Source organism: Littorina saxatilis, linkage group LG3 (genome assembly GCF_037325665.1).
Source record: "Littorina saxatilis isolate snail1 linkage group LG3, US_GU_Lsax_2.0, whole genome shotgun sequence".
Lineage (NCBI taxonomy): Eukaryota > Metazoa > Mollusca > Gastropoda > Littorinimorpha > Littorinidae > Littorina > Littorina saxatilis.
The window spans coordinates 12,951,675-13,016,674 of NC_090247.1; the positions used below are offsets into that span (position 1 = coordinate 12,951,675).

The window sequence follows — 65,000 nt, forward strand, 5'->3', positions numbered from 1 at the left end:
CATGATTGGGTTTTTACGTGTATGACCGTCTTTACCCCACCATTTAGGCAGCCATACGCCGCCTTCGGGGGAAAAAAGTCTGTCCATACTGTTGGTATTTTAAGTTGTTGGGGTGGGTGTTTTTTTCATTCTTGAATTATGGATCGTTGGCCAACAGTCTGTTTCATAAATCATGCAAGGCTTACCTAAATATATCTGCTAGTTCTAAATACCATTAAGTTCAGTGAGTGCAACTTTTGAATGTCCTCGACACAGATCTAAAACTCAGGTTTCATTTGTGAAAATGATATCACAAGACGAGTTGTAATGACAGACCCCAAAGTCTCGCAATTATCGTGTCTTAAACCGCTCCAATGTCGTGGGTAGAATGGATGAGTTCGATTTTACAGGTAGAAGATTGGCTCTGTTCAGCGTAGTTGAACTTCCCTGTCGTTGGTAGTCTTGGTATTTGAACCAAAATGTATGCACAGTGGTAACAGATCAAGAGACTGTTTGACAGAGAGATAAAACTAACGGACGGATGGAGAGTCAGGCAGTCAGAGACAGACACAGACCAATGCGCGCGCACACACACACACACACACACACACACACACACACACACACACACACACAGAGGCACCCCTCCACACACACACACACACAGAGGCACCCCTCCACGCACACACACAAACACACACAACACACAACACACACACACACACACACACACACACACGCGCGCGCGCGTGTTCAGACAATCTGACACCCCCACACACGCACATACACACGTACACACACACTTAAAGGCAAACTCCTTCTCACGAAAAAAGTTAGGTTGACCAGGCCGTTACAAGTGATAGGCTATTCCTCCACAACGACACATTCCAACAAGCAACACCCTGACTGCGTCCTGTGAGGAGTTGGAATTTTGTCATGAAACCATTTCTTACAAATTCTGTCATCAAAAAATTGCCACCATGCACAGAGAGTACCCAAGATGTCCATTTTTACATTTAGTCAAGTTTTGACTAAATGTTTTAACATAGAGGGGGGAATCGAGACGAGGGTCGTGGTGTGTGTGTGGGTGTGTGGGTGTCTGTGTGTGTGTGTGTGTAGAGCGATTCAGAGTAAACTACTGGACCGATCTTTATGAAATTTTTCATGAGAGTTCCTGGGTATGATATCCCCAGATTTTTTTTCATTTTTTCGATAAATGTCTTTTATGACGTCATATCTGGCATTTTGTAAAAGCTGAGGCGGCACTGTCACACCCTCATTTTTCAATCAAATTGATTGAAATTTTGGCCAAGCAATCTTCGACAAAGGCCGGACTTTGGTATTGCATTTCAGCTTGGAGGCTTAAAAATTAATTAATGACTTTGGTCATTAAAAATATGAAAATTGTAATTAAAACTATTTTTAGAAAACACGTTTATCGTATTCTTCATCATTTTCTGATTACAAAAACATATAAATATGTTATATTTGAATTTAAAAACAAGCTCTGAAAATTAAAAATATAAAATTATGATTAAAATTAAATTTCCGAAATCGATTTAAAAACAATTTCATCTTATTCCTTGTCCGTTCCTGATTCCAAAAACATATAGATATGATATGTTTGGATTAAAAACACGTTCCGAGAGTTAAAAAGAATAGAGATATAGAAAAGCGTGCTATCCTCCTCAGCGAAACCGCTACCCCGCTTTTCTGGATTGTTAATTTCACTGCCTTTGCCACGAGCGTTCAGTTTCATTCTGTGAGTTCGACTGAGCTTGACTAAATGTTGTATTTTCGCCTTACGCGACTTGTTGGTATGTAACAAAGTGCAGGAGTGTTCTTATCCCGCGTGACATTCTTGTCTGATTGGAGATTGTGAGCACAACTGTTTTCACAAGAAGGGGATATAGGGGCGGGGATATAGCTCAGTTGGTAGCGCGCTGGATTTGTATTCAGTTGGCCGCTGTCAGCGTGAGTTCGATCCCAGGTTCGGCGGAAATTTATTTCACAGAGTCAACTTTGTGTGCAGACTCTCTTCGGTGTCCGACCCCTCCCCCCGTGTACACTACATTGGGTGTGCACGTTAAAGATCCCACGATTGACAAAAGGGTCTTTCCTGGCAAAATTGCTTAGGCACAGTTAATAATTGTCTACCTATACCCGTGTGGCTTGGAATAATAGGCCGTGAAAGGTAAATATGCGCCGAGATGGCTGCAATCTACTGGCCTTATATAAAATTCCATCTCACACGGCATCATTGCAGAGCGCCTAGAACTGTACCCACGGAATATGCGCGATATAAGCCTCATATTGATTGATTGATTGAAATTCTTGTCTGATTGGAGATTGTGAGCATAACTGTTTTCACAAGAAGGAGTATGCCTTCAAAAGTTTTACATATTTTACGATAGAAAAGGTCTCATTTTTCACACATTTAGCAAGGAAATACCGGTGTAGGATCCGGTCCGGTCCCCCCTCTGAAGTAGTCCCCCGGGGGACCAATTCGTGGCAAAAACTGCTCCCCCCTTAGACATCCAGCCTCGTTTTTCTTGTTACAATGTTAGTAATGTTACCAGCAATTTCAGAGAAAAGAAAGGAAAGAATCAGATACTGCTTTCATTTCTTCTTATCATTATTTATTTATTATTCATTTAATTTCATGTGATTTTTCTGTTGAACGGCATTATAAATCAGATCTATTTTATTTTCTGCAAAATATAGTCAAACAAAGAGATTGCTGTCTGTGCACTACATAATACCGGACGAAGATATAGATTGAAAATGGCTTGAATGCCTAAGAAAAACGAGGCTGGATGTCTAAGGGGGGACCATTATAGAGCAGTTTTTGCCACGAATTGGTCCCCCGGGGGACTACTTCAGAGGGGGGACCGGACCGGATCCTACACCGGGACCTTAAAACGAAGCAGTCTGCAGGGAAATTTAGTAATTGTTGAGAAGAACAAATCATTGATCATTCCTGAACTTCTCGTGAATGCAACTGAAAAAAACTGTCTCTTCAAAAGGTAGCTAACCTCCGGTTAACAAAACAGACGCACTCAGCAATACAAATAGACACGGATACAAACACTACAAGCTTTTCAGTTCCTAGTGGGACCACGACAGTGTTCACACTTTTAGAAGCCCCTCTGCGGTTTTCGTTTTTTGTGTGGATAACACGAGGGGGGGGGGGGGTGGTGTAGGGAAGGGGGAGGTGTCTGTGGTAGCCTTGGACTACAGACGCATAAATACCACAGTGAGACACAGCAGAGATAGGCACGCATGCGCACGATAAAGATCCCAGGGTCACAGCGAAAGCCTCAGGCCTTGGAAACACGAATACATGCATGCAAAAAATATGAAGCCCGGGGTGGCCGTTCGGCTAACAGCCCATAAAGTTACCATTTCAGCACTGACCCAAGACGACCCAACCCGGTCCCTCGCCCATTTCAGGATTTCAGGTCTCCTCTAGCAGCCGGCAGCCACCTGTCTACACCCCCCCCCCCCCCCCCCCCCCGCCCCCTGCATTTTTATTTTTAATTTTTATACAAAGCCGGGTTTTCCCGTGTAATGCCCCGGTCTCACATCTACGAATGTCACCCGACTTTAGGTAGGCCTAGTCGGCTGGAAGTCGGAAGAGGTCGGAGAGTTCGTGAGAATTAGCAATTTTGTTTTTGAAAAGTCGGTTAGTTCGGAAGTCCCTTCAGACTGTTTTGAAATTTTCAAAACAGTCGGAAGAGCCTCCCGACTCAGACGAATAGAAATTTGTCGGGTGGTTGTCGTAAGCGTGTCGGTTTAGTCGTAAGGCGATTCTGATTAGTCGTAACGGTAGTCGGAAGACTCGTAAGGGTGGTCGGATTTGTCGGTAGCATAGTGTCGTTCGGATTAGTCGTAATGGTGTCTGATTTGTCGTTAGGGCAGTCTGATTTGTCGTTAGGACAGTCGTTAGCTAGTCGGTTTAGTCGTTACACTGGTCGTGAGAGTCGGCTATTGTTCGGAAGTTTTTCAGCTAATAATCGGGCCTGTCGTAACTGCAGTCGGAATTGTCGTTACTGCAGTCGGAAGTGTCTGAACACATGTCGGATTTGTCGGCCCTAAAGTCGGGTGGTTGTCGTCTGCTTGTCGGCTACATGGTCGGATCAGTCGTAAGGACAGGTCGGGAGTGAAATTTAGAGCCGAATTTGCATCCGACACTTCCGACCTAGCCGACTTAACTATCCCCGACACTTCCGAAAAATCGTATATGTGAGACCCAGGCATAACAAACCCCTAATGGCTTTGCCGTGAGGGCGTAAAACTTACATCTTCTCAGCAGAGACAGAAGAACAAGGGAACTGCGTAGGTGCAGGTTAAAGCCGGTCAGCAGCATGCTATTTGCTTTTGCTAGGTTGACACTATGTTCCCGGCGGCCACGGCAGCCCCGTTTGCCCGAAACGTAGTGCGTCGTGGGGTCACATATCAAAAATCAACCATAGCCATAGTCCCGCTTTTGTTCACCAGTTTTGGAGAATGACTCATATACATGTATAAAAGTTTAACCCCACCAGAAAATTGGTCTCAGAAGTCCAAACATCCATAAATACGCCATTCTCTTGTCTTACTTTCATGCGTGACAAAAAAAAAGTAAGGGAAATATATTCGCCAGGTACGTAATACGAATGCAGGCCTGGACCTAGTCTGAGGGGGAGGGCATTACAAAATGAGGTTGAAAAAAAAGTACATACGGCAAAGTTATTGCTCTGAATTACATCCTCGGAGCTAAGACAAGCCAAATAGATAAAGAATTTTTTTTTTTAAAGTTACTTTATGGAACGTTTAATTTTTGACAAAATTATTTGTGTGGATGTTTGGTTTTTGATCAATTAAACGTGCCCAAAACTACCCAGTCTTGTGTTGGTTTTTTGTACATGCTTGATTCAGGAATGTTAGCAGCCTATCTGTTTGGGGATTTGAAAGGTTTCAGCCACAAGTCTAAAGGTGTTCGTCAATCTATGAAAGGGGAACTGAGTCCCCGCGGTCAGTCTCGACTGAGACAGTGTTGCTTCAGCATCTCTGACGCCCGTTTCGTTGGGACAAGTACTGCTTGCGGCTAGCCTCTCGCTGTGCAAGACAGCGTGGGTGTGTTTGTTACGATTTGCGTCACTAGCTATGCAAGAATTAAACACGATTGGTTGATACCGAAAAAGGCGTCTTTACTTTTGATGAACCCCCATAAACAGCCACCCGGCAACATTTTTTTCGCGTTGAGATGACATTAAAGGCATGCTCGCCTACTCTCGCCAAATCCAAGCCTTTCCGACCGGGTAGAAGTCCCCATGAAACGCTAATTCCTCGCACAATCTCGCAGCTGAGAAACGGGCGGGGGGGGGGGGGGGGGGTATACAGTATTGTCACATTACGTGATGCCAGCAGACTGGGAGATAAACAGAGTGACGAATGAACTCTTTGATAGGATCAGACGGAGTATAACCACACAGCAAAAGGAAATGACGGCGCAGTGGAAACCGCCATTAATGATATTATCAGTTATTTCTAATATGCTGACTGTTAGCAAATGATAACAGACATGTTGAGGAAATTATATCCAAATGAGCCGGCAGGCGAATCATTTTGGATATATTTTACGAGACATGTCTGTTATCATTTGCTAACAGTCAGCATATTAGAAATAACGGTTTTATTACCATGCCAGTTTATTTCGACCAAAATAAAATTCGAACTGACTACGCAACTCTTCTAGACAGAACAGCCAACGGGGGCGGGATTGAACCGAGGCTGGTGTGACCTTATGCACATGACCTCATGCAGCCGATCACACACTTGACATCATGAATATTAACAGCTGACAGGTTCTCACGCAACACTGGCTCTCACATCAGGTTCAACAACCCTTTTGCTTTGCTTTATCTAGTCTACTAGATATGGTCAGATTCATTATCAACATAAGACAGTAAGGAAATAATTTAAAACTGCATTTGAAGTAAACTGAGTCACACAATTTCATTTTGAGTCATTCCTCGGAACTTTTACCATGTAAGTTTCAAGCGACCTGAGCACATGTCATTTTCAGAAGGTGGGTGGTGCCTGTGTTCCCACCCCCGCCGACAAAGATGGCTTTTCGGTATTTAGCATGGTAATGGGTTTTATTGTTAAAAATAAAAATTGTCACTCCTTAGAATAAGTCAACCTGAAGTTTTAAGTTCGAAGTTTTAGTTTGTCTTTAATAATTTTAGAGTAATAAATAAAAAGCCTGACCGTTATAACATTTAGAGGGTCACCTAGAATCAGCCCTGACTCGTTGGTCAGCTCGTGATATGGTTCACTAAAATGGTAATGAATTACGATACTGCTACATGCACAGCCTAGCCGACGGTCACCTTACGAATCATTTTCTCCAAGTGATACGACGAATTCACCGAGACAAAATCCTTTCTCGAAATGCTACGGCGGTTTCTGAGAGACGCACAAGAGAAGAAACAAACGTGACGCCCTTATTCGTATTATGACGTCTTTTCGAACTTTTTTTCGTCAGAGATTTTGCTTTAGAAGAAGGAGTCAAGAAGAGACAGCTTGGTTTGTTAAATCGGTGTCGTTTGTCTTTAAGCCGCAGAATGAATGCAAAATACATGACGTTGAAAATAGTTAAAGTTTCACTGATTCGCCGGCTCGGCTTTCTGGCGAGTGGGCAAATACTGAATATCATGAAGATAAATACGTTTTGTGTGATATCTGTTTGTCTGTTCACTTGAAAGACCGTTGGGTCGATATATTCGTGACTGTAACGTAATTTTGTCAATAACAACGTTCCTTCTTCTTCTTCTTCTTTTTGTCGATCACTCAGATGGAAGCGCCGGTTCTCCGCGCAAATGTTGCCGTGCGCTGTAGGTCGTCCAGACTGCCATAGAGCTTACCTTGCAACGTGGTCGCCTCCGCCCAGATCTGGCTCCTGAGGCCATCGTGTAGTGGGCAAGTCTGCAGCAGGTGTTCCGTTGTCATGCTGCCTGTTTGACAAGGGCACTGGTCTGACTGGCCAATATAACAACGTTCCAACAACTTACCTTTCTTGTTTTTTTATTCTAAAGATCTGACGTTTTACAGATTTAAATTCCCCCCCCCCCCCTCTCTCTTTAAGACCTTTTCTGGGTTTTGTTCACAAGGTCTGAATATTTTCTTTCACTGTTCATGTTATGGCTCCCTGTTACAGAGTACTCATTACGGTTTCCCTCTGGTCGCAAAACAAAATATCGGAATGAAATCGTGTTGAAGCAGATATATACGTCTAAAAAGTGACAGTATACTGTTATAGTGCTGTTCAGTTAGACACGTACGGGGGAAATTCGGGGTTGTGATTGGATAGTCTCACACAGTCCTATTTTGATCATCGGTCCATATTTCCACGGAAGTTGCGCTATATCCTTTGTATTAACAAAAACCAACCACACGTGGTAGTTCCGATCAACTCGAGCAGACGGTCTTTCCTTTGATCTCATGGCTTTTGACTGCAAGATTATATCTCATCTTGAACACACGGCCAGTACCGTGTAACTGGCCTTGACACGGAACGATCCAAGGGGGGCAATCTCAGTCATCTGAAAGAGGGAAATCCAAACGCAATCCGCCTTGTTCGATTTTATGGGCTTGGACGATAGAGAAAAATAAGAAAAGCAAAAGCTGGAGTCCAGTCTGGACGAAACTGCTATCAAGAACGCAGAATTGATTTTTTCTGAGTTGTTTTTTTTTAGCCGTAAGCGCCATTTCTCATTTCGAATTTCTCATAACTGCTGTTCACAATGCGGCCGCAGTGAAACCAACAAAGGGACCTCACTCTGGAAGAGTTTCCTGCTCCGATAAACATGGCGCTTACGGCAAAAAAAAACTCAGAAAAAATCAATTCTGCGTTCTTGATAGCAGTTTCGTCCAGACTGGACTCCAGCTTTTGCTTTTTTTATTTTTCTCTATCGTCCAAGCCCATAAAATCGAACAAGGCGGATTGCGTTTGGATTTCCCTCTATCAGATGACTGAGATTGCCCCCCTTGGATCGTTCCGTGTCAAGGCCAGTTACACGGTACTGGCCGTGTGTTCAAGATGGATTATATCTAAGGATATGACTTGTTCCTGTTACTGAGAAAGTCTTTTTTCTTTCCTGGCAAAAGCCTATCCAGGAGTTCATGGCAATAATATACGGGCGTTGACATTATGTTAAGCTTGACGGATGCAATAAATAGGGGTTAAAAACTGAGCAATTTACTGTCATAAGATCTAAGAGTCAACCTGGTATTGGATCGTACACAGTTTTCTGCTGAGAATACGGTACTGCGGGCGCAGTGGTGTGGTGGCAAGACATCGGCCTCCTAATCGGGGGGTCGTGAGTTCGAATCCCGGTCGCTGCCGCCTGGTGGGTTAAGAGTGGAGATTTTTCCCATCTCCCAGGCCAACTTATGTGCAGATCTGCTAGTGACTTAACCCCCTTCGCGTCACTGTGTACACGCAAGCACAAGACCAAGTGCGCACGGAAAAGATCCTGTAATCCTTGTCAGAGTTCGGTGGGTTATAGAAACACGAATACACCCAGCATGCCTCCCCCGAAATCGGCGTATGCTGCCTAAATAGCGGGGTAAAAACGGTCATACACGTAATACACCTGAATCTTCAATATGCTGAAGGCGGGTGTGAACTAGAAGAAGAAGAAGGTTGTTGTTTTTACATTTAGTCAAGTTTTGCCCAAATGTTTTCAAGTAGATTGGGATTCGAGACGAGGGTGGTGGTGGTGTGTACGGTACGTGCGTGGGGTCTGCGTGTGTAGAGCGATGCCCGAAAAACTACTGGTCAGGTTTTCATGGAACTTTAAACGTGAACTCTTCCAGTTGATATCACAACACTTCCAGTTGATATCACAACACTTTCTTCTTATTTTTTGTGTGTTAACAGTTAGTCAAGTTTTGACTAAATGTTTTCAGATAGACTTGGAATCGAGACAAGGGTGGTGGTGTATGTGTTTATGTATGTGTGTGTTTGGGTGTGTGAGTCACTGAGTGTGTGTGTGTGTGTGCGTACAATCATTGCACGCTTTTGTCCGTCACACCATCATCCACAAAATCCCTTTCTTTCAACAGCAATGAAAGAAACACACTGAGTTAAATGTTCAGTCCCACGTCCGAACTGTTTATTGCACAAACATGAAACTGGACATGACAAAGGACCGATGGAAATCATAATTAATAATAACAAGGAAATGAGTCATTTGACATCTTGTAGAAATAATAACAAACAGTTTGAATGCCGGAATGACTAAGACAGGTTCACACCAACAAAACAGGGCAGGGCTCCCCGAACTGTGCGTCCATGCGTCCGTTACGCACTAAAAGTTGGAAAAAAATCCTACTAGAAATTCTTGGAGGGGGTTTGTTTGTTTGTTTATTTGTTGCTTAACGTCCAGCCGACTACGCAGAGCCATATCAGGACGAGGAAGGGGGGATGAAGGGGGCCACTTGTCAAGCGATTCCTGTTTACAAATGCACTAACCCATTACTTGTGTCCCAGCAGGCTTTAGTAAAACTAAATTAATACCTACTGGAAGATTACCAGTTTCCAGTATGTTAAAATAGGCTTAACCTATCTACTGCTGGACTTACATCAGAACACTAACAGATTAAACTATACATGAATCGCGAGACAAGCGGCAAGAGAAGAGATTTTTGGAAAAAATACAGGTGAATGAGCAAGAAGGCAGAAAAAAGAAAAGAATTGATGAAGAAAAAGAGAGCATGACAGGAAAGAGGAACCAAAAATCTACCTAACAGCAAACTAGAAAGCTCCTGCGGTTCCAAAAACAGGAGGGGCCTTTAATTTCATAACCGCAGTGCCCCACTGCGGGAAACTTGAAAATAGCAGGTCCCAGGACACACTACATTTGTGTTAACATGCGTGCCACCAGAGCTGATGTAATCATCTGGTAGTTTCCATGCAGAATTATCAAGAACGTCCACTTGGCTAGATTTCCAAGATGAGAAAATGTATTGTCTGGTCTAGTGTACCAACGCGAATTTAAGGAGTAAATCTAATCGAAATGACAAACGCTTCAATTAAGGTTACACAAAACTTCCACAAGTCCTCCTGGTATTGGGACCGTCTGAAGTTCCACCGAGGGGGTCCTTGGACCCTCTTACATTTATAATTGGGGGTCCCTGAAGCATCTGTGGGGAGCCCTGCAGGGTGATAGAATATTGCATCTCTTTTTTTTACATTTGGCAACTACATTGTAATATTCAGATATAATAATTGAAAAAGTCACTCCTCCATAGTCAAGGAGTAACTCAGTTCAGTTTTGTTGGTTTATTCAAGGTTTTGCAGCCGCCACAGATAACGATGCCATCAAGAAATGTTGCACTTTATTCAAAATCCCAGTTGCTGAGGCCTGACATAAGTCGGCATAAATTATGGAGATAACAGAGCGAACTGCAAGTTCAATTCAACTTAAATCAGTACTACTGAATTCAACTTGAACTTTTTGGGAAAGCTACCACAGCTTTCAGTAATATTGTTGTCAAGATGCTAATACTAAAACATTGTTTATTTATTAGGGAAGTTGTGACGCTGAGAAACGACCAATAACAGATACAGTTTCATTTCTTGTTTGAACACCGAAGTCAAGAAGCTGGAATCTGTCTAAAAGTCTGCAAGACTGTGGCAACAGCAAAACCCAAAATATTGTATGCAAAACTAAACCAACTTGCTCCAACGAGAATGATTTGTGCCTTCAGGTGGAAGGTGTCGCGGCACTGGGTCGTAATGGTTCACTAGCCTTACAAAGGACCACAAGGGGACACCTTGGTAATATATCTTATCTGGCAGTCACACGCATTTACTCAATCTAATATATGATTATGAAAGAAATTAGAAGAAGAAAAATGAAACACTAACAACTGAAAAATTGCACTAGCATTGCCATCACATTCACGCAACCTATTGGTAACACATGTACTCAATATACGCTCATTACAATGGTGTCTTTTGAAAAACAGAAACAAAACGCACTGATGCAAACCTACAAAGTGTGAAAAAGTAAATTTATCAAAAGGTTTCATTCTCAATACATGTTGACTTTTTTCTATTCTAGCTAGTGACCTACTAAATTTACTAAATGCATGGGCACAAGCAAATTAGCCCGTGCAGTGTGAGTTAACCATATCTACAACACACCGAAACAATCTTCTTTTCTATATGTTCATATATATATATATATTTCTTTGCAGTTTGAAGCAAAGTTTAACGATCAATTGTTGAAAAGCTGAAGAATTGACTGCTCACAATCAATGAGAAAGTCATGGTCAAATCTCAAAATATAGTTTTAGCAGACCAATAATTTTATGCTTCATTTTGGTTGGTTAGTGAGTATAATGACGGATTTTATCAAGAGTGAAAATACCTAATACATTCACTACTAAGAAATCGTAAGTTCAATACACGTGGCAATCAACCAAATCTAGTCCCATCTACTTAACTTGACGAAAAAATCCGAGAGCACACACAAGAGCATTTCTGGTCATACTACATACAGGCAAATTACAATTAAGTTGACTCGAGTGAGATGAGATGATTTATATATATATTTTTAACCATTCAATTTGTGTGTCAGAAATGCTTCCTCGGCTTTGAAGCTGAGAATTAGGGGTTTAAAATCATGAAAAACTGATGACTGACTCCTATGCATAGTGTGAGGGGAAGAAAGCAAAACACAGACCATGAGAGGTTATTCAGATGCTGATTTACAATCTTTGCCACAACCACACGTCCTGGTAATACTATCAGTATGACTACTTACACAAATGCAATCAACTTTCATCAATTCTGCGCACAGCAGTATAAATCCAGAAGGAAATATTATTTTTCTTCGCGACAAGCATAAATTATCATCATTATTATCATTATCAATCTCAGGTCAAGCAATTTCATACCAGCAGGAATGATTGATACTTATGTGTCTATTAGGAGTAAAAAGGAAACTTCTAAATTGAAGGGGGGGGGGGGTGTAAAGTGATGCTAGCCTGTAAAGGATGCCAGTAATTGTTTCAATGCAGCTTTACCCAAAAGATACCGTATCACGTAAATTTGTCATATTATGAACATCCCTTCGTCTTCTCAATCCTTTTGAATAAGATGAGCTTAGTCTACGACTCTCTTTCAAATCATTATGTTTTTAACTACATTCAGTTTAAAGCTAAGTAGAAGTTTTAAACTACCAGTTGAAAGTGAGAGAAGGTATGATCTTGCAGGTAAATTAGTCAAAGGAATTTGAGTAGCACTATACAACCATACTTATACTTGTCAAGATTTTGTATATATATTTAAATATACAGTACAATCATTCGTCTTTCTTTCGCCACAATAGAAAACACTCTTTTTTTTGCTCATGCAATGAATCTACAGAATACATTCACTCTGTACACAAGTTTCACGGTAATTATTAAAACCTTGTTAATGCAAGTTTTCCAGATAATTATAAATTAAAAGCTCCAACAGCACAACAAAACAAAAGACAGTAATGGCATAATAACAAAGAGTGAGTGATGGAAAAAAAAAATCAAAAAAAAATCACCAGAGGACGACAAAAGTTATCACATTTCCATGTTAAAATCTATTTGTTCACAAACACAACACAACAGAGTGTGTAAGTATAAAATTAGAAAAAAAGAACTCGTTTTCATTTAGACTAACACGAGACGTGAGAATTTCTTCATGCACAACACGATGATTGATACTCAGCTGTTGGGAAAGAGAAAGAGAAAGAGAGAGAGAGAGAGAGAGAGAGAGAGAGAGAGAGAGAGAGAGAGAGAGAGAGAGAGAGAGAGAGAGAGAGAGAGAGAGAGAGCATTCAGAGATTTAAACATATATTTGTCATAATACATACATAGGAGAGAGAGATTTACACAGATGTTTGTCCTAATACACACGTAATTCATGTAATACAGGGATTTGCCGTCATGTTTGTACAGCTAGGGTAATTCAGACAGCAAGGTAATAAACACAACTCAACAAGATGTCTACAACATGCTTCACATGAGATCAGCAGTTTTAACAAGTGTCTCTACTGACTTTATAATCATCATCAATCAATCAACATCACAAGAGCAGGGAAAAGTTGTGCCAAGAGCTCTCTGTGTCATCATCACACAAGTCCATGTTTGAGGGAACTTCCAGTGGAGAAACAGTGTTTGTCAGCAACGAAATCATCAACGGAGGAATGAAACCTTTAATCAAGTCACAACACTGCCATAACATGGCAACAAATTTGTTGCTCCCTCCCTATCGGAACACCTCAATTATTCTCCGCTGATGCAAAAACCATCACATAGACTTGAAACAGCACAATTCTGACACTACATCACAATAAATAGTTTGCCCTAGGTCAGATTAAAGGCACTGCACTCCTTCTCGTGAAAACAGTTCGGCTTACAGTCTCAAATGTGGCAAAGTTTTTTGTACATGGTTGAAGACCACTCCTCCACTTGATCACATACCAAAGTACAACATCCTGACTGCTTGCTGTTGTCAACCTTGTTTTATGAATCAATTTCTTGAAAAGCCACTAGTGTCTTTTTACAAAAATGAATAAATTAAAAAGTTCCCTATGTGCACACAGACTGTTGATTTTTGGTAAGTGTTCAAGCGGAGGGATGGTCTTTAGCCAAGTAAACGCCTGGCCAGATCCGACATGGTGAGTCACATTGTTTTCACGAGAAGGAGTGAGCCTTTAACAGGTGCATGAAAGAAGCAGTTTTGACACTATACATCACAGCAAGAAATAGACTGCCCTAAGTCGGATTAACAGAGGAAAACACTGCAGGAACAGCAATCACATATTACCGAAGATTTCCTATGTCACGTCCCCCTACTCCCCCCCCACCCCCCAATGTTACATTTTGGGAGTAACTTAGATGACAGGAGGAAAGGAGGAAACCAAGAGCAATTAATTCAGTGTACAGGTTTTGGAGACAGGCCACACATCTGCCAGCTGCGAAATACAATTGTCCTTTTGGCAAACAAATGGAAACAAAGGCTAAGAAGAGTTTGTCTCTTATACAGACATCAGAACAAAAGTATGGTCTAAGTTTTGTTGCTTTGACAAGACCAAAAACTCAAAAAAAGTGAGACCGGAACAAAATTCAAAGAGCCTGAATAAGTCCGTGGCCATACCTTCACTGCACTAAAGCTGATAAAATAAATTGAAAAAGAAATCAAATCCAAAAATGATTTTTTCAAAAGGACAAAAATGGGACTAGAAATACAAAATGGGACTAGGTAAGTGCAGATGATGCTTTTCCAATGATGGTGTGGGGAACATCTCTTCTAAGCTTGAGACTAATTGATATCTCTTTTATAATACATGTGATGTCTCTGATCTGATTATTCCCTCCTCCCCCACCTCCCTTATTAGTTAGGAATGTCATTGTCTTGACAACCAGCTTGAGCAACAGTGGAATGGCAAATCACTGCAACAAAATATGGCATTGAATTCTTGAAGCTGTCATTTACTACCTCTTGTAATAAACTAGTTTTAGTAATTGTTGTTAAGTGTCCTTCTGAGGTACGAGATCATGAAATTGTAAACAAATTATAAAAAAAAAATTAAACATTTTTAAAAAATCATCATGTGCAAGACATTTTCTTCAGAAAAAAAGATGAAAATTGCGCTATAAGGAGCAAATAGTGATCTCTGAAACTTTGCCAGAAAATCCTGGAAATCTGAATTGGTGGAAAAATATCGAGCTTGATCTTTCAATATTTCATTTTAAAGCAATGCAGCTCTGGGACAGAACTATCTTACCCCAACCAAAGTACAACTATGAAGACATTATAGATCTTTAGGACAGTATTATAACTCCAGAGAAAAATGAGTAATCAGTCCAGAGAACTGTAATGTGGTTAATTCTTGCGGGCTTGTAATTGTATATATTTTCTGCAATGCTGGCTCAAGTATCACAAAGAGAGAACAATTCTCTAAATTTCCACCTCCATTTTTGTTTAACACAATGAGAATGAAAAAAGACAGGACACAATATAGACCAGAAAGAAGCTAATTTTCATTGCCTCACTGCTTTTTTACCGCTGGATTTTAAATCAAAACAGACAAAATGCAACAAATATTATTCCTGTTTTATTGTGAAATAAAATTTCTTCCTCTCTCAATATATATACATGTACAACTCAAGAAATAACCACAACAAAATTGTACTAATATATATAACAGTATGCGTAAGTAAAACACCACCAGAATGATTAAGGATATGGAACAGAAGATTTACCTGTTGCTGTTTTTTAATGTAAAAACAATCAAATAAATGCAGCTTTGTGGTATGGCCTGGGCCACATGGGAGAGTATTTACACAGTTCACAATTTGCATTTGAACATCTACAACAAGCAAAGACATATAAACTCTGTTCAAACAGGAATGGTTGTGTATTTACAAAACTGGGTCCTTCCAGACATACATCAGAACTGAATCGGTAAGATCACAGGGGCGTTTAAACATAAAAATGGCATTTGAAAAAGTCAACAAATTTACAGGTAAACAGTATCAACTATACAGGTGCCAGATTATGACCAAATAAAAAAAAAATAAAAAAAATAAAAAAAGGACTTCAAATATTTCACTTTAGGTACTTCCAGTACAACAGATTGCAAACTCTGAAACTTTAACACTTAAATCTTGCACTCAGGCATATGCATCAAACACACCAACATCCTCTATATTGCACTTAAAATTAAATACGGGGTTAGCCAAACAAAACAAAACAAAATAAATCTTAAAAAAAGGAAACAAGTTAAAGATTTTATTGCAGCTGGCATTGGTCATTATTACACACAAAGGTAAAAAACAAGCAAAAATCAGGCGCACAAAAAAGGAAATGAAAAGTGATTATGGCAGTTGTACATTCCGTAGCTGTAGAAGTCATAAAGAGGAAAATCTGCCTCAAAACAAATACAGCAAGCAATACTCTTCATGCAGCAAACTGAAACATATTTTCTACAAAATAAATGTCAGTTTGCACAAATAGGGTGTATAATGCATAAAGAGTTTACAACCAATCTGCTGTATAATTGTGTAGTTTCATGATTTTTAAAAATCCACATAATGTCATCCCATTATGTCAGACTGTGTTATGCAAAATCAAACTCACTCATTATCACAATTGATCGATCTATATATATGTAGTCCAATTTCATTCCTGGTGGTTAAGCAGGTCTGTTCCCAGTCATTTATTCACAGACAATGCACTGCAATGATGACTTTTTTTTTCATCTTCCAAGTTTTGAAAATGCGCTTACCTTATACTATAAAAAAAACTAAGTATATCAATATACTGTGAGTTCGTCGTACGAAGAAGAAGAAGAATATACTGTGAGTTCTGTTTGTAAGAAAAAAATGTCTGGCTCCTAAAGAGGACAAAATGGAAACACCCCAAATTAGGTTAAACCAACCAAAAGCTATTACCTACATCTACACATTTTGTTTTTACAATAGACTAGATCATTAAGCACTTGTGAATTGATATCGACAAGAAATGTGAATCCATAGATCTGGTAAATTGGAACCTAAAAGAAGACAGACATTAACAAATAAACTTGAAAGACAAAAAGAAGCGGGCAGGGGTTTGGGGATTGACAGAAAGAATTATCAATATAATTTTCTAGAGGCTAAATAGAAAATAATGAATGGAATGAATTGCAAATGATCACGAATGGTATCAACTAAGCAATCAAGGAAAAGTCCAAAGGTTTGCATGATGAAGACAGGGTAACCACAGATGGGTAACCTCAGGTTAGGAACATCACAGACTTTTTCAGCCCATTCTCTCTCCAGGGGCCAAGCTTCCCTCCACGACGAAACAATGTGTTACAACAATCACACTCTGACATTACTGACTTTCCAAAATGTGCAGTGAACTCTCCATCATCTCCAAGTCTAAAGGAAATTTAAAACTCATAGTCTGTTAGTGGTTATCTTCTAAAATCAAGAAAAAACAAACAGTATTAAATTTATTTTTCACTCCAACCAATGCTGAGTAAGTTTGTTAACAAAACAATATTTTCCCAACATAGAATGTTTGATCTCTGAAAAATGGTGATGATTTTACCACAGTTTAAAGATTCTGTAATATTCTTTATAATTTACACGGCCTCTCATGTCCAGCTTTTTTTTCTCTCTGCAACAACCTTCAAAGCAAGAGATAAGCATTTCACATGGGAAAAGCCTGTGCTATCCTTTATCACACACAGTTTACATTGAGAGAAAGAAATTACAAGTTGGACAAACAGAGCTACAGTTTCTGCTCTGCACTGATCATAAAATTAATGAAAGAAAGAGACCGTCTCAGATTTTCATATATATATCAGTCTCACATCAAGCCATGATCTCTCAGTCTCATTACTCTTCATGATCATTGAACCATTATTCTACGCAACTAGTAACATTCTCTGACCCAAAATCTCATCCATTTGCCGGCTCAAGCTTTTCATGACAGCACCAAGACTTTCATTACCTAAAACTCTTTATCACTCCGTATAATGCCATCAAAATCAAAATGCATGCTCCGAAGAGACCTCTTGCTACCTGCATCACTCTCAACCATACTACAGTAGTGTGGTGGGTTCAACTTGGCACCAGCCCTTTGTATGTGCCCCATCCACTTCATCAATCAATGTGCAGCAATGTCCATCAGAAATTTCATCCATCTGTGCCGAGGATTTCTGACACCTTTTGTGCTTACTGTGTCGTGTTCACTTTCAGGGCCCATTGACAGATCTTTTGTTGAGAAATGTTCACGTGACTCCTTTCAATGCTGGTAAGCTGAAAGAGCAGTCCTTCTCTTCAGATGACTGCATTCTTTTTTCTCTGATGAAACTTCAAACCTGATGTTTGGGGACAAACTGACAAAAAATGCATTCTGAAGGTCAAGGGCAAGAACGTGGGACCAAGATCAAGGTCACAAGATGGGGGACACTTGTGGAGTCTTACAATATGTTGAAGTCACATCGTATAAACAATTTCTCTACCATCCAAGCTGAATGATTCTCTCGCTTGAGATATGGACATATGGGTACAGAATCACCAGCTCTCTGTCGTCCGACTTCCATAAAATTTCTGTTTGGTGGATTTAGCTTACCCCCTCCCCTACGCAAAGGCTGTCTTAGTCCTTGGTAAAATAACACCACAACTTTAGCTTTCAAATGAGTGAAATCATCTCGGGTTTGGTCCACTCAGACAGGCCTCCAAAAATTCAATGTTGTAGTTGCACAGGGTTAAAATCATCACTACTACATTCTGTTTGGTGAACCATCAACATTTTCCCTTTCACAGGGTGAAAACCTCCATATTTTGTCCAGTCAATCATTCATAAAATAAACATTTTACCAGGTGGACTCAATCATTATAATCTCTCTCTTGCAAAATTGGCACCCCTCACTCTCAGAGCCCAACAGTCTCATAAATATATCACTTGGTCCTCTGCAACTTGATCATCTTACTTACAAAACATCTCCACAACATGGTGAAATCATACCTGCAATATATCTGAGTTGGTCCCCCTTTTCACACTCTGAAAAGTAATTGAAACCTAATCTCTGAAAAATATTTTGCTTGGCAAACTCTCAACCATACAGTCTAAACCATCTCTGAAAAATATCTCACTTGGCAAACTCCCCACAAGAAAATCCAATCCATCTGTGCAGGATATTTCTCTTGGTCAACTCTCCACACACAAATCCATCCGTGGTCCTTTCCAACAGTGCTGTGCACTTTGTCCCACTCCTCTGGCCGTGCAGGTAAGCTGTTTTGCCCTCTCACAAACACATCACCTTGCTCTTTTGCAAGCACATCATGATGCCCTCTCACAAGCACATCATGTTGCCCTCTCACAAGCACATCATGCTGCCCTCTCACAAGCACATCATGCTGCCCTCTCACAAGCACATCATGCTGCCCTCTCACAAGCACATCATGCTGCCCTCTCACAAGCACATCATGCTGCCCTCTCACAAGCACATCATGCTGCTCGTTTACAAGCACAATCTCCAACACACCTCACCCTCTTACAAGCATATGTTGCTTCTTACAAGCACAGCATGTTGCCTTCTTACAATCACATGTTGCCTCACATGTTGCCTTCTTACAATCACATGTTGCCTCACATGTTGCCTTCTTACAATCACATGTTGCCTTCTTACAATCACATGTTGCCTTCTTACAAGCACAATTTCCAACACTCTTCACCCTCTTACAAGCAAATCATGTCGCCCTCTTACAAGCACAATTTCCAACAAACTTCACCCTCTTACAAGCAAATCATGTCGCCCTCTTACAAGCACAATTTCCAACAAACTTCACCCTCTTACAAGCAAATCATGTTGCTCTTTTACAAACACATCATGTTGCCCTCTCACAAGCACAACATGACTGTCTCGACTCATAAGCACAATCTCCAACACACCTGGTCCGCTTACAAGCACAGCATGTCGCTCTCTACAAGCACAAACTCCAAGGCGGCCCGCCCTCCAGAATCAGCCGGGGCGGGCAGCGCAACAACTCGGTGCCGCAATGCAGGCGACGTGGGCTCGGCTGAGGAGACAGAGCACAAGGAGAAGGAGAACTGTGAGCGTTGTTTCCTGGGGGGGTACGCCAACGAGGGGTGGCAGGGGGGTAGTGGGGTGGGGGGAGGGGTTAGAACTGGTACCACTTCTTGTCCTTGTATTTGAGCATGATGTGATGGGCGGCCTGTGCAAAGTTCTCTGACTGGTTCATCATGCGCGCTGAGCTGTCGTCCAGCTCGCCCAGCCGCTCGCCTCTCTCCGTCACCAGCTGAAAGCACAGTAGTTAGCAATGTAGTACATAACAAATCATAACATGCATATATGGTAGAACAATTAGCCAAACCTGAGAAAACGGACTCTAGGGGATGCAATGATACGGCTGCACTTCAAAGGGCTATATAGTGCTGCTGTTTCCCTTGCCAGAATATTGATCTTTTTAAAACAATCTTAAAAAAAAAGGGTTGTGAAAGAGTAAATGCCCTTGCTTTTTTCTCGAAAAAACATTGGAGGGGCCAATGACTAGCGAGGGCTGTGTCACAGGGACAAGCGTACAGAAAGGAAAAGCAAGATTATTCACTCTTTAACAACACATACACACCCGACAGGAGTTATTTCCACAAATGGTCTATTCTCTGCCACCTGACAGTGAACATGACGTACCAGACAGGAGTTATTTCCACAAATGGTCTATTCTCTGCCACCTGACAGTGAACATGACGTACCAGTCTTGTGCGTGCAAACTCCCCTCCGACGGCCCCGGCCTGTTGCTGCAAGTTCTGCACACCCCCCGATCCTGGTATGTGCTTGGCCAGCCCCTTGGATGCCTTGCCGCTCATCTCGCCAACTAAATAGAAATACACATCAGAACAGTCGACAGACAGACACGCACAGGCATACACGCACAGGCAAGCATGTACGCACGCACACACATACAAAATCAAACGCACCCCCACACACACACAAAAAGTCACTCATACCCACTCACATATACAAAGTCACATGCATACACACACACACACACACACAAAGTCACACAAAATATCCCCACAACATGGTTAAATCATGCCTGCAATATATCTGAGTTGGTCCCCCTTTTCACACTCTCTTAACTTTTACACACAATGAAATCATCTGTGAGAAATACTTCTCTCAGTCAACTCTCCACTCGAGTTGCTTTCCCTTGTTTTTTCCAGCTTTTCCAATCCATAGAAACACCGATGCATTCTCTACACATGGCTTGCCTCAGTGATTCTAGGGAAACAAGGGAAAGAACTCTTCTACAACCAATACAACTTGCCAAAGTTATATCCAAACATAATCTATTATGAGCCTCACTTACAGAGTTCTTCTCTGTCCAGGTTGGAAGTGCCGCCACCGAAGAGATTTTTGAAGAAGCCCTGCTTGGGGGCCTCCGGAGTATCACATGGAAGAAACAGATCCCCGAGCATCTCACTTAGATTCTCACTGCAACGATACCACACATAGCATATCAGTATCACATGGAAGAAACAGATCCCCAAGCATCTCACTTAGATTCTCACTGCAACGATATCACACATAGCATGTCAGTATCACATGGAAGAAACAGATCCCCGAGCATCTCACTTAAATTCTCACTGCAACGATATCACACATAGCATGTCAGTATCACATGGAAGAAACAGATCCCCGAGCATCTCACTCAGATTCTCACTGCAACGATATCACACATAGCATGTCAGTATCACATGGAAGAAACAGATCCCCGAGCATCTCACTTAGATTCTGGATATGTACACTAGTTCTCAATATCACTATGATAAAGAAAGAAAGCAAACACTGATGGAACTTACGCGATATCAGCAGAGTACGTGATTTTCTGCACCTCCGTTGGAGAGCAGAGGTAGAGAGCATGTCCGTTGTTACTGAAGCAGAATGTCCGTGCCACCCTGTGAAGAACCAACATCTTGATCAAAACTACACCCAAGAAATTATTGAAACCACTGTGAAAATACAGCATGTAAAGAACGTAAAACAGTGACAATCATGTAAAGAACGTAAAACAGTGACAATCAAAAAGACAAAATGGAGAATGTAAAACAGTGACAATCAAAAAGACAAAATGGAGAATGTAAAACAGTGACAATCAAAAAGACAAAATGGAGAATGTAAAACAGTGACAATCAAATAGACAAAATGGAGAATGTAAAAGAGTCAGTCAGCACAGAGTGTGACCACAGAATGCTGGTCAAAAGTATACATGTCAAACATTTCAGGTGACACATTAATAACAGACATTTACCTGTCGCTTTCATTTCATCAGCAGTGAACCACTTTAGTTTCACAGCAGCTGCCTTTATATTTTTTAACCGGTTGAATTGTTCGACTTTGCTATCCAACATGACAGTCACGTCTTGCAAAGGCCAAGTACAAATGAGCAGATAAAATCTTCAATTTTGACTGTACCAGTAAAGAAATCCATAATACATACATTTCATGGACTTGTAGACAGTCGACAATTTAGTTTACATTTGTCCAGATTTCATGATTTTTAATGCAAAGAAGTTATATGAAAATCCCTAAAATGTTCTTATATTTTATAAGTTCATTTAACATTGATAAGTTTTATACGCTCCTATAGGATCCTTATATTTGTCACTATTATAATTTCGATTTGAAGTGTTGCCTCGATTGGATGTATAATCCTGACATTTTCCTTTAATGGGTATAAGTTTCTGTGGGGAATTGGTATAGATTTTTTTATCCCCGAAATCGGCGTATGCTGCCTGAATGGCGGGGTAAAAACGGTCATACACGTAAAAATCCACTCATGCTAAAAACATGAGTGAACGTGGGAGTCTAAGCCCATGAACAAAGAAGAAGAAGAAGGAGGTATAGATTTTTATAATAGAAACTTATAGGAATAATGCATTATATAGCTTCTTATACAGGAACTTATACGAATTGTGGTATTCCCTATAGGTTCCTCATAAAGAATGCCTGCTCAGTTGTAATATAGAGCTTATAACTAAAGATTCCAACGAAAACTTATAGGAACTTATAGAAAACTTATAAGGATTTTTGTTCTTTCCCATTATTAGAATTTTTTCCGCTTCAAATATTTACCTCATTTGCATGCAAAATCCTGAACTTTTCTTATATCCTTTTATGGTTATAAGTTTATATACAGACTTGGTATAAGTTCCTGTGTCTATGAGTTTTCTGTAAGTTCATTTCGCATAGAAAAAGATTTGTGACCAACAGCGGTAAACTGGACAGACACAGACCTGTAGTCAGTGAGAGGCAGAAAGTCCTCGTCATAGAGAGGTTTCAAGCTGGGTAGACTGAAGGCCATGATGTGTCCGTTGGCAATGTAGCACATCATGCACACAGTGTCTGCAAACAAACAAACACATCCTTAGTCACAAAATTCAGCCAACAACAGAGAAAAATATAGATATGAGCTGAGGTGCACTGACACATAAACACACACATCCTTAGTCAAAATTCAGCTAACAAACAACAGAGAAAAAAATATAAAATATAAAAATAAAGATCTTGTTACAATGTTTTGATCATGTCAAAAGAAATTTAGAGGAATTAAAAGATCAGAAGCTCATACCACACTTCTTCAACGGAAAGAAACAAACATTGCAGAGTAAAATCTTGAGGTGGATAAAGTGTAGATCAATTACCGTACTTTCGGGGTCATAAGGCGGGACTTTTTTCCTTGAGTTCGACCCCTGCGTCTTGTATAACGAAGCGCCTAATCCGTGTATGAAATACGAAAAAAATCAAAGAGACCGCTTGAGTACCAGTCAAACAACTTGTGATAATGCATGTTTCAGCTACTAGGTACTGCCCTGCCTTTGATCTGGCCGCACACACAGATTTCCACTCTGTTAAACTCGGTCACTGACCGGTCACTGACCCCGATGCAGGAAGTGTTTCCTCTCTCAGATATGACAGGGGAACCACCTCTCATGGCAAAAACTGGGTCATTGACCCCTGGGAAGAAGGTCGTGTCTTTTAACAAGGCCACCCAGCTATCACAATGCCTTTGATCTGGCCGCACACACAGAGCACACATATTTTCACTCAGTTAAAGTCGGTCACTGACCGGTCACTGACCCCGATGCAGGAAGTGTTTCCTCTCTCAGATATGACAGGGGAACCACCTCTCATGGCAAAAACTGGGTCATTTTGGTGCGCCCTATCGGCCCCCTGCGTCCAATGGGTGACTGGATTACAATTTTTTTTAAAAAGAAGGGGGTGCGTCTTAGATAACAAAGCGCCTTGTCACCCGGAAAGTACGGTAGATGCAATGCATTAAAAAACATCAACAGCAATTTCTAGCTCACCTCGTATTGCGACAATTTCTGCGCGCACAACAAAGGAAGTCTCGGTGATTTTCTGCTTGTATGCACATGTCTGCGACGGCAGCGACATCACCTGTACAAACATAGATGATTATTCACTCATCTGAGAAACAAAGGGAAGTAAGCACTCTAAATGCAAACCACATGTGTATTACGAGAGTAAGTGAGAGTTATGCGGAAGCAGTCTCCTGGCACCTGAGAGAAAAACAAGCATTGAAATGAACAAGTGACTTTCATCACTGCTTTTGTCTTCCTGCATTTTTTGGACTGAACACAATTGTTTATATTGATCTTCCACATTATACGTAATTAACATTTAGGGATCAGGTCAACAAGCTACAATCAAATACGACCTGTAGTGGTGTTCCTGCATTTTTCCCATTTCTCTTCCTTTATCTTTTCAACACTTCAGCTTTGACCTGCAATAATATTTTTGCTCCACAAAATCTTCCTCTCAGATTTGGCACAAGAGGCATACAGTGAGAACGTCTGCAGAAGCCGGTTGTAAATACTTCCTTCATTTTAACCTTCACAGCAAAGAACCATAACCTTTTGTTTAGATATGGTATACAGTAGATCATGAAAGCCCCTTTAACTCATTCGCGTTGTGTCAGAATTGGAAGTCCGACAGCTGTGCTTTGCGTTGCGGACACATTGGAAGTTACGATCCGACGGATATCATGAATTTTTAACGGTGTGAACGGCCCCGCTGACCAAGCGAAACAACCCCCTCAATAAACTTCTGCCTGTCTACAGTGGAACCATTCACTGTAAACAGTTCCTTCCCTTCAATTGTTGGGAATAATTTGATTTTTTCTTGCTAAAAGAGCAATTAAGTTTCAAACTTTGCAAAAATGTAAGGTAGGTAAGGTTATTTTGTGTTGTTTATTTTATGTTCTATTTTTTAAATGGGTCAAAATTGTGCGCCGGGAGGGAACACGAGGGACAATTTAGACGCGCCCCAAAATGAGTTAAAGACCTCTGATATGAACAGGCCTTAAACGGGCGGGAGTCTACACCCAATGGCTTGGAGGGCATCCAATATCGCCCGCTTGAGAACCCATATGCACATCCTGGAACACCTGGAAACGCGGAACAACACACTATGCTATCCATGATGATGCATGATGTTTGTGTTGTTGCCTTGTCATCTTCATGTCATTTATGCGTAAGTGTATATGAGTGTGCATGAGTTATTAATGCGAAAGAATGCGTATGAGTACGCCTTGAGTCGCCTTGTGATGAGATATGTGAGGGTTATTGTTTGTTTGTTTGTTCATGGGCTGAAACTCCCACGGCTTTTGCGTGTATGACCGTTTTTACCCCGCCATTTAGGCAGCCATACGCCGCTTTCGGAGGAAGCATGCTGGGTATTTTCGTGTTTCTATAACCCACCGAACTCTGACATGGATTACAGGATCTTTTTCGTGCGCACTTGGTCTTGTGCTTGCGTGTACACACGGGGGTGTTCGGACACCGAGGAGAGTCTGCACACAAAGTTGACTCTGAGAAATAAATCTCTCGCCGAACGTGGGGACGAACTCACGCTGACAGCGGCCAACTGGATACAAATCCAGCGCGCTACCGACTGAGCTACATCCCCGCCCCGTGTGAGGGTTATAAATTCTCGTATTATTATTATTATGATGCATACATCTGTTTCTGTTTTTACCCGCTTCCTGTGAGGTTTGAACATTTGATGCATTTAATTCCCATGTCTCATGGGCAGCAAAGGCTTAAAATGGTAATGATGCCGTGATAAAGTAAGAGTGCAATAGAGTGTAATGTATTGGTTTTTATCTTTTACCAACGCTAAATGTTCATCACATGATATGTGTGCCTTCATGCATGTTGCGTTTGCGTTTGTGTGTGTGTGTAATCACAATAATTTGAAATCCTCTGTGATGCCGCATGTATTGTTTTTATTTATGGCCACAAGTTTGATTATTTATACGTTTTAGGATTGTGATAGAAGTGCAACGCATTGGTTACATCTCTTACCAGCAACTCATGTGTGTGAGAGTGTGCGTGTGTGTGTGTGGTGTGTGTGTGTGGTGTGTGTGTGTGGTTGTATGTGTGTGCGAGTGTGTGTGTGTGCGTGTACTATGGATGTTGACAGACGTGCCTGTCTGGAGTACTTTGGGTGTTCTTACTTCGCATGTTTCATTGTTGTTGTTTTTATTTTTGTGGTTGTTGTCATATGTTGTATGGTTGTTTTAAGAGCAGATGAACCACACTTTTCCATCCATTGTTTAATTGTATGGACTATTAATAAATGATCTGGTGTCTTACAGATGGCATCAATTTTCTTAGCGTAATAACATTGCATGTCCCAAATAGTCTCTTGCACTGGGGACAGAAATAGACAAATTAGCATATATGGTATCAACCACAACATTTGGAAAACAAGGGTCTCAATGATAACGAGGTAGGCAGGCAGGGGGGTATTGAAAGAGGAATTTCACTGTACAAGAAAGAAGAAGACATGCAAACACAGTGTACTTACCCGTGCCTGTTTTTCAGAGCAGATGATAACAAACTGTCGATCTGTCAGCTCCTGTGAAGAGGTGGGGGAGATCTTTGGCTTTGTCGACGACACAGACATTTGCCCTGCAACACATAAACTTTCTTTTGCTTTTCTCTTCTCACCTCTGGGCCAACCTGTGTCTGGCCTGTCTGAAAACACCTCCGCGTGAGGGATTTTGCAGCCAGTGCAGTGCAGATAAAGAGGGGAAAAATTTTTCTGGTCGCGCGGAGCAAGCAGGATGTCTCTGAACTGTTCTTCTCTCATAGAAGCTTCACTTTACGATATTACAAATGATTTTCTATTTGTGGATTGGCACCCATTGAATCCCCAAACCATCTGGGATATTCCAAAATTTTAATAATAAATTTTCATTTAATTAATATACTTACCCAACTCACATATAGCAATTAACTCTAGTTCAGTGCTGGTAACGCTGTACGCGTTCCCCTTGGTAACAAGGGAGACCACCCTAAAAAAGAGTGATCCATCCCATAATATCAGACCGATGCCCGGTCCAACATCCGTATGCGTGCGCATACGCCGCCATTTGTATCATTCGAACGAAGCCCAACTCACTACTTTCTTAGAACCCAATACCACCACAGCGGGGAGGCGGGAGGGTTTAAACGATGTGAGTTGGGTAAGTATATTAATTAAATGAAAATTTATTATTAAAATTTTGGATTAAATTACATATTATTACCCAACTCACATATAGCAGATTGCTACTATAGGTGGTGGGTACATAGCGAAATTATGATATTAGAACCTGTCCTGCGACTACCATAAAAGGTAACGCGGAACTGCCGTCCTGTATCAAGACGTCTCTGAGGTAGAAGTTAATAAAAACCTCCTCAGACCGCCAGTAAGCCGACTCCAGAACTTCAGCCCAAAACAAGGCCCGACCGGAGGACTGCCAAAGAGAAGGCCCATGCCCTTGCCTCATACGTTCTAGCTATAGTGAAAGGCAAAACTGCCCTAACGTCTCCAGACTGTGTTTGTCAACAGGTAAACCCCCGTGTGATCAACATGGAGACTCACTTGGTTAAAGTCCCTTTCGCAATATCCTTCCACCCGCTGTGTTAAGTGATATCATAAAACCTTCCGACTTTCTGACCAATGCCAAGTCCGTGACAGGTACCTTCTGAGCGTCCTCACGGGACAGACAACCACATCAAGCTCCCCAGGAGCAAGAAACCAGTGTAGCAGTCCATCTAGGTAAGGTTGACTACCAAACGTCATACCTCTACCAGAGTAGATAGACCTACTTCCCTCCTAAAATCAGTGTTTAACGTCGTTTTCAACCGTTCAAGGTTAAATCACGACGGAGAAGAAGATAAAGCAAAAGCCCTTTGATTCAATGATCTAACAAGATCCGTGAAAGTCAGAAAAATCTTTGAAACTCAAAAAGTTAAACTGGCTAAACGTGACTCAAAAGAAGCCAACTTCTTGCTTCAAGAATAGAAAAGCAAATGGAAGCTGGTTGACCCCATTTATCGCTTAAATGCCGAGGTTAAATCACGACAGAGAAGAAAGATAAGGCAAGCGACCTTTAGATACAAAGAACTAACAAGCTCCGTGCGAGTCAGAAAAATCTTCGAAAACCGAAAAGTTTAATTGGCTAAACGTAACTCTAAAGAAGCCAAACTCTTACCACATGAATTGAAAGCGTAATTTGAAGCTTGTTTCCCCATTTTCCGCTTAACTGCCGGCAAACTTAAAAGAAACCCACAAGTCATAGATCGATCTTTCTTAAAAAGGCTGTCTTTATTCAAAATAGCCAGAAAGCACGCTTACTCCCACTTCTCGCAGCAGCTACTAGAGTAAGCTTGGCCGTTTCCCGTGTTAAACAGTCAGGCTAGCCATTAAAAAGGGTTAAAGCAAAGCTGCACCGAGCTGTACCAATGTGACAAAAATCCCATAAAGTCTTAGAATAAGACATGGAAGACAAAAGGGAAACCCAAAAAGGAAGGTGGATAGCCACCTGCAATACACGGAACGACGAGGAGTTCTTTCCGTAAGAAAATAAGCACTTTGAACCACGCCAGTCAAGTGGCAAGTGAACAAAACACAAAAAAAAACCTATAAAGACTCTGAACCAAATCCAGAGTTGAGGCGGAAGCCCCTGAGTATCTCAAGGATACCCCTACAGTAGACATCCGTGCAATTCGAATGTGAGAAAGCAAAAAAAGCCCTCTTGCCAGCCTTAAGAGGTCTGGACACCAAGACTGCAAAGACCCGTCTGTGCGACCGAAAGGGTCGCCGAACAGCTCTATAAAAGAGCCCTGTGAAAGCGAGGGTGTCAAGCCAAAGCTAAAATAGACAACAGCCAGCCTGAAGCTTCTTGTTTGGAAACAAAAAACCGCCAAGGCCTGCCTAACGCTTTCCCTTTTACCATGAGCTTCTCTTAGAAGGAAAAACCCCGCGTGCATAGCAGCGGATTCAAAGAGATAACTTTCAAACGAGAAAGAGATTAAAGTCACGCCAAAAGAACAAAACTTTAAAGGCAGAGGCTTACTCCTAGGTAAAAGACGGCAAAGCAACATCCTTTGTATCTGCGTCCTGTAGGACCACAAAGATAGCCATTCAGAACGTAACCGCCCAGGCGAGAGAAAATAAAAACAAGTACAAAAGAGCCCATCAAAAAGAAAAGATGAGACAATCTACCCGAGCTAGGAGATCTTGATCTTACAGACAGTTTCTCCTAGCTATCAAAAACCCGATGGATGTTTGCCAAACCCGAGGGCGGTTCCGTAGAACGCAAAAAGAGAACCTAAGTTCTTAGGCTTGGAGTTAACCGAAGCCTACAGAAAGAGCTCCGTGAGTGACACGCTACTTGAGCGTGCAACACAAGCCAAAGCACCCTCGTGACAGGTATAAAGTCAAGCGTTGTCCACCAAGGAAAAGCCAAGTGGTGACAAAGAAGACTCGCTTGTGAAAACTTCCACAAGCACAAAGGATCCCGACGGAGGATCTAAGGGCTTGACACTCAAAGATTCTCCTCGGAAAGCTCAAAACAACTACGAACTGCCGCGAACAGCGACACAAGTGAAGTAAGAGCCTCCCTCCTGTTCAAAAGCATTATAATGATCATCGAAATGATGAGACCCAGTCACCCATCCCGATAAGGCGAAACTTGCCAACATCGGAAAAGTTTCGAAAAAAACAAAAAATTTCAAACGCCAGAACTCCATGACCAGATCTCCATCCACCTGTCCCATGCCAGCTGGAAGACTGGAAGGGAAAGTGGATACAGCCTGTATAACAGCAAAGGAACCGCAGTAACGGAACCGGAAGCCAAAAGCTGAAAAGTGCCGACTACCAACGCAGTGTTAACGGTAGAAGGCTGTCCCATCCTGTAACCGGAAGACGCAGCCGCAAAAGCGGAAGCGAAACCGGCCGTGGATTAGTAAACATGAGAACCAACCGGTTGTATAGAAACACACCGGAAGATTCCATAGAACCTCGACCCATTACAGCTGCGAGCGCCACTGCCCTTGCTAACTTGAAATGGAACCTGAATACAGTGCTAATCGTTAATGCGGAAGCACCTACATCTGAACAGCCGTCAAGCACAACCGTGCAATCCGGAAGCTGCCTTCCTGTTTGACTCAAATTATCCAACAAGGAACCAGCCTTACTGCTCGCTTCCTGCCCCCCGGGAGGAAGCGGAAGTCAAAACTACAAGACATATGCCATCTTCAGGGCAATGAACGACGATTCCCGGCCGCGGAAGTGAACTACTGTTCCTCCGAACTCCGGAAGTCGTCGAACAAAGGCAGGGGTGGACGAGGCAAAAATATTCCTCAGCCACTCCTTCCTGTCAAGTCCTAAATGCCGTTTATCACTGCGCACATCACTGCGCTGGACACCTTGAACGGCAAGTTAAGCTGGGTGACATCCACCACCGTGGACACCTCTCCAAACATCACCTTCCTACTCGGTATCAAAGTTAGGAAGGTGACCCCCCGAGAGACTCGCATGGCCAATCCAAGAATCACCCAGCCCAACAACTTCCTGCCCCCAGGGCGGAAGCTTACGTTGCCCAGCCACGAAAATGCGTGCTACATTCCTCGCGCGAACGTACACCACTTTCACCGGAGAACCCGGCTACACGTGGCCATATGCCAACTCCAGGGCAATGGACAACGATCCCCGAAAGCTGAAGAGAACATCCTGTTCCTCCGAACTTCCAGAAGTCGGAACCGGAAAGAGGTGGAGTCAGTTACGCCCTGCTCTCAACCACCCCTTCCGGTCAAAACTTAAATGCCGTTTTCCGCCGACCACGTCACTGCGCTGGACAACTTGAACGGCAAGTTAAGCTGGGTGTCGTCCATCCCATGGACGCACCCTCGTTAACCTTCCTGCTCGCCATCGTAGTCAGGTAGGTGACCCCAGAATGACACCCATGGTCAGCCCCAGAGTCACCAATAACTTAAATGCCATTTCCGTTAGCCCACGTCACTGCGCTGGACAACTAAAACGGCAAGAAAGCTGGGTGTCGTTAGCCTTCCTGCTCGCCATTGAGTCAGGTAGGCCACCGCGGCCTATTCAGTCACACCGCCCTGCTGGAAACCAGACGCAGGAGGTTGACCTACAGACGGACACCCGCGGTCCGTCTCTCAAGGCTGGGAATCCTCTACCACTGAGGCATCCCCGTCATCCGCCCTACCCTCCGACCCGAGATCAAGCTCAGAGCCAGGAGGCAGAACATCAGACAGTTTATCGTCGGCAGAACCGACCACTTCCTGCCCCCTGGGCGGAAGAGGACTAAAACGGTCCCCGATATTCTCATTAAGAGACGTACGGAGGCGTTCGTCCTTTCGCTGCTCATAAGAACTCTCACGGCCTCCAACGCACGAGAGAGCCCCCTGAGCTCGCACACCGGCAAGCGGTGTAGACATACCTTGTACTGGTGTCACATTCGGGAGAGACACCAAGTCGGTACCCCCATCCTGCGAAGCATGGACATCCGCCCGAGTCACAGTCGCCGAAGGCTTAGCGGAAGTCGAAGCCGGAACTGCAGGCGACCGCCGGATCTTGGCTAAGGAAAAAACATCAGAAACACCCGACGGAAGCGCACACAATTCCTCCCGAGTGGAAGATAATCCAGACGCTAATGACGAAAACTTGAGAGCTCAGCGTCAACAATAAAGAAGCAACGTCAGCTGGCGCTAACCCAGGGCAGCCAGGCGAAACAGAAGCAGAAGAAGCTACACCAGAACGACTACTCTTGTCAGAAAGTAAACAAGTCTGACCGGAAGATTGTTCGTACGTCTGCTAACACGGGAGACTTAACAGAAGTTGACTCAGATGACACAGACGCGTACTTCCCTGCGCCCTTATCTCTCCTTGAGCTTCTTTTCGGAGGCGTAACGTCAGCTACCTGCCTCGAACTAAGCTTCCGTTTAGCGCTATCAACAAGCGCAGCCTCTGCCATAGCAAACGACTCACGAAAAATTTCACAGAAAACAATTTCAGAAAAATTTCACAAGTACACACGAGCGACGAAAACGTCGCTAAAGTTACAACAAAAACGGAAAGATCTCACCACACAGCATAGGTACAGGTGTAAAGTAAAGGCGGCGACCAAGGGGAGAAGCCAAAGCAAAAGACTCTGGCGAAAAGCTGAAGACAGCAGGAGCGTACATCAGGAGCGTCCTACCCAGTTGAACCGCTGAGAGAGAATGATACAAATGGCGGCGTATGCGCACGCATACGGATGTTGGACCGGGCATCGGTCTGATATTATGGGATGGATCACTCTTTTTTAGGGTGGTCTCCCTTGTTACCAAGGGGAACGCGTACAGCGTTACCAGCACTGAACTAGAGTTAATTGCTATATGTGAGTTGGGTAATAATATGTAATTTAATCACATGTAAAGTTTTATGAAGATTGGTTTCTGGGAATCGCTCTACACATACATTATGCTTGCAAGTATATGTGCGCCCACACAGACACACACACACAGACACACACACACAGACACACACACACACAGACACACACACAGACACACACACACACACAGACACAGACACAGAGACACACACACACAGACACAGACACACAGACACAGACACACAGACACAGACACACAGACACACACACATACACACACACACACACACACAGACACACACACACAGACACACACACACAGACACACACACAAACACAGACACACACACACAGACACACACACACAGACACACACACAGACAGACACACAGACACACACACACACACACACACACACACACAGACACACACACAGACACACACACAGACACACACACACAGACACACACACACTGACACACACACACAGACAGACACACACACAGACACACACACACACACACACAGACACAGACACACAGACAGACACACACACAGACACACACACAGACACACAGACACACACACAGACAGACACACAGACAGACACACACACACAGACACACAGACACACACACACACAGACACACACCTGCCAACCCTGGTGAAGCCTCAAGAGTAGCAATTTAGATTTTTTTTAATTTTCAGCGGAGCAAATAGTGTTTGAGAGTGGCCTTTTCTAAAATGTATTCCAACATCCTCATTTATGCCATCTTGCACAAGAATAGACATTTTTTTTTAATAAAGTTTCATGATAATGCAGGATACCCTTTAGAGAGTATCTGTAGTACCACCTTTCACAATAGACTAAGTTTTATTACCTATTTTATGACCACCACACGCACTGGAAAGCAGAAATAAGTACCAGGACTCTCAAAAAGAGGAAACTGTTAGCATTGTTAGCATTCTTGTGATGATTTGTTCCAGCGTAGCAATCCTTAGTTTGCCATAGCAGCGTAGCAATTGCTCTCAAAACGTAGCAGTCGGCAGCTCTGCACACAGGCACACAACTAAATGTTTAAAAAAAAAGAAGTAAAAGCTGGGAGCAGTATTCTCCCCATGAATGAGCACTGGTGCAAAATCGTGCTACCTGAGGATTTCCAGAATCAGATCTGGAGTCAAAAAAATATCTTGCGCCAAGATGGGGTGAAGCATATTTTTTTCTGTTTTTCCTCTGTTTTTAATCTTTTATTTTTGAATTTTGTAAAGCAATTGTTACTCACGCTCACGTGATGCTTTTAAGATTTTGTCCTCGCGGACATCTCTGTTGTCCCTTTCCTTGCCTCCATAGTAACTGACGAGGTTGGTACTGCTGCTCCCCCTCCCTTCCATACTACCCCCACTGCTGTCCTTCCACTGGTCGTACACGCTGGGAATCAGAATGCCGTTACAGTCCAGGAAAGACATGCCCACGATGGCTCCTTTTAACCGGAATATCGTGCCTGCAACAAAGAGCGAAGAGTGGTTTTAAATAATTTTACTGCATGAAGGTCAAATGCTCCTTTTAACCGGAATATTGTGCCTGCAACAAAGAGCGAAGAGTGGTTTTACATAATTTTACTGCATGAAGGTCAAATGCTCCTTTTAACCGGAATATCGTGCCTGCAACAAAGAGCGAAGAGTGGTTTTACATAATTTTACTGCATGAAGGTCAAATGCTCCTTTTAATCGGAATATCGTGCCTGCAAAAAAGAGCAAAGAGTGGCTTTAGATAATTTTACTGCATGAAGGTTAAATGCATGAAGGTTAAATGCTCCTTTTAACTGGAATAATGTGCCTGCAACAAAGAGCGAAGAGTGGTTTTAGATCATTTTACTGCAAGAAGGTTAAATGCATGAAGGTCAAATAGTCCTTTTAACTGGAATATCGTGCCTGCAACGAAAAGTGGTTTTTTGGAGTTTTACTGAATGAAGATCTAATAGTCCTTTTAACTGGAATATTGTGCCTGCAATGAAGAGTCAAGAGTGGTTTTGGATACTGCATGAATACATTTTTTTTATTTAACTGTTCATTTCAACCGGCATATATATCGGGCCTGCAATGAAGAGTGACGAGTGGTTTTACATCACTTTTACTCAATGAAGGTTAAATGCTCATTTTAACCAGAATATCGTGTCTACAATCAAGAGTGAAGAGAGGTTTTAGAGCTTTACTGCATGAAGGTCAAATGCGTGCAGAGCTCTTTGCCATTTACATGGCTTGTTCCCTGATCAATGACTTGCCCAGGCCTCCTCTAGGGGTCGTCATCCTGACTGATTTAAAGTCCTCCCTACAAGCTCTTGCAGGAGAAACCAAAAACAGAGTCAGAGGAGAGATGCAAAACAAAATCCTCTTTCTTGCAACAAAAATTAAGACAAAAGGGACTGCGCTGTCCTTCATGTGGCTTCCTTCTCACACGGGGATCAGGGGAAACAAACTTGCCGACAAGGCGGCAAGAGAAGCAGCTATGTCAAGTTTGCCTGTGACTGACATCCGGCTCTCCTGCACGGAAGATAGTTTAAAACCTGCATTTGATTAGATAATTAATTTTCTGCACATACATTACAGTTAAAGCACTTTATAACAAATTCCATGAAAAAGAACATTCAATTTTACACAGGTGTACCAATTTTCATAAAGAAAATAGGTAAATACAATTATTTGTGATTTTATAACGATGTTGAACGATGATTTGGGTGGATGTGCCACCTTAAACCAATTCTGGCTGAAAATAATGAGTTCAATAAAAGGTTGCGTGAGGTTGACAATTCAATTGTACCAACAGCTGTTAGCTTTTCTCCAACAACTGACACCATCCTATAAGAAGACGTGTGGTTTGCGGAGGGTCAAATCAACGACAGCCTTAGAGATGAAGACAATGTCAACCTTCCCTCTACCGACACTACTCCTGCTTCTTCTGATTCTGGGCCAGTTTCCCACTGCAGTGACTGGCGATGTAAATGTTACTGAGGCAGGTGTCTACATCATCACCATGACTTGTGATCCTAATAGTGATTCTCAAGCCAGATCCATTCTTCGGATAAACGACCGGGACACAATCTTCATAGCTTACGGCTCCGAGAACGTGAGAGCAGGACTGAGTGTAGCCCTTCCTTTCAATGTTCGAGACACTATCGGGCTGCGGTTGGAGGGCGACCAAAAAGGAAGCAACTTTTCGCTCGGCGTGGCTCTTGCCAGCACCTCCAAGGTAAGTTTATGATTCATTTGACGTCAGTAATTGGAGATTTGGATTCCACAGCAGGGATGTCAGTAAAAGCTGGCAATCTGACATTAGGATTCCAAAGCATATTGTTTTGGGGGGGGGGGGGGTAACAGATGAAATACAGTAGACCAAGATGGGTATCATTTTCTAGGCTCAAACTACCTCGCTTGAAATCCCTGAACAAGTTTTTCACCTTAGGCACACATAGAGTGATCATCCCAGAACCTTTTCACCAAACTTTCATGCAAATCTGACACTTTTAGCCTTTTTTTTTATGGTAGTCTGTATTTGTAAGTCGTGGCTCGGAAATCACAATTTTTTTGTGCTCCATAACGCAGTCTCACACAGTGTGCGGTCCGAGTATCTTCCTGGGTCGATTCTATGAAAACAACATAACTATGGAACTTTTGTGTGTGTTGAAAACCCCAGGATAGTCAGCTTTTTGACAGCATGATTTTGAATTTAAGGCCATATTGCCAGGAGTCTGGATTCTAAATACTGTAAAAACACTTTACAGCCCTCGTACTTCCACACAAAAAAGGAAGGTCAAAATACTGAAAGGAACATCCTCAACCGCTTTGACCCGTTTCCTCTTCAAACACTCTAAACTGTGCCCCCCCAAAATGTAATCAGTAAGCCAAATTGTTCACACAGGACATGCATTATAAGGACTGACTGCCCCTTTAGCACTCCACATATCTGTCTGTATTCTCTCCCCTGCAGCTGAGTTATTTTCTATGATGGGCTTTGAACCTGACACTGCCCACATGAAAACACCTCTAACTTCCATTTGAACATCACCATTGATGTGCAGACTTTGTGCATGTGGTTATAAACATTGAAGATCATGCAGTCTTTTTGTATGCTTTGTGGTTTGGTCTGAGTACGTTAGTTAACTATAAAATAAATAAACACATATCATGTCGATCTGCTTTAAACCGTACAGCCAAAGACTGCCTCACTGTGACTGCTGTAATGTTAAACAAGTCCTTGCGAAACACATGATGACCTAAATCACAGAAGCAGGCAGAGAGCACAGTCGATGGGCCTTCGTCCTTTCAATGTTTTGTACTGCTCTTGTTCAGCCAGTCCTCCGTTTCTTAGACGCTATATAGATTTGGCGAGTGTGGCGAGGAAGTAGCGTTTCTTAGGCAATTCTCACCGCGAGGAAATCTAATTTAGCGAGATGAACTGAACTGTACTGAACGTTATTTTACAAGGAAGCATAAACACACACACACACACACACACACACACACACACACACACACACACACACACACAAATTTGAACGCGAAACAACAATTACGAAAAACAGGTCTTCCAACATCAAAACCCAGTCCAGCGCAGCAGACTCAACTGGCAAGCTTTTTATTGCTATGAGTGACGTGCTAGTTAAGTCTGCTGCGCTGAACTTGGTTTAGATGTTGGAAGACCTGTTTTTCGTAATTGTTGTTTCGCGTTCACATTTCCATACCACCCAAGCGCGTTGGTAGACACTCGGTTTGACATGAACAGCATTCTTTACTTGCTCGTTTGAAATGTCAGGCACAATAGTCTGCTCAAGAAATAACACCTTCCTCATGATGTATACCTGATACACTTAATCCTATGGTGCACAAAAGGCAGTTGACCAGTACAAGTCGAAAGATGAACGTTTCGTAAGGCCCGAGTCAAAAGCAGAAGACGCAGGAGTGACTGTTTTCTTCTCAGTATGATTTACATTACGCTGTGCAACACACAATGCACACTTAGATTCTTTTCTTTCAAGTGACCAGAGATCTGTGACAAGTAGATCGACCACATTTTTCGTAAGAAACAGGAAGAAAATAAATCACCTTCTGACAGATGTAGGTTGGAACTCAATGACCCAAAATTCGACGAGCCAGGCATCAAAATATCTACTTTTCACTCACTTTTTGACATGGATGTCGGACTCAGTAAATCATAGTTGGATCCCTCCACCTTACGTGTACATCGGTTCCTAACCTTTGCCTATTAGTTGAAGACTTTTCTGGCCTAAAACATTCAAATTCATTGCCAGAATGTTGATAGAGAAAGATGTCTGAAAGCTGGTAATCTGGTAAGCGCTTAGAGCAAGCCTTTTTAACGAAAGTTTTTGATTTAGCGCTATATAAATGTTCTTCTTATTATTATTATTATTATTAATCTTAAACTTTAGTGTGTTAAATTCATAGCTCACAATTCAGTGGCATTCTTTAACTATTTTTGATACAAGTCCCTGTAATCAAGCAAAAGAACATTTGTCGTGAAATTAGTTGACGGATTGAGCTCCAAACCTAAGCATAATTAATTATTTTGGTTGTTTGATCGACGAAAAAACCCACAAAATTAGCGTACGTTGTCAACCAAGGGGCATCATTTACACGCTAGAGTTATCTCCCCTGTCCGCTCATATGGATAATTCCTTTTTTGGCGCATGTAAACGAAATGCATTCGTAAAGTTCATCGGAGTTCATTCCGTGACTTCAAAGGGATCTAGAACCTGCACTTGTAATCATAACAAGTCATTTTACAGAATTCTTTCTTTTTTTCTTTCTTTATTTGGTGTTTAACGTCGTTTTCAACCATTCAAGGTTATATCGCGACGAATTTTACAGAATACAGAATACAGAATTCTGTATTCTGTAAAATGACTTGTTATGATTACAAGTGCAGGTTCTACAAATTTGGAGACTGAGGTTTAATTCACGCCTATGAATTATGAGTTTTGAATTTAACACACTGAAGTTAAAGATTACCTTATAATAAGCTTCTCAGACCCTTCATCCTCCATTGTGAGTTCAACTTTAATTCTCTCCATAAACTTCGTAAAAGTCGATCAAACACGACCGAAATCTATCAAACGAAGATAGAGAGCCTCGTTTTGAAACCGGATAAGCAAGTCAAGGTTGTATGCAAATGAACATACCGGCGGGAAATTCAAACACATTAATGTTGGCGATTTCTATCGCCGCTGGCTGCAGGAGAGAGGTGATGACAGGCGACAACGAGCACCATTGGCGTGCTAAAGGTTCATTCTTATAAACCAAGCTACATCTGTTACAGAAATACTTCACAACAGCGCACAGTGATGGGTATGTCGACCAAGGCAAAATTGGTTTCTACCAGTACATCACAGAGTCCGGATCCTGGAGCAAATATAACACGAAGATACTTTCGTTTGCTGTTCCAAGAACCGGTGTCTACTGGGTGATGGTCAGACCAGACCCTCTGGGTGATCAGTGGACATGGGTTCTCATGAAGGGGATGTTCTATGTTTACCTGGGAAAAAGCGTGCCTCTCTCCACTTCTGGGGCTCTTTACCTGACCACTTCTGAAAAGGTGTGTGTGTGCATGTGTTTGTGTGCGTGTGTGTTATTATGGGTGGTTTTTTTTGGGTGTTTTTTTTGTGTGTTTTTTTTTTGGGGGGGGGGGGGGCAGTGGGAAATTTGTGTCTGAGTGTGTGTGTGGATTTTTGGGGGGATATTTTGTGTGTGTGTGTGTGTGTGTGCACATGTGCGTTTGTGAATGCGTGTATGTGTGTGCACATGTGCGTTTGTGCATGTGGCTTGCATGCGTGCGTATGTGGGTGCATGTGTACTGGCGTGTCTGCGCAAGAATTAAGCTACTTGTTTAAGGAATGACTTCAGGTTCTTTTTGAAGAAATATATATTTTAAGGGCCGACTTGAAAGAAGAAAGGGTTTCTGGACGATAGACAGACTGGAAAATCTGTTCTTGAAGGAACGGGCGGGTTCCTCTTTGTCTTTCTGTGTCTCAACACTCATGTGTTTCTTACAGATCAGCATGAGAATCTATTCAACACAAAAGGAAATGGAAGGGACAACAATGCTGTCCTTTGTCTATCTGGAAGGCAACATGCCACTGCAGCTCAGCGGCACCCATATGGCCTGCACTCTGGAAGTTCAAGAAAACGCCAAAAAATACGGCTATGACGAGAACATCGTCTTCGACGGCAAATTTATTATCCTTGACGAAGGCAACATGTACGCTAAATCCAGTGCGGAGTTCAACATCAGGGTAACCGGTTCCTACATCCTGTCCCTTCGTGGCGACCCGTCCTCCGGGCAGCACTTGAAGCTCCAGGTGTTCCGCAACCATCAAGTGGCTTTCACCTCCTTTTCTCAGCACGGGGTCAGTAGCGGACAAGCGGGGGTGTTCAACTTCAAGAAAGGCGACAAGTTGTATGTCCGCGCGCGCTATGTCCGCGATGTGGGTGTACACACCATGATATCCATTGCTCTTCTGTACACAGAAGAATAGAAAGAGAACTGTGTGTTCTCTTCTGGTCAAGTTGTTGCTTTGTCTTGTGATTTTGTCTTGTGTAGGCGATGATGTTCACAGATGAGTAAAAGCAATACATTTGAATTTCCTTGTGTTTGTCAGTTTGACTCTGTTTCTCCTCCGATCTCTGTCTCTGTCTCTCTCTTTCTCTCTCCATCTCTCGCTCTCCCTCTCTCTCTCACTCACTCTAATTCTCCCCATGTCTTTCTTTGTCTCCATCTCTCCCCCTTTCTATCTTACCTTCCCTCAGTCTCACTGACCTCTTTGTTTAAAGGCACACTCCTTCTCATGAAAACAGTTTGTTTCACCATCTCACATCTTGGGGCCAGGCGGGGATATAGCTCAGTTGGTAGCGCGCTGGATTTGTATTCAGTTGGCCGCTGTCAGCGTGAGTTCGATCCCAGGTTCGGCGGAAATTTATTTTCACAGAGTCAACTTTGTGTGCAGACTCTCTTCGGTGTCCGACCCCTCCCCCCGTGTACACTACATTGGGTGTGCACGTTAAAGATCCCACGATTGACAAAAGGGTCTTTCCTGGCAAAATTGCTTAGGCACAGTTAATAATTGTCTACCTATACCCGTGTGGCTTGGAATAATAGGCCGTGAAAGGTAAATATGCGCCGAGATGGCTGCAATCTACTGGCCTTATATAAAATTCCATCTCACACGGCATCATTGCAGAGCGCCTAGAACTGTACCCACGGAATATGCGCGATATAAGCCTCATATTGATTGATTGATTGAAATTCTTGTCTGATTGGAGATTGTGAGCATAACTGTTTTCACAAGAAGGAGTATGCCTTCAAAAGTTTTACATATTTTACGATAGAAAAGGTCTCATTTTTCACACATTTAGCAAGGAAATACCGGTGTAGGATCCGGTCCGGTCCCCCCTCTGAAGTAGTCCCCCGGGGGACCAATTCGTGGCAAAAACTGCTCCCCCCTTAGACATCCAGCCTCGTTTTTCTTGTCACAATGTTAGTAATGTTACCAGCAATTTCAGAGAAAAGAAAGGAAAGAATCAGATACTGCTTTCATTTCTTCTTATCAGTATTTATTTATTATTCATTTTATTTCATGTGATTTTTCTGTTGAACGGCATTATAAATCAGATCTATTTTATTTTCTGCAAAATATAGTCAAACAAAGAGATTGCTGTCTGTGCACTACATAATACCGGACGAAGATATAGATTGAAAATGGCTTGAATGCCTAAGAAAAACGAGGCTGGATGTCTAAGGGGGGACCATTATAGAGCAGTTTTTGCCACGAATTGGTCCCCCGGGGGACTACTTCAGAGGGGGGACCGGACCGGATCCTACACCGGGACCTTAGAACGAAGCAGTCTGCAGGGAAATTTAGTAATTGTTGAGAAGAACAAATCATTGATCATTCCTGAACTTCTCGTGAATGCAACTGAAAAAAACTGTCTCTTCAAAAGGTAGCTAACCTCCGGTTAACAAAACAGACGCACTCAGCAATACAAATAGACACGGATACAAACACTACAAGCTTTTCAATTCAGTTCCTAGTGGGACCACGACAGTGTTCACACTTTTAGAAGCCCCTCTGCGGTTTTCGTTTTTTGTGTGGATAACACGAGGGGGGGGGGGGGTGGTGTAGGGAAGGGGGAGGTGTCTGTGGCAGCCTTGGACAACAGACGCATAAATACCACAGTGGGACACAGCAGAGATAGGCACGCATGCGCACGATAAAGATCCCAGGGTCACAGCGAAAGCCTCAGGCCTTGGAAACACGAATACATGCATGCAAAAAATATGAAGCCCGGGTGGCCGTTCGGCTAACAGCCCATAAAGTAACCATTTCAGCACTGACCCAAGACGACCCAACCCGGTCCCTAGCCCATTTCAGGATTTCAGGTCTCCTCTAGCAGCCGGCAGCCACCTGTCTACACCCCCCCCCCCCCCCCCCCGCCCCCTGCATTTTTATTTTTAATTTTTATACAAAGCCGGGTTTTCCCGTGTAATGCCCCGGTCTCACATCTACGAATGTCACCCGACTTTAGGTAGGCCTAGTCGGCTGGAAGTCGGAAGAGGTCGGAGAGTTCGTGAGAATTAGCAATTTTGTTTTTGAAAAGTCGGTTAGTTCGGAAGTCCCTTCAGACTGTTTTGAAATTTTCAAAACAGTCGGAAGAGCCTCCCGACTCAGACGAATAGAAATTTGTCGGGTGGTTGTCGTAAGCGTGTCGGTTTAGTCGTAAGGCGATTCTGATTAGTCGTAACGGTAGTCGGAAGACTCGTAAGGGTGGTCGGATTTGTCGGTAGCATAGTGTCGTTCGGATTAGTCGTAATGGTGTCTGATTTGTCGTTAGGGCAGTCTGATTTGTCGTTAGGACAGTCGTTAGCTAGTCGGTTTAGTCGTTACACTGGTCGTGAGAGTCGGCTATTGTTCGGAAGTTTTTCAGCTAATAATCGGGCCTGTCGTAACTGCAGTCGGAATTGTCGTTACTGCAGTCGGAAGTGTCTGAACACATGTCGGATTTGTCGGCCCTAAAGTCGGGTGGTTGTCGTCTGCTTGTCGGCTACATGGTCGGATCAGTCGTAAGGACAGGTCGGGAGTGAAATTTAGAGCCGAATTTGCATCCGACACTTCCGACCTAGCCGACTTAACTATCCCCGACACTTCCGAAAAATCGTATATGTGAGACCCAGGCATAACAAACCCCTAATGGCTTTGCCGTGAGGGCGTAAAACTTACATCTTCTCAGCAGAGACAGAAGAACAAGGGAACTGCGTAGGTGCAGGTTAAAGCCGGTCAGCAGCATGCTATTTGCTTTTGCTAGGTTGACACTATGTTCCCGGCGGCCACGGCAGCCCCGTTTGCCCGAAACGTAGTGCGTCGTGGGGTCACATATCAAAAATCAACCATAGCCATTGTCCCGCTTTTGTTCACCAGTTTTGGAGAATGACTCATATACATGTATAAAAGTTTAACCCCACCAGAAAATTGGTCTCAGAAGTCCAAACATCCATAAATACGCCATTCTCTTGTCTTACTTTCATGCGTGACAAAAAAAAAGTAAGGGAAATATATTCGCCAGGTACGTAATACGAATGCAGGCCTGGACCTAGTCTGAGGGGGAGGGCATTACAAAATGAGGTTGAAAAAAAAGTACATACGGCAAAGTTATTGCTCTGAATTACATCCTCGGAGCTAAGACAAGCCAAATAGATAAAGAATTTTTTTTTTTAAAGTTACTTTATGGAACGTTTAATTTTTGACAAAATTATTTGTGTGGATGTTTGGTTTTTGATCAATTAAACGTGCCCAAAACTACCCAGTCTTGTGTTGGTTTTTTGTACATGCTTGATTCAGGAATGTTAGCAGCCTATCTGTTTGGGGATTTGAAAGGTTTCAGCCACAAGTCTAAAGGTGTTCGTCAATCTATGAAAGGGGAACTGAGTCCCCGCGGTCAGTCTCGACTGAGACAGTGTTGCTTCAGCATCTCTGACGCCCGTTTCGTTGGGACAAGTACTGCTTGCGGCTAGCCTCTCGCTGTGCAAGACAGCGTGGGTGTGTTTGTTACGATTTGCGTCACTAGCTATGCAAGAATTAAACACGATTGGTTGATACCGAAAAAGGCGTCTTTACTTTTGATGAACCCCCATAAACAGCCACCCGGCAACATTTTTTTCGCGTTGAGATGACATTAAAGGCATGCTCGCCTACTCTCGCCAAATCCAAGCCTTTCCGACCGGGTAGAAGTCCCCATGAAACGCTAATTCCTCGCACAATCTCGCAGCTGAGAAACGGGCGGGGGGGGGGGGGGGGGTATACAGTATTGTCACATTGCGTGATGCCAGCAGACTGGGAGATAAACAGAGTGACGAATGAACTCTTTGATAGGATCAGACGGAGTATAACCACACAGCAAAAGGAAATGACGGCGCAGTGGAAACCGCCATTAATGATATTATCAGTTATTTCTAATATGCTGACTGTTAGCAAATGATAACAGACATGTTGAGGAAATTATATCCAAATGAGCCGGCAGGCGAATCATTTTGGATATATTTTACGAGACATGTCTGTTATCATTTGCTAACAGTCAGCATATTAGAAATAACGGTTTTATTACCATGCCAGTTTATTTCGACCAAAATAAAATTCGAACTGACTACGCAACTCTTCTAGACAGAACAGCCAACGGGGGCGGGATTGAACCGAGGCTGGTGTGACCTTATGCACATGACCTCATCGCGGCAGCCGATCACACACTTGACATCATGAATATTAACAGCTGACAGGTTCTCACGCAACACTGGCTCTCACATCAGGTTCAGCAACCCTTTTGCTTTGCTTTATCTAGTCTACTAGATATGGTCAGATTCATTATCAACATAAGACAGTAAGGAAATAATTTAAAACTGCATTTGAAGTAAACTGAGTCACACAATTTCATTTTGAGTCATTCCTCGGAACTTTTACCATGTAAGTTTCAAGCGACCTGAGCACATGTCATTTTCAGAAGGTGGGTGGTGCCTGTGTTCCCACCCCCGCCGACAAAGATGGCTTTTCGGTATTTAGCATGGTAATGGGTTTTATTGTTAAAAATAAAAATTGTCACTCCTTAGAATAAGTCAACCTGAAGTTTTAAGTTCGAAGTTTTAGTTTGTCTTTAATAATTTTAGAGTGATAAATAAAAAGCCTGACCGTTATAACATTTAGAGGGTCACCTAGAATCAGCCCTGACTCGTTAATTGGTCAGCTCGTGATATGGTTCACTAAAATGGTAATGAATTACGATACTGCTACATGCACAGCCTAGCCGACGGTCACCTTACGAATCATTTTCTCCAAGTGATACGACGAATTCACCGAGACAAAATCCTTTCTCGAAATGCTACGGCGGTTTCTGAGAGACGCACAAGAGAAAAAACAAACGTGACGCCCTTATTCGTATTATGACGTCTTTTCGAACTTTTTTTCGTCAGAGATTTTGCTTTAGGCCTAAAAAAAAAAATAGGTGTGGTTACGGTAACCCGACCTACCCTATTTTTAGGGGCCGATCCTATAACTTTTTATTACATTTGTCAAAAAAAAAAAAAAGAAAAAACGAGTGCAAAAAACGCAATGAAAGCGAAAGCGCCCGTGTCGCACACTTATTTCCCTGTCAAGTAGGTTTAATTTGTACACATTAGAAAAAAAAGTTAAAAAAAAAAAAGTGATTGCCTACCTACCTACCCTATTTTATTTGGCTATGTTACCGTAACCACACCTATTTTTTTTTTGGCCTTAGAAGAAGGAGTCAAGAAGAGACAGCTTGGTTTGTTAAATCGGTGTCGTTTGTCTTTAAGCCGCAGAATGAATGCAAAATACATGACGTTGAAAATAGTTAAAGTTTCACTGATTCGCCGGCTCGGCTTTCTGGCGAGTGGGCAAATACTGAATTTCATGAAGATAAATAAGTTTTGTGTGATATCTGTTTGTCTGTTCACTTGAAAGACCGTTGGGTCGATATATTCGTGACTGTAACGTAATTTTGTCAATAACAACGTTCCTTCTTCTTCTCAGTCTTGTCGATCACTCAGATGGAAGCGCCGGTTCTCGTCGTCCAGACTGCCATAGAGCTTCCCTTGCACCGTGGTCGCCTAGCTCCGCCCAGATCTGGCTCCTGAGGCCATCGCCGTGTAATGGGCAAGTCTGCAGCAGGTGTTCCGTTGTCATGCTGCTTGTTTGACAAGGGCACTGGTCTGACTGGCCAATGTAACAACGTTCCAACAACTTACCTTTCTTGTTTTTTTTATTCTAAAGATCTGACGTTTTACAGATTTAAATCCCCCCCCCCTCTCTTTAAGACCTTTTCTGGGTTTTGTTCACAAGGTCTGAATATTTTCTTTCACTGTTCATGTTATGGCTCCCTGTTACAGAGTACTCATTACGGGAGTTTCCCTCTGGTCGCAAAAAAAAAATATCGGAATGAAATCGTGTTGAAGCAGATACGTCTAAAAAGTGACAGTATACTGTTATAGGGCTGTTCAGATAGACACGTGGGGGAAATTCGGGGTTGTGATTGGATAGTCTCACACAGTCCTATTTTGATCATCGGTCCATATTTCCACGGAAGTTGCGCAATATCCTTTGAATTAACAAAAACCAACCACACGTGGTAGTTCCGATCAACTCGAGCAGACGGTCGTTCCTTTGATCTCATGGCTTTTGACTGCAAGATTATATCTAAGGATATGACTTGTTCCTGTTACTGAGAAAGTCTTTTTTCTTTCCTGGCAAAAGCCTATCCAGGAGTTCATGGCAATAATATACGGGCGTTGACATTATGTTAAGCTTGACGGATGCAATAAATAGGGGCAAACACTGTACTGGAGGACATAGGATGTAAAGCATCAAAGTCGTCATCCTCCCCATCCCCTCGTGAAGCGGAACTTCGGCAGAAGGTCAACAAACTGAGGAGCAAGGTTTTCCGATTAGAAAAGAAAACGATGGAACCCCGTGTAAAACGAGCGAGTAAATTAGCCAAGCCTCCCAAGAAAGACTTTGTAATAGAACAGTTGTCTCATATATTATCAGGCGAGGCGAGCTAATTTGCCATTTATGCCTGTTACATATTTACCGGTTATCTGCTGCTGTGTCCAATCCTGGCAGAGACGGGAACGCATGTTACCAAGGAGCCGAAGGAGAGTCAATGAGATGAGAGAATGTGATTAACAATTGCCAACTCTCTCCGTACAAAGAGGGTCCCAAATTGTATCAAAATATAGATGGTAGGGAATTCAAAATAAAAAAAGACAATAGACAAAACATGTACTTCGGCTCATAGAGCCTTCTTTAATTTTTGACTCATTAAGTCCATGCTCCGAGAGTCCTTTTTTTAATTTTGAATTGCCTACCATCTATATTTTTTATACATTTTCAAAAAGATTCAACAGTCACCTTCCGTTATTCTTGAACTTGGCTATCCCAGCCTTACCTCAACATTCGATATTCCTGTGATATTTTTGACGTAAAATCAATTTTTACTGTAAAACTCTTCGGCAAGAGGATTGGTCCAAGCAAACAAATAATAAACTTGTTAAGATTTTTCTTGATATTTCCGATCAATTGCCTATGGTTTTATTTAGCTAAAAGATTCAAACATCATACCTATGACTCATGGCTATTTTTAAGGGGGCAGTAGCATCCCTGGTGTGTTGTTTGTGATGTACCTTTTAGTCTGTTTACAGTAACATAGGCACACAAAAAGAGGATCGGTAGGTCGGCTTATCTTAATTTCAAACAAGTCGCGTAAGGCGAAAATACAACATTTAGTCAAGTAGCTGTCGAACTCACAGAATGAAACGGAACGCAATGCAACGCAGCAAGACCGTATGTATACTCGTAGCATCGTCAGTCCACCGCTCATGGCAAAGGCAGTGAAATTGACAAGAAGAGCGGGGTAGTAGTTGCGCTAAGAAGGATAGCACGCTTTTCTGTACCTCTCTTCGTTTTAACTTTCTGAGCGTGTTTTTAATCCAAACATATCATATCTATATGTTTTTGGAATCAGGAACCAACAAGAAATAAGATGAAAGTGTTTTTAAATTGATTTCGACAATTTAATTTTGAAAATAATTTTTATATATTTAATTTTCAGAGCTTGTTTTTAATCCAAATATAACATATTTATATGTTTTTGGAATTAGAAAATGATGAAGAATAAGATGAACGTAAATTTGGATCGTTTTAGAAAAAAATAAATTTTTTTACAATTTTCAGATTTTTAATGATCAAAGTCATTGATTAATTTTTAAGCCACCAAGCTGAAATGCAATACCGAAGTCCGGGCTTCGTCGAAGATTGCTCGGCCAAAATTTCAATCAATTTGATTGAAAAATGAGGGCGTGACAGTGCCGCCTCAACTTTTACAAAAAGCCGGATATGACGTCATCAAAGGTATTTATCAAAAAAAGGAAAAAAACGTTCGGGGATATCATTCCCAGAAACTCTCATGTCAAATTGCATAAAGATCGGTCCAGTAGTTTGGTCTGAATCGCTCTACACACACGCACACACACACACACACACACACACACACATACACCACACCCTCGTCTCGATTCCCCCCTCTACGTTAAAACATTTAGTCATTACTTGACTAAATGTAAAAAAAAGTCTAGGGTTGGCGGGGGAAAAATAGGGTTGGTCGGGATACCGTAAACAGACTATTTTGCTTTGTTTTGCCTAAGCAATGACTAACAAACTTTATTTAGGGTCTGACATTGTATATACTATACAATTTTTGGGGTATTAACTAAATACATGTATACCATTTTTGATTCCTTTTATACTTTTTCACAAATTAGCCGCGCCCCCCCCCCCCCCCCTTTTTTTTTTAGTCTGCCCTGGGGGCGGGAGGTCTCCTAATTTCGGTTTCTAGGGTCACCTTATGCTTCCCCATGAGCTGAGAACTTAATTATAAAATGGGCCTCGATTTTTTTATTTGTATTTTGTAATTGTGCCTTTGTCCAGTCACATGATTTCACTTTGTACTTAAAAACTTGGCACTGTCATCATTTATTGCTATTTATTGTTCAGTTGTTCAGTATTTATTGCTATTGGGCATCAGTTGTTCAGTTGCCCTCTTTCGAATGAGCCATGCATGCATTATGGATGTGTTTAGCGAATTGGGATACCTAAAGCAATGTAAAAGAAGAAACAATGTGAAGCAAACATATAGCACCAAATAAAATAACCGAATCAGAATGGAAACTTCTTCAGTGTATGTGTGTGTGTGTGTGTGTGTATGTGTGTGTGTGTGTGTTTGCTGTTTTAAATACCGAAAATGTGAAAATAAAGCAAGTCACAGCATGAGAAAGATCGACTGTACTAGTCATGACAAAGCAGGAGACAGCCTGGTCAACATGTAGCAAAGGGAATAACTCGTATTTAGCCATTCTCATTTCCAAGCATGCCCAATGAGGAAGTTATCCTTCTTCCCATTGTAGTTTCTTTGATAGGGGTTAAAAACTGAGCAATTTACTGTCATAAGATCTAAGAGTCAACCTGGTATTGGATCGTACACAGTTTTCTGCTGAGAATACTGCGGGCGCAGTGGTGTGGTGGCAAGACATCGGCCTCCTAATCGGGGGTTCGTGAGTTCGAATCCCGGTCGCTGCCGCCTGGTGGGTTAAGAGTGGAGATTTTTCCCATCTCCCAGGCCAACTTATGTGCAGATCTGCTAGTGACTTAACCTCTTTCGTGTCACTGTGTACACGCAAGCACAAGACCAAGTGCGCACGGAAAAGATCCTGTAATCCTTGTCAGAGTTCGGTGGGTTATAGAAACACGAATACACCCAGCATGCCTCCCCCGAAATCGGCGTATGCTGCCTAAATAGCGGGGTAAAAACGGTCATACACGTAATACACCAGAATCTTCAATATGCTGAAGGCGGGTGTGAACTAGAAGAAGAAGGTTGTTGTTTTTACATTTAGTCAAGTTTTGCCCAAATGTTTTCAAGTAGATTGGGATTCGAGACGAGGGTGGTGGTGGTGTGTACAGTACGTGCGTGTGGTCTGCGTGTGTAGAGCGATGCCCGAAAAACTACTGGTCAGGTTTTCATGGAACTTTAAACGTGAACTCTTCCAGTTGATATCACAACACTTTCTTCTTATTTTTTGTGTGTTAACAGTTAGTCAAGTTTTGACTAAATGTTTTCAGATAGACTTGGAATCGAGACAAGGGTGGTGGTGTATGTGTTTAATACTATGTATGTGTGTGTTTGGGTGTGGGTGTGTGTGTGTGTGTGTGTGTGCGTACAATCATTGCACGCTTTTGTCCGTCACACCATCATCCACAAAATCCCTTTCTTTCAACAGCAATGAAAGAAACACACTGAGTTAAATGTTCAGTCCCACGTCCGAACTGTTTATTGCACAAACATGAAACTGGACATGACAAAGGACCGATGGAAATCATAATTAATAATAACAAGGAAATGAGTCATTTGACATCTTGTAGAAATAATAACAAACAGTTTGAATGCCGGAATGACTAAGACAGGTTCACACCAACAAAACAGGGCAGGGCTCCCCGAACTGTGCGTCCATGCGTCCGTTACGCACTAAAAGTTGGAAAAAATCCTACTAGAAATTCTTGGAGGGGGGTCCCACGACACGTACTAAACTTGAAAATAGCAGGTCCCAGGACACACTACATTTGTGTTAACATGCGTGCCACCAGAGCTGATGTAATCATCTGGTAGTTTCCATGCAGAATTATCAAGAACGTTCACTTGGCTAGATTTCCAAGATGAGAAAATGTATTGTCTGGTCTGTACCAACGCGAATTTAAGGAGTAAATCTAATCGAAATGACAAACGCTTCAATTAAGGTTACACAAAACTTCCACAAGTCCTCCTGGTATTGGGACCGTCTAAAGTTCCACCGAGGGGGTCCTTGGACCCTCTTACATTTATAATTGGGGGTCCCTGAAGCATCTATGGGGAGCCCTGCAGGGTGATAGAATATTGCATCTCTTTTTTTTACATTTGGCAACTACATTGTAATATTCAGATATAATAATTGAAAAAGTCACTCCTCCATAGTCAAGGAGTAACTCAGTTCAGTCTTGTTGGTTTATTCAAGGTTTTGCAGCCGCCACAGATAACGATGCCATCAAGAAATGTTGCACTTTATTCAAAATCCCAGTTGCTGAGGCCTGACATAAGTCGGCATATATTGTGGAGATAACAGAGCGAACTGCAAGTTCAATTCAACTTAAATCAGTACTACTGAATTCAACTTGAACTTTTTGGGAAAGCTACCACAGCTTTCAGTAATAATTATTGTTGTCAAGATGCTAATACTAAAACATTGTTCATTCATTAGGGAAGTTGTGACGCTGAGAAACGACCAATAAAAGATACAGTTTCATTTCTTGTTTGAACACCGAAGTCAAGAAGCTGGAATCTGTCAAAAAGTCTGCAAGACTGTGGCAACAGCAAAACCCAAAATATTGTATGCAAAACTAAACCGACTTGCTCCAACGAGAATGATTTGTGCCTTCAGGTGAAAGGTGTCGCGGCACTGGGTCGTAATGGTTCACTAGCCTTACAAAGGACCACAAGGGGACACCTTGGTAATATATCTTATCTGGCAGTCACACGCATTTACTCAATCTAATATATGATTATTATGAAAGAAATTAGAAGAAGAAAAAAGAAACACTAACAACTGAAACATTGTACTAGCATTGCCATCACATTCACGCAACCTATTGGTAACACATGTACTCAATAAACGCTCATTACAATGGTGTCTTTTGAAAAACAGAAACAAAACGCACTGATGTAAACCTACAAAGTGTGAAAAAGTAAATTTATCAAAAGGTTTCATTCTCAATACATGTTGACTTTTTTCTATTCTAGCTAGTGACCTACTAAATTTACAAAATGCACGTGCACAAGCAAATTAGCCCGTGCAGTGTGAGTTAACCATATCTACAACACACCGAAACAATCTTCTTTTCTATATGTTCATATATATATATATATATTTCTTTGCAGTTTGAAGCAAAGTTTAACGATCAATTGTTGAAAAGCTGAAGAATTGACTGCTCACAATCAATGAGAAAGTCATGGTCAAATCTCAAAATATAGTTTTAGCAGACCAATATTTTTATGCTTCATTTTGGTTGGTTAGTGAGTATAATGACGGATTTTATCAAGAGTGAAAATACCTAAAACATTCACTACTAAGAAATCGTAAGTTCAATACACGTGGCAATCAACCAAATCTAGTCCCATCTACTTAACTTGACGAAAAAATCCGAGAGCACACACAAGAGCATTTGTGGTCATACTACATACAGGCAAATTACAATTAAGTTGACTCGAGTGAGATGAGATGATTTATATATATATTTTTACCATTCAATTTGTGTGTCAGAAATGCTTCCTCGGCTTTGAAGCTGAGAATTAGGGGTTTAAAATCATGAAAAACTGATGACTGACTCCTATGCATAGTGTGAGGGGAAGAAAACAAAAGACAGACCATGAGAGGTTATTCAGATGCTGATTTACAATCTTTGCCACAACCACACATCCTGGTAATACTATCAGTATGACTACTTACACAAATGCAATCAACTTTCATCAATTCTGCGCACAGCAGTATAAATCCAGAAGGAAATATTATTTTTCTTCGCGACAAGCATAAATTATCATTATTATTATCATTATCAATCTCAGGTCAAGCAATTTCATACCAGCAGGAATGATTGATACTTATGTGTCTATTAGGAGTAAAAAGGAAACTTCTAAATTGAAGGGGGGGGGGGGGGGTGTAAAGTGATGCTAGCCTGTAAAGGATGCCAGTAATTGTTTCAATGCAGCTTTACCCAAAAGATACCGTATCACGTAAATTTGTCACATTATGAACATCCCTTCGTCTTCTTAATCCTTTTGAATAAGATGAGCTTAGTCTACGACTCTCTTTCAAATCATTATGTTTTTAACTACATTCAGTTTAAAGCTAAGTAGAAGTTTTAAACTACCAGTTGAAAGTGAGAGAAGGTATGATCTTGCAGGTAAATTAGTCAAAGGAATTTGAGTAGCACTATACAACCATACTTATACTTGTCAAGATTTTGTATATATATTTAAATATACAGTACAATCATTCGTCTTTCTTTCGCCACAATAGAAAACACTCTTTTTTTTGCTCATGCAATGAATCTACAGAATACATTCACTCTGTACACAAGTTTCATGGTAATTATTAAAACCTTGTTAATGCAAGTTTTCCAGATAATTATAAATTAAAAGCTCCAACAGCACAACAAAACAAAAGACAGTAATGGCATAATAACAAAGAGTGAGTGATGGAAAAAAAAATCAAAAAAAAAATCACCAGAGGACGACAAAAGTTATCACATTTCCATGTTAAAATCTATTTGTTCACAAACACAACACAACAGAGTGTGTAAGTATAAAATTAGAAAAAAAGAACTCGTTTTCATTTAGACTAACACGAGACGTGAGAATTTCTTCATGCACAACACGATGATTGATACTCAGCTGTTGGGAAAGAGAAAGAGAGAGAGAGAGAGAGAGAGAGAGAGAGAGAGAGAGAGAGAGAGAGAGAGAGAGAGAGAGAGAGAGAGAGAGAGAGAGAGAGAGAAAGAGAGAGATTTAAACATATATTTGTCATAATACATACATAGGTGAGAGAGATTTACACAGATGTTTGTCCTAATACACACGTAATTCATGTAATACAGGGATTTGCCGTCATGTTTGTACAGCTAGGGTAATTCAGACAGCAAGGTAATAAACACAACTCAACAAGATGTCTACAACATGCTTCACATGAGATCAGCAGTTTTAACAAGTGTCTCTACTGACTTTATAATCATCATCAATCAATCAACATCACAAGAGCAGGGAAAAGTTGTGCCAAGAGCTCTCTGTGTCATCATCACACAAGTCCATGTTTGAGGGAACTTCCAGTGGAGAAACAGTGTTTGTCAGCAACGAAATCATCAAGGGAGGAATGAAACCTTTAATCAAGTCACAACACTGCCATAACATGGCAACAAATTTGTTGCTCCCTCCCTATCGGAACACCTCAATTATTCTCCGCTGATGCAAAAAACATCACATAGACTTGAAACAGCACAATTCTGACACTACATCACAATAAATAGTTTGCCCTAGGTCAGATTAAAGGCACTGCACTCCTCGTGAAAACAGTTCGGCTTGCAGTCTCAAATGTGGCAAAGTTTTTTTGTACATGGTTGAAGACCACTCCTCCACTTGATCACATACCAAAGTACAACATCCTGACTGCTTGCTGTTGTCAACCTTGTTTTATGAATCAATTTCTTGAAAAGCCACTAGTGTCTTTTTACAAAAATGAATAAATTAAAAAGTTCCCTATGTGCACACAGACTGTTGATTTTTGGTATGTGTTCAAGCGGAGGGATGGTCTTCAGCCAAGTAAACGCCTGGCCAGATCCGACATGGTGAGTCACATTGTTTTCACGAGAAGGAGTGAGCCTTTAACAGGTGCAGGAAAGAAGCAGTTTTGACACTATACATCACAGCAAGAAATAGACTGCCCTAAGTCGGATTAACAGAGGAAAACATTGCAGGAACAGCAATCACATATTACCGAAGATTTCCTATGTCACGTCCCCCTACTCCTCCCCCACCCCCCAATGTTACATTTTGGGAGTAACTTAGATGACAGGAGGAAAGGAGGAAACCAAGAGCAATTAATTCAGTGTACAGGTTTTGGAGACAGGCCACACATCTGCCAGCTGCGAAATACAATTGTCCTTTTGGCAAACAAATGGAAACAAAGGCTAAGAAGAGTTTGTCTCTTATACAGACATCAGAACAAAAGTATGGTCTTCTAAGTTTTGTTGCTTTGACAAGACCAAAAACTCAAAAAAAAGTGAGACCGGAACAAAATTCAAAGAGCCTGAATAAGTCCGTGGCCATACCTTCACTGCACTTCACTGCACTAAAGCTAATAAAATAAATTGAAAACGAAATCAAATCCAAAAATGATTTTTTCAAAAGGACAAAAATGGGACTAGAAATACAAAATGGGACTAGGTAAGTGCAGATGATGCTTTTCCAATGATGGTGTTGGGAACATCTCTTCTAAGCTTGAGACTAAGTGATATCTCTTTTATAATACCTGTGATGTCTCTGATCTGATTATTCCCTCCTCCCCCACCTCCCTTATTAGTTAGGAATGTCATTGTCTTGACAACCAGCTTGAGCAACAGTGGAATGGCAAATCACTGCAACAAAATATGGCATTGAATTCTTGAAGCTGTCATTTACTACCTCTTGTAATAAACTAGTTTTAGTAATTGTTGTTAAGTGTCCTTCTGAGGTACGAGATCATGAAATTGTAAACAAATTATAAAAAAATAAAAAAATCAATAAAAAAATCATCATGTGCAAGACATTTTCTTCAGAAAAAAAGATGAAAATTGCGCTATAAGGAGCAAATAGTGATCTCTGAAACTTTGCCAGAAAATCCTGGAAATCTGAATTGGTGGAAAAATATCGAGCTTGATCTTTCAATATTTCATTTCAAAGCAATGCAGCTCTGGGACAGAACTATCTTACCCCAACCAAAGTACAACTAAGAAGACGTTATAGATCTTTAGGACAGTATTATAACTCCAGAGAAAAATGAGTAATCAGTCCAGAGAACTGTAATGTGGTTAATTCTTGCGGGCTTGTAATTGTATATATTTTCTGCAATGCTGGCTCAAGTATCACAAAGAGAGAACAATTCTCTAAATTTCCACCTCCATTTTTGCTTAACACAATGAGAATGAAAAAAGACAGGACACAATATAGACCAGAAAGAAGCTAATTTTCATTGCCTCACTGCTTTTTTACCGCTGGATTTTAAATCAAAACAGACAAAATGCAACAAATATTATTCCTGTTTTATTGTGAAATAAAATTTCTTCCTCTCTCAATATATACATGTACAACTCAAGTAATAACCACAACAAAATTGTACTTAAATATATAACAGTATGCGTAAGTAAAACACCACCAGAATGATTAAGGACATGGAACAGAAGATTTACCTGTTGCTGTTTTTTAATGTAAAAACAATCAAATAAATGCAGCTTTGTGGTATGGCCTGGGCCACATGGGAGAGTATTTACACAGTTCACAATTTGCATTTGAACATCTACAACAAGCAAAGACATAAACTCTGTTCAAACAGGAATGGTTGTGTATTTACAAAACTGGGTCCTTCCAGACATACATCAGAACTGAATCGGTAAGATCACAGGGGCATTTAAACATAAAAATGGCATTTGAAAAAGTCAACAAATTTACAGGTAAACAGTATCAACTATACAGGTGCCAGATTATGACCAAATAAAAAAAAAGTAAAAAAAATAAAAAAAGGACTTCAAATATTTCACTTTAGGTACTTCCAGTACAACAGATTGCAAACTCTGAAACTTTAACACTTAAATCTTGCACTCAGGCATATGCACCACGCACACCAACATCCTCTATATTGCACTTAAAATTAAATATGGGGTTAGCCAAACAAAACAAAACAAAATAAATCTTAAAAAAAGGAAACAAGTTAAAGATTTTATTGCAGCTGACATTGGTCATTATTACACACAAAGGTAAAAAACAAGCAAAAAGCAGGCGCACAAAAAAGGAAATGAAAAGTGATTATGGCAGTTGTACATTCCGTAGCTGTAGAAGTCATAAAGAGGAAAATCTGCCTCAAAACAAATACAGCAAGCAATACTCTTCATGCAGCAAACTGAAACATATTTTCTACAAAATAAATGTCAGTGTATAATGCATAAAGAGTTTACAACCAATCTGCTGTATAATTGTGTAGTTTCATGATTTTTAAAAATCCACATAATTGTCATCCCATTATGTCAGACTGTGTTATGCAAAATCAAACTCACTCATTATCACAATTGATAGATCTATATATATGTAGTCCAATTTCATTCCTGGTGGTTAAGCAGGTCTGTTCCCAGTCATTTATTCACAGACAATGCACTGCAATGATGACTTTTTTTTCATCTTCCAAGTTTTGAAAATGCGCTTACCTTATACTATAAAAAAAACTAAGTATATCAATATACTGTGAGTTCTGTTTGTAAGAAAAAAATGTCTGGCTCCTAAAGAGGACAAAATGGAAACACCCCAAATTAGGTTAAATCAACCAAAAGCTATTACCTACATCTACACATTTTGTTTTTACAATAGACTAGATCATTAAGCACTTGTGAATTGATATCGACAAGAAATGTGAATCCATAGATCTGGTAAATTGGAACCTAAAAGAAGACAGACATTAACACATTAAACTTGAAAGACAAAAAGAAGCGGGCAGGGGTTTGGGGATTGACAGAAAGAATTATCAATATAATTTTCTAGAGGCTAAATAGAAAATAATGAATGGAATGAATTGCAAATGATCACGAATGGTATCAACTAAGCAATCAAGGAAAAGTCCAAAGGTTTGCATGATGAAGACAGGGTAACCATAGATGGGTAACCTCAGGTTAGGAACATCACAGACTTTTTCAGCCCATTCTCTCTCCAGGGGCCAAGCTTCCCTCCACGACGAAACAATGTGTTACAACAATCACACTCTGACATTACTGACTTTCCAAAATGTGCAGTGAACTCTCCATCATCTCCAAGTCTAAAGGAAATTTAAAACTCATAGTCTGCAAGTGGTTATCTTCTAAAATCAAGAAAAAACAAACAGTATTAAATTCATTTTTCACTCCAACCAATGCTGAGTAAGTTTGTTAACAAAACAATATTTTCCCAACATATAATGTTTGATCTCTGAAAAATGGTGATGATTCTGCAATATTCTTTATAATTTACACGGCCTCTCATGTCCAGCGTTTTTTTTCTCTCTGCAACAACCTTCAAAACAGGAGATAAGCATTTCACATGGGAAAAGCCTGTGCTATCCTTTATCACACACAGTTTACATTGAGAGAAAGAAATTACAAGTTGGACAAACAGAGCTACAGTTTCTGCTCTGCACTGATCATAAAATTAATGAAAGAAAGAGACCGTCTCAGATTTTCATATATGTATCAGTCTCACATCAAGCCATGATCTCTCAGTCTCATTACTCTTCATGATCATTGAACCATTATTCTACGCAACTAGTAACATTCTCTGACCCAAAAACTCATCCATTTGCCGGCTCAAGCTTTTCATGACAGCACCAAGACTTTCATTACCTAAAACGCTTTATCACTCCGTATAATGCCACCAAAAGCAAAATGCATGCTCCGGAGACCTCTTGCTACCTGCATCACTCTCAACCATACTACAGTAGTGTGGTGGGTTCAACTTGGCACCAGCCCTTTGTATGTGCCCCATCCACTTCATCAATCAATGTTCAGCAATGTCCATCAGAAATTTCATCCATCTGTGCCGAGGATTTCTGACACCTTTTGTGCTTACTGTGCCGTGTTCACTTTCAGGGCCCATTGACAGATCTTTTGTTAAGAAATGTTCACGTGACTCCTTTCAATGCTGGTAAGCTGAAAGAGCAGTCCTTTTCTTCAGCTGACTGCAGTCTTTTTTCTCTGATGAAACTTCAAACCTGATGTTTGGGGACAAACTGACAAAAAATGCATTCTGAAGGTCAAGGGCAAGAACGTGGGACCAAGATCAAGGTCACAAGATGGGGGACACTTGTGGAGTCTTACAATATGTTGAAGTCACATCGTATAAACAATTTCTCTGCCATCCAAGCTGAATGATTCTCTCGCTTGAGATATGGACATAGGGGTACAGAATCACCAGCTCTCTGTCGTCCGACTTCCATAAAATTTCTGTTTGGTGGATTTAGCTTACCCCCTCCCCTACGCAAAGGCTGTCTTAGTCCTTGGTAAAATAACACCACAACTTTAGCTTTCAAATGAGTGAAATCATCTCGGGTTTGGTCCACTCAGACAGGCCTCCAAAAATTCAATGTTGTAGTTGCACAGGGTTAAAATCATCACTACTACATTCTGTTTGGTGAACCATCAACATTTTCCCTTTCACAGGGTGAAAACCTCCATATTTTGTCCAGTCAATCATTCATAAAATAAACATTTTACCAGGTGGACTCAATCATTATAATCTCTCTCTTGCAAAATTGGCACCCCTCACTCTCAGAGCCCAACAGTCTCATAAATATATCACTTGGTCCTCTGCAACTTGATCATCTTACTTACAAAACATCTCCACAACATGGTGAAATCATACCTGCAATATATCTGAGTTGGTCCCCCTTTTCACACTCTGAAAAGTAATTGAAACCTAATCTCTGAAAAATATTTTGCTTGGCAAACTCTCAACCATACAGTCCAAACCATCTCTGAAAAATATCTCACTTGGCAAACTCTCCACAAGAAAATCCCATCCATCTGTGCAGGATATTTCTCTTGGTCAACTCTCCACACACAAATCCATCCGTGGTCCTTTCCAACAGTGCTGTGCACTTTGTCCCACTCCTCTGGCCGTGCAGGTAAGCTGTTTTGCCCTCTCACAAACACATCACCTTGCTCTTTTGCAAGCACATCATGATGCCCTCTCACAAGCACATCATGCTGCTCGTTTACAAGCACAATCTCCAACACACCTCACCCTCTTACAAGCATATGTTGCTTCTTACAAGCACAGCATGTTGCCTTCTTACAATCACATGTTGCCTCACATGTTGCCTTCTTACAATCACATATTGCCTTCTTACAATCACATGTTGCCTTCTTACAAGCACAATTTCCAACACTCTTCACCCTCTTACAAGCAAATCATGTCGCCCTCTTACAAGCACAATCTCCGACAAACTTCACCCTCTTACAAGCAAATCATGTCGCCCTCTTACAAGCACAATTTCCAACACTCTTCACCCTCTTACAAGCAAATCATGTCGCCCTCTTACAAGCACAATCTCCGACAAACTTCACCCTCTTACAAGCAAATCATGTCGCCCTCTTACAAGCACAATTTCCAACACTCTTCACCCTCTTACAAGCAAATCATGTCGCCCTCTTACAAGCACAATCTCCAACACTCTTCACCCTCTTACAAGCAAATCATGTCGCCCTCTTACAAGCACAATCTCCAACACTCTTCACCCTCTTACAAGCAAATCATGTCGCCCTCTTACAAGCACAATCTCCAATAAACTTCACCCTCTTACAAGCAAATCATGTTGCTCTTTTACAAACACATCATGTTGCCCTCTCACAAGCACAACATGACTGTCTCGACTCATAAGCACAATCTCCAACACACCTGGTCCGCTTACAAGCACAGCATGTCGCTCTCTACAAGCACAATCTCCAAGGCGGCCCGCCCTCCAGAATCAGCCGGGGCGGGCAGCGCAACAACTCGGTGCCGCAATGCAGGCGACGTGGGCTCGGCTGAGGAGACAGAGCACAAGGAGAAGGAGAACTGTGAGCGTTGTTTCCTGGGGGGGGTACGCCAACGAGGGGTGGCAGGGGGGTAGTGGGGTGGGGGGAGGGGTTAGAACTGGTACCACTTCTTGTCCTTGTATTTGAGCATGATGTGATGGGCGGCCTGTGCAAAGTTCTCTGACTGGTTCATCATGCGCGCTGAGCTGTCGTCCAGCTCGCCCAGCCGCTCGCCTCTCTCCGTCACCAGCTGAAAGCACAGTAGTTAGCAATGTAGTACATAACAAATCATAACATGCATATATGGTAGAACAATTAGCCAAACCTGAGAAAACGGACTCTAGGGGATGCAATGATACGGCTGCACTTCAAAGGGCTATATACTGCTGCTGTTTCCCTTGCCAGAATATTGATCTTTTTAAAACAATCTTCAAAAAAAAGGGTTGTGAAAGAGTAAATGCCCTTGCTTTTTTCTCGAAAAAACATTGGAGGGGCCAATGACTAGCGAGGGCTGTGTCACAGGGACAAGCGTACAGAAAGGAAAAGCAAGATTATTCACTCTTTAACAACACATACACACCCGACAGGAGTTATTTCCACAAATGGTCTATTCTCTGCCACCTGACAGTGAACATGACGTACCAGACAGGAGTTATTTCCACAAATGGTCTATTCTCTGCCACCTGACAGTGAACATGACGTACCAGACAGGAGTTATTTCCACAAATGGTCTATTCTCTGCCACCTGACAGTGAACATGACGTACCAGACAGGAGTTATTTCCACAAATGGTCTATTCTCTGCCACCTGACAGTGAACATGACGTACCAGACAGGAGTTATTTCCACAAATGATCTATTCTCTGCCACCTGACAGTGAACATGACGTACCAGTCTTGTGCGTGCAAACTCCCCTCCGACGGCCCCGGCCTGTTGCTGCAAGTTCTGCACACCCCCCGATCCTGGTATGTGCTTGGCCAGCCCCTTGGACGCCTTGCCGCTCATCTCGCCAACTAAATAGAAATACACATCAGAACAGTCGACAGACAGACACGCACAGGCATACACGCACAGGCAAGCATGTACGCACGCACACACATACCAGGCATGGTACTGAAGGAATGGCAGTTTCAGCTGAAATAAAGCCGGGGGTCCAGGGGGCCGCTCAGGCCCCCTGGCGGGGTCAAGGGGCAGCGCCCCTTTGTGGGGGTCAGGGGGCGTTGCCCCCTGAAGCTGACGACTTTTTACTAATTCAAATGTGTTTAGTGCCCTCTCCTTGAAGCTGAGAGGGATATAAGTGAAAGATAACAAGGCTTGGGTAAGAAAAAATAATAATCTCAAGTCAATCAGCAGATTTTTATTTATTTTTTTTTAAAAATTTTTTTTAAATTTATTTTTTATTTTTTTTTTCTCGGATTTTCGTTTTCGGCGGATTTCCGCCGATCAGCGGAAGAGTACCATGCCTGCATACAAAATCAAACGCACCCCCACACACACACATAAAGTCACTCATACCCACACACATATATACAAAGTCACATGCATACACACACACACACACACAAAGTCACACAAAATATCCCCACAACATGGTTAAATCATACCTGCAATATATCTGAGTTGGTCCCCCTTTTCACACTCTCTTAACTTTTACACAATGAAATCATCTGTGAGAAATACTTCTCTCAGTCAACTCTCCACTCGAGTTGCTTTCCCTTGTTTTTTCCAGCTTTTCCAATCCATAGAAACACCGATGCATTCTCTACACATGGCTTGCCTCAGTGATTCCAGGGAAACAAGGGAAAGAACTCTTCTACAACCAATACAACTTGCCAAAGTTATATCCGAACATAATCTATTATGAGCCTCACTTACAGAGTTCTTCTCTGTCCAGGTTGGAAGTGCCGCCACCGAAGAGATTTTTGAAGAAGCCCTGCTTGGGGGCCTCCGGAGTATCACATGGAAGAAACAGATCCCCGAGCATCTCACTTAGATTCTCACTGCAACGATACCACACATAGCATATCAGTATCACATGGAAGAAACAGATCCCCAAGCATCTCACTTAGATTCTCACTGCAACGATATCACACATAGCATGTCAGTATCACATGGAAGAAACAGATCCCCGAGCATCTCACTTAGATTCTCACTGCAACGATATCACACATAGCATATCAGTATCACATGGAAGAAACAGATCCCCAAGCATCTCACTTAGATTCTCACTGCAACGATATCACACATAGCATGTCAGTATCACATGGAAGAAACAGATCCCCGAGCATCTCACTTAGATTCTCACTGCAACGATATCACACATAGCATGTCAGTATCCCATGGAAGAAACAGATCCCCGAGCATCTCACTTAGATTCTCACTGCAACGATATCACACATAGCATGTCAGTATCACATGGAAGAAACAGATCCCCGAGCATCTCACTTAGATTCTGGATATGTACACTAGTTCTCAATATCACTATGATAAAGAAAGAAAGCAACCACTGATGGAACTTACGCGATATCAGCAGAGTACGTGATTTTCTGCACCTCCGTTGGAGAGCAGAGGTAGAGAGCATGTCCGTTGTTACTGAAGCAGAATGTCCGTGCCACCCTGTGAAGAACCAACATCTTGATCAAAACTACACCCAAGAAATTATTGAAACCACTGTGAAAATACAGCATGTAAAGAACGTAAAACAGTGACAATCATGTAAAGAACGTAAAACAGTGACAATCAAAAAGACAAAATGGAGAATGTAAAAGAGTCAGTCAGCACAGAGTGTGACCACAGAATGCTGGTCAAAAGTATACCTGGTCAAACATTTCAGATGACACATTAATAACAGACATTTACCTGTCGCTTTGACACATTAATAACAGACATTTACCTGTCGCTTTCATGTCATCAGCAGTGAACCACTTTAGTTTCACAGCAGCTGCCATTATATTTTCTAACCGGTTGAATTGTTCGACTTTGCTATCCAACATGACAGTCACGTCTTGCTAAGGCCAAGTACAAATCAGCAGATAAAATCTTCAATTTTGACTGTACCAGTAAAGAAATCCATAATACGTACATTTCATGGACTTGTAGACAGTCGACAATTTAGTCTTACATTTGTCCAGATTTCATGATTTTTAATGCAAAGAAGTTATAGGAAAATCCCTAAAATGTTCTTATAAGTTCATTTAACATTGATAAGTTTTATACGCTCCTATAGGATCCTTATATTTGTCACTATTATAATTTCGATTTGAAGTGTTGCCTCGATTGGATGTATAATCCTGACATTTTCCTTTAATGGGTATAAGTTTCTGTGGGGAATTGGTATAGATTTTTTTATCCCCAAAATCGGCGTATGCTGCCTGAACGGCGGGGTAAAAACGGTCATACACGTAAAAATCCACTCATGCTAAAAACATGAGTGAACGTGGGAGTCTAAGCCCATGAACAAAGAAGAAGAAGGAGGTATAGATTTTTATAATAGAAACTTATAGGAATAATGCATTATATAGCTTCTTATACAGGAACTTATACAAATTGTGGTATTCCCTATAGGTTCCTCATAAAGAATGCCTGCTCAGTTGTAATATAGAGCTTATAACTAAGGATTCCAACAAAAACTTATAGGAACTTATAGAAAACTTATAAGGATTTTTGTTCTCTCCCATTATTAGAATTTTTTCCGCTTCAAATATTTACCTCATTTGCATGCAAAATCCTGAACTTTTCTTATATCCTTTTATGGTTATAAGTTTATATACAGACTTGGTATAAGTTCCTGTGTCTATGAGTTTTCTGTAAGTTCATTTTGCATAGAAAAAGATTTGTGACCAACAGCGGTAAGCTGGACAGACACAGACCTGTAGTCAGTGAGAGGCAGAAAGTCCTCGTCATAGAGAGGTTTCAAGCTGGGTAGACTGAAGGCCATGATGTGTCCGTTGGCAATGTAGCACATCATGCACACAGTGTCTGCACACAAACAACACATCCTTAGTCATAAAATTCAGTTAAAAGCTGTCTGCACACACACACACAAACACATCCTTAGTCACAAAATTCAGTTAAAAGCTGTCTGCCCACACACAAACAAACACATCCTTCGTCACAAAATTCAGTTAAAAGCTGTCTGCCCACACACAAACAAACACATCCTTCGTCACAAAATTCAGTTAAAAGCTGTCTGCCCACACACAAACAAACACATCCTTAGTCACAAAATTCAGTTAAAAGCTGTCTGCCCACACACAAACAAACACATCCTTAGTCACAAAATTCAGTTAAAAGCTGTCTGCCCACACACACACAAACACATCCTTAGTCACAACATTCAGTTAAAAGCTGTCTGCCCACACAAAAACAAACACATCCTTAGTCACAAAATTCAGTTAAAGCTGTCTGCACACACACAAACAAACAAACACATCCTTAGTCACAACATTCAGTTAAAGCTGTCTGCACACAAACAAACACATCCTTAGTCACAAAATTCAGTTAAAGCTTTCTGTACACACACACACAAACAAACACATCCTTAGTCACAAAATTCAGTTAAAGCTGTCTGCACACACAAACAAACACATCCTTAGTCACAAAATTCAGTTAAAGCTGTCTGCACACACACAAACAAACACATCCTTAGTCACAAAATTCAGCCAACAACAGAGAAAAATATAGATATGAGCTGAGGTGCACTGACACATAAACACACACATCCTTAGTCAAAATTCAGCTTACAAACAGAGAAAAATATAGAAAATATCAAATAAAGATCCTGTAAGAATGTTTTGATCATGTCAAAAGAAATTCAGAGGAATTAAAAGATCAGAAGCTCATACCAAAACAAAAAAGTAAATTTTAAGGGGCTTATTGTCCGTCAGGTCTCAATTGCCTATATTGGACATGAATTGTTTTATACGATTCGAGTTTTTACGCCCTCACGGCTTTTGATGTATGCGTGTTTAGGTGGTATCAGCCATCTGCACTTATGGTAGGATGACCAAGATCTTTAACGTGCAATTGTGGTAACACAAGGGTGGGAGATGGATACCGTCTCTGGGTCTGCACATAAAGTTGACCCGTGTCCGTCCCAGCCCGGATTCGAACCAGCGACCTTTCGATCACAAGTCCAGTGCTCTACCACCTGAGCTACCCGGGCCCCAGAAGCTCATACCACACTTCTTCAACAGAAAGGAACAAACATTGCAGA

At 41.6% G+C, this 65,000-nt stretch overlaps 4 protein-coding genes across 4 annotated transcripts in view; 1 reads left to right on the forward strand and 3 right to left on the reverse strand.

Annotated features, from left to right (window-relative positions):
- Positions 1 to 9,114: 9,114 nt before the first annotated feature.
- Positions 9,115 to 20,417, reverse strand: LOC138961655 (syntaxin-binding protein 5-like). Its single transcript, XM_070333326.1, has 2 exons — positions 20,291 to 20,417; positions 9,115 to 19,836 (listed from the first exon to the last, which is right to left on the reverse strand). The coding sequence occupies exons 1-2, from the start codon at positions 20,402 to 20,404 to the stop codon at positions 19,699 to 19,701; spliced, it is 252 nt and encodes an 83-aa protein (XP_070189427.1). The 5' UTR covers positions 20,405 to 20,417; the 3' UTR covers positions 9,115 to 19,698.
- A 482-nt stretch (positions 20,418 to 20,899) lies between these two features.
- LOC138960846 (syntaxin-binding protein 5-like) lies at positions 20,900 to 34,602 on the reverse strand. Its single transcript, XM_070332487.1, has 7 exons — positions 34,578 to 34,602; positions 33,579 to 33,797; positions 26,433 to 26,536; positions 23,909 to 23,999; positions 22,835 to 22,943; positions 21,401 to 21,496; positions 20,900 to 21,032 (listed from the first exon to the last, which is right to left on the reverse strand). The coding sequence occupies exons 1-7, from the start codon at positions 34,600 to 34,602 to the stop codon at positions 20,900 to 20,902; spliced, it is 777 nt and encodes a 258-aa protein (XP_070188588.1).
- Positions 34,603 to 38,634: 4,032 nt separating this feature from the next.
- Positions 38,635 to 39,947, forward strand: LOC138960855 (uncharacterized). The gene is made up of 2 exons (XM_070332497.1): positions 38,635 to 38,902; positions 39,360 to 39,947. Exons 1-2 carry the CDS (start codon positions 38,774 to 38,776, stop codon positions 39,840 to 39,842), a joined length of 612 nt encoding a protein of 203 aa, XP_070188598.1. The 5' UTR covers positions 38,635 to 38,773; the 3' UTR covers positions 39,843 to 39,947.
- Positions 39,948 to 59,880: 19,933 nt separating this feature from the next.
- LOC138961656 (syntaxin-binding protein 5-like) overlaps positions 59,881 to 65,000 on the reverse strand; it is a 96,744-nt gene continuing 91,624 nt past the window's right edge. Inside the window, exons 26-30 of the mRNA XM_070333327.1 lie at positions 63,655 to 63,763; positions 62,306 to 62,401; positions 61,661 to 61,785; positions 60,677 to 60,798; positions 59,881 to 60,036 (exon numbers count right to left, since the gene is read on the reverse strand). Of these exons, the coding sequence (XP_070189428.1) occupies positions 59,899 to 60,036; positions 60,677 to 60,798; positions 61,661 to 61,785; positions 62,306 to 62,401; positions 63,655 to 63,763 (590 nt within the window). The 3' untranslated portion in view covers positions 59,881 to 59,898. The remainder of the gene's footprint in view (positions 60,037 to 60,676; positions 60,799 to 61,660; positions 61,786 to 62,305; positions 62,402 to 63,654; positions 63,764 to 65,000) is intronic.

Bases quoted from the DNA above. Each gene is read 5' to 3' on its own strand.
- LOC138961655 (XM_070333326.1), bottom strand. From the start codon at position 20,404: ATGAGCGGCAAGGCATCCAAGGGGCTGGCCAAGCACATACCAGGATCG. The intron at 19,837-20,290 runs GTACGTCATGTT...CTGTGCTTTCAG, and splicing joins AGTTTGCACGCACAAGACTG to CTGGTGACGGAGAGAGGCGA.
- LOC138960846 (XM_070332487.1), bottom strand. From the start codon at position 34,602: ATGACGACCCCTAGAGGAGGCCTGG. The intron at 24,000-26,432 runs GTAAGTACACTG...ATGTTTGTACAG, and splicing joins GCTCTGAAAAACAGGCACGG to GTGATGTCGCTGCCGTCGCA. The intron at 21,033-21,400 runs GTAAGTTCCATC...GTATCGTTGCAG, and splicing joins ACGTACTCTGCTGATATCGC to TGAGAATCTAAGTGAGATGC.
- LOC138960855 (XM_070332497.1), top strand. From the start codon at position 38,774: ATGGTCAGACCAGACCCTCTGGGTGATCAGTGGACATGGGTTCTCATG. The intron at 38,903-39,359 runs GTGTGTGTGTGC...TGTTTCTTACAG, and splicing joins ACCTGACCACTTCTGAAAAG to ATCAGCATGAGAATCTATTC.